Source organism: Gavia stellata, chromosome 7, assembly GCF_030936135.1.
Source record: "Gavia stellata isolate bGavSte3 chromosome 7, bGavSte3.hap2, whole genome shotgun sequence".
Lineage (NCBI taxonomy): Eukaryota > Metazoa > Chordata > Aves > Gaviiformes > Gaviidae > Gavia > Gavia stellata.
Window position 1 is genome coordinate 17,858,018 of NC_082600.1, and position 60,948 is coordinate 17,918,965.

Consider the following 60,948-nt stretch of genomic DNA (forward strand, 5'->3'; position numbering starts at 1 on the left):
GGGTAGACACTAACCCAAGCATGATTTAGGTCCTATTTTTAATACAGCTGAATTCACAATCATTCATGCACATGGACACCCAGATTTCCCAGTCACATACTGAGCTCACTGTAATTAACAACTCTATATTCCTCTAACTGAGTATGTGTTATAAAATTCCTTACAATGACCTGTATTCTTAAACAGTAAATACCATCCTGGCTAACAGTTAACATGCCTACTCCTCTGGACTGGTCTTCCTGGACTGGACTCCAAGAGTTTTTACTAATCCTTGCACATAGTTTTACTTTTTGTGAACCCTGGGCTGTTTCCTTGAACTCTTCATCATGCTGAGCCCTATGTGATATAGGGAACAAAATTCTCAGGGATGTTTTAGAGAGAGCACAATCAGTCTAAGTAACTCTAGCAATATCCAGGGTACTAACTGTCTTCATTTGTCAATTTACCACTTAAAGGCTTCCTACTTAGGCTTAACCGAAGGACATCTCATCATGACACCATGTTGCTAACTTCGGTCTAAAGGCTTAATTAATCCTAAAGTCATAAACTAGGAAAAGCTGTTCAAACACTCAGATACGAAAGAAACTAAAATAGGCATGATTTGATATTTGTGATCAGCTTAATGTCTGTCGTTAAGTTTATTCAAAGAACCACATAAAATATAGTTAGCTTCTACTTTGACTGTAATGATGATTTTAATTAATCTTAAAATGTCTCTAGATTTTGAAATGTAACTGTTTGGGAGGTAAATAATTTTCCATTCTTTGACTGAATATTATCTCTTTCTAGCAACCAGACATAGGAAAGAGAATAAAAGTTGCACTTGGCTTCAAAGGAAGAGGTTGATTTTTCAAGTATGAGATGCAATTTAGAAAAGATGTCTCCGGAACAAACATTGCATCTGTCACATGCAACTAGCACTATAACTTGTCAGAATTTCCAGGATTTATGAAGAAAACTGCTTTACTTGGTATGTCTGAATTTGGAGCCATACTGCTGTTAGCTTTCCTCTGAAGGCTATGAATCAGAAAAGCAGGCAAAGGAGAGTATTTGCTACAGCATCTGTCCAAGAGAAGCTGTGTGAAAATCCCACTGCTTTTCATTTCTGGCAATGCTCTCCCAGGGACCAAAATGGCCACAGGGAGTCAGCTACACAAAGGCTGGAGAAGTAAGAGATCCCATGAGGGTTTTCAGCGTCTCCTCCAGCTACTGAATGACTGTGACAACAGTAGATGACCAAGCATCACTGCTCCACAAGCTTCTGGATGATGCCCAGAAGGTGCATGATGCTAATACTATTTCTGGAAACTTCCAGAAAACTTCAGAGGCTGAAAATCAAATCCATGCTTGCCTAGAGATTAAAAAAAAGGCAAAATTGTGAAAAACAACTGAGATATAGAAACGTTTAAGGGAAAAAGACGCTTTGCCACCTCTGAGAGCATGTAACCCTTCCCAGGAAGACCATCTGACACTGCAGGGGCAGCTCAGGAAAGGGAGGAGAGAGTTTTACCTCCTGGGACACCTTCCTAAGGTTTCTGCTACAGCTAAGGACTCCTGCCACAGTCCAACTTTCACCCCCTGCCTACCTACCTAAACACACACACTGATGCACATGTTGTTGTTCTTAATACTCCCACCTGTTTCCATTTTTCTTGTCTTCAGACCCACCAGCACAATCAATCTTCCTTCTGACCACATCTCTCAGCTCTCTTCCTTCTCATGTCTAACTTGGAAATATCCATCCTAAATCTGTTTCCTCTTCAGGATGAAAAAGGAAAGCTGCTTAGCAATAACTGCACTTTTCTGGAAGAATTTTGCATATATACATTCACTTTCCACTCTCAAGTTCTTTCTTCATGTATCATCTGAATTTGGGATCACTAGCTAAAATTGAGAGTATCAGCATACTTGACTGTATATATACTCATGATACGTACAAGACACTGCCAAGACAAAAGTCCCAAGAGATTCTGTGATTGTGCATGGGGACACTACTGGTAGCTGCTTCCTTTACCGTTGTTAACTGATTGGCTATAAGAAGCTTTCCACTTTGGGTGACTCCACGTAATACTTCTACTGCAGTAATAATTACCTGCATTTGGACCCAAAGTCCTTCACTCCGAGATTATCACCTTTGCCTAAAGGAGCTCCTGTTTCCGATACCTGTGCAATGGTGTGCTGACTGGTCAAAACATGCATGGAAGATCTGGGTAGCCGATCAGCAAATATTAAAGAACAGAGAGAAAATAGGAAAGAACAGAGAGGGCCCTCACTGGCATCACAAAGTGCTGGAACAAACACATGGAAATTCCTGCTGGAGTTCAAGACAAAAAGGTTGACTTCGTGGTATCCCCAATGCTTATAAATGGTACTAGGATGTTGCACTTAGCAATTATTCCTTACATCTTGAGCTTCTGGCAGGGGATAGAGTTGGGGTGAGCAAGCAGCACCTACAGGAGGAAGAAGGTTTTGTAACAGAGGCAGCCCTGTGACCCCAAGCCACTGCAATGTGTCCACCCTGGGATGGCTGGAAGTGAGTCCAAGAATTATGAAACTCCTCAGGGAAACAAGCTCTTCTCATAGGTAGAACCAGGAATGAAAAGGAAATTAGGTCCTCCAACAGATTCTAGTGCAGGTTTCCAGAAGGCTTTCTGGGGAAATCCTAAGGACCAGAGACCTAAGAAGCTATAGAGGGATTTCAAGGGACAGTTCATTTCCTTATTCCAAATGCTTGTTATTAATCATTTCAGATAACAGTCACTTCAGAGGCAATGAAGGACATCCCTGCCCAGTGTAAATGAGCTGCCACTCTGAAAAACAGCTCACTAAAAGCACCTTCTTTCGATTCTGAAACCCTTGTGGCCCACCACGCTTGATTTAAGAGGCAAAAAAACCCCAAACACGCTGTGCTCAGCCTTAGTCTGCACTGTCTGTGCTACTAAAATTGGATTTGCCCATTTCCTTTCAGTCAAAGAGATCTACCAGCCACTGCCCATCACTTCCCCTCATCTTCCTCCCTGCTGCTGCATGGACTGACATGCACAGCAGCATGAGAAATAGGGATGCGCAGCAGCCACTTCAGGTGTTCTACCACTGAGATGCTCTAGACAATGTTACTGTCTGTAACTCAGTCCCTGCCTCTCATGGTTTGCTTTATGCATAGGCAAAAATAGAAAACACTATAGGATAGCTAAATAGCATCATCAATAGACATCCATGCTGCTATCTGTACTGATCATGATAAATGCCTGGCCACTTTTCATTTTCTTTGGCTACTGGGTTGCCAGGTAAGAAGGCACCAGGGGTCCAACATGCTTTTACTACAAGGGCAAGGCAGCACTGCGTGAACTACAGTCCCACTGGTCCTTCCCTCTCTCTATTGCTCACAACTCGCCAACTGCAGGAACACTACCAGATGGTCATTACCAGGGAGGAGTGGGATCTTTAACAAAGTGTTATGTTTCAGGTCTAAGGACAAAAGAGGCTATAAATGACGTGCTTTAGACACCCGCAGATTCCACATTGCAGTTCATCATCTCATGGGCGATCTGTGGTTTCTTGCTGGTTTTCTTCCACTTCTATTTTACTGGACATTTCCCTTCTTGATCCTGACCAGAACCACAGCCTTCTTCCTGCACTGTTTTTGCAAATGTGAATTCAATCTATTAGGCAAATAACTGCACATTTCACCTTTCTAGATCATCCTCTTCTGCTTATACTACCTGAGTCCAAAAGTCAAAGGGCCTCCTCTGACTCACTGAGGTGATTGACTTCCATCTCAGACCTAGGACCAGCTGCTCTCTTACACCCATCAACGTTGTTCTCCTCAAACACACCTGAAGAAAGTAGAAAAAAAGCAAAACTCAAACGCGTTTCTTAAGAGCAATGCTATTAATAATATCTCATAGAAATTGATTATTACCAGAATTTTCCATGCATCATTTCTGTCATCTATTCCATGTGCTTTCATGGCATTCAGGAGTTTCAGTCACCAGCAGGACTCAGCTGCTGAAGTGAGTGTGTGTGGGATGGGAGCCTTTCCCCTTGGAGGCAGGCTAGTGCCTGTTCATAGTCCTCCACACCCTTCCCTGATCCCCACCAGTCTCATCCCCAGATCTGCCCCGAGTGAATCAAACAGCAGGCCAGAGCAGTGCTAACAACCAGTTTCAGATTTGCTCTTTGAATGAAAAACATTATCAGAAAACCATTTTCATTTTATCAGTAAATGAGCTGAAAGGTTTTCCAAGTGATTAGCATGTTTTGTCTGACCCCAGCTGAAAAGCTGTGCATAACTGAGTTGGAGGAGGTATTATAAGAGTCAGACAAAAATTGAAAGAAGCTTTTAAAAATACTTTTCCAGTTCAGAAACTGTCAAAACTAAATGCTTTAAATTTTCATTTAAAAACTCTTTGGGGAGAAACTATTCAGTAGATTCAGCAAAAGCTTCAAGAGTTGCTCAGGGCAACCCGACACAACATGTTTGGATGAAGACAAGTTTTGACAGGAGGATTTCACCCTGTCAGAGGCTCTTCTCTCTGCACCATGCAGTTGACCTCCCTCTAAGTGGAAAGTCCCTCGGCATTTGTGAAAAAAAGAAACACAGGCAATATCTATATTATTTGTTGTTCCTCAGGAATGATTATCTGTCTTTGGTCTGGTTAATGTTTATGATATAGTTGGGTTTATACCGCTGTTTAACAGCAGAAGGAATATGAAGAACAGGACAGACTCAAAGAGCTCTGCTGCTCTGACCTTCTCCCTGTGCATTGGAAATAATTGACTAGAGCAGGAATAAATGTCTGTAACAAATGGCCAGATTTAGAAACAGCTACTGAGTACCAGATCTTCCACAAACTGAAACCTTCAGGGGCCCAAAGGGACCGCCAGTAGTGACGCCCAGCTGTTCCTTTTAGCTTGCCATCTCCAGTCACCTCCATGGCCACCATTCTCCAACAGCTGGGCGAGTTTCTGAGCTGTCACAAAGAAAGTTAAAAAGTATAAAGCCAGGAGGCTGAGTAAAACCACACATCTTCTCAATGTAAGCAAAACAAGGTTAACAAAGTAGGGATGAAAACGCATTTTTACTGAATAAGAGATATTTCAGGCCATTCCTCTTCACCAGAAGACATAGGGTAACTCTTGCCTGCTAGTATCAGTGCACACCGGGCACTCTTTAGCCAGATTGTACTGGATGTATCTGTGTATGCCTAGGTTAGTCATGGTGATGATCAAGACCAGCTGGGTCTGCTTGCTACATGTCTGTGATCCCCATCTTGTAAATAGTAGCAAACAAAATACAATCAATGTCAGCTAAAAATGGAGCTAAATCAATGCTGAACTTGCACAACTGTCTGTTTAGGCATTAGGAAATATAGAAGTTAATGCAACACTGACAAACATGTCTCAACACCCCCTGTGCAGGTATTCTGTGTTACTATCTTTACATTTGCTTTTGGGGAGGCACCTTGTTTTTATTTAAAAAAAAAAAAAAAGCTGAATATTGCTTCTCTCAAGTATAGGAATATCTGTGGTTGGAAGTGAGACTGAGTTCTCAGAGTGGGGGTTTTTTTCCAGCTTGTATCCATACAACTTAGAGTCAGAGCCTAGAGTCATGCTGGAAAAACAAAAGTCATGGGTTGCTCAAGCAGCTGATAACAGGGCAGAGGAATATACAGATGGCAGGACGAGCTGAACAGAAACATAAGAAGCATTTTTCCTCAGGCCTAGGAAGGCACCTAGCCAAAAGCACCCTCTTTACTAGAGAGGGGTGAATTCCTTCTATCCCACAACAGGACCAGAGCAAATACAGGAAAGCAACGTCATGTCGGTAGCAAACCCACTTCCCCTCTTGACCTCCCCGACCTGCAGCAAAGTGTGAACTCAGAAACTCCCGTGTGTCTGTAATGCTTTTTGGCTTCATGGGATCCTTCACTGCTACCATCCCTCCTGCTCAGTAGCTCAGGTGCGGGTGATCATCACAAAGATACAGACCAGCCTGACGGCGCACACTGTGTAAGTCAAACGACAATAATTTCTGAAAAATTTTCTTTTCCCCATCAGCACTTCCACTGTTTTTGCAGTGTTAGCGTTGGGTAAGAGATCTGCTGCGCTGAGCTGAACACCAAAAGACTTTTTCTTTAATTTGACAGAGACCTAAGGAAAAGGAGATAGGCACAAGCTCATGTCATCTCATTAAGATGCTAAATTATTCATAAAATGTCCTTATAAAATTAAATATGGGAAATGTCATGTTCACAGATAAGTGGCTGCAGCTGCTACAGATGTGAAAGGTGTTTATGAAGCAGATCTTTCTCTAGTGACCTTCAGCACTTCACCAAAACTGAGCAGCAGGTCAGTAACTATAAAAAGCAGAAAACCCATGAGAAAATCACTGATGAAGCGAAAGGTTTTGATCCCACAGGCAAGGCAATCATTCTCGTCAACAACATTTCTCTCAACTGTAGAAAGCACAATGCAAGAATAGTAGGTGCAGACCTGCCAGGTCTTACTCACTGACGTCGCCCAGCTCTCCTAGGTTTGTGCCCAGACACCTCTGGGGTGCCAGGGATGTCTTGGGGGCACCGTGTGATGCTTTCCCCACTCACGTGCATGTGCTGTGAGCAAGGACTGCAGCTCAGGGATGGCTTGGAGGAAAGCACCTTCTTCTGGGAGCTTGTGGTCCTGCCTGACCGAGCACTTGGAGCCTTTTATGTAGAACCAGAAAAATACTGAGAGCTCTCTAAATCAGGAAGTTTGATGTGATATAAACTCCAGAGACATTGGCCTGAAGCATTTTGGAGAGAGGAAGCGTGAAGTTTTTAGCTGCAACATAGTGAATACTGATGAGCATTTATGAACACGAGTGCAGTAATTCTTTCTCTGAGAATCATGGATCTACAGCACGTTTTTAAGAAAGCATATAGAAATTAGATAACTTGGCCAATTTTGTTTTATCATTTGCAGTGACAGTTGTGTTAAGGGTACTTCTAAAAGATCTTACTTTCTGTATCAGAAACAGTGTGGCCAGCAGGAGCAGGGAAGTGATCGTGCCTCTGTACTCGGCTCTGGTGAGGCCGCACCTCGAATACTGTGTTCAGTTTTGGGCCCCTCACTACAAGAAAGACATTGAGGTGCTGGAGCGTGTTCAGAAAAGGGCGATGAAGCTGGTGAGGGGTCTGGAGCACAAGTCTTATGAGGAGCAGCTGAGGGAACTGGGGTTGTTCAGTCTGGAGAAGAGGAGGCTGAGGGGAGACCTCATCGCTCTCTACAATTACCTGAAAGGGGGTTGCAGAGAGGTGGGTGTTGGTCTCTTCTCCCAAGTGACTAGTGACAGGACTAGAGGAAATGGCCTCAAGTTGCGCCAGGGGAGATTCAGACTGGATATTAGGAAAAAGTTCTTTACTGAGAGAGTGGTGAAACACTGGAACAGGCTGCCCAGGGAGGTGGTGGAGTCACCCTCCCTAGAGGTATTCAAGGAGCGTGTGGATATGGCATTGTGGGATGTGGCTTAATGGGCATGGTGCTGTGTGGTGTGGGTGGGTTGTTTTTGGTGTGGGTTGTGGTGTGTTTTGTGGTTTGTGGGTGGTTTGTGGTTTTTTGGGTTTTTGTTTTTTGGTTTTTTTTATGGTTGGACTTGATGATCTTACAGGTCTTTTCCAACCTTAGTGATTCTGTGATTCTGTGATTAATTTGTAAACATACAAGTATAAATTAAATGGTTATATGATTCTGAGCTCTGTTGATGCTAGAAATACCAGTAATCCACCTAAAATCTTTGGAAAAGCCTGAAGACTGTCAAATTTCTAATGCTAGTTGTAGTGTCAGCTCTAAAAGTTTTCACATTTGCCTAAAGATGTTTGAAGCAGGAAAGTTTTTCCCAAGGAAGCGTACCTGAAGTTCTAGTGGCTGATCACCTGTTTAAAAGCAACTTAGTGCAAACAATGTTGTAAGTCACTTGTAAAGACATAACTATACTCCTTTAAAAATGTTGAGACATTCATTGAAGAGCTGTTCAAGAGTGCATGGGTATTTCACTGTCAGATTTTGCACAATAAGACCCAGCAGGGGATTATCACTGGGGACTTCCCAAGAAAATTCATAATGCATAGTCACCATGGAGATTTTAGAGCTCTATTGCATGCATCTGATAGAATTAGAATTGTATTGTTATATACTACACATATAGTTGCATACAGTATTTAACATGTACTATCAAGACCTGCTGGTCAAACTAAAGGGCAAGAAGGAAATGCACAATCAATGGAAGCAGGGACAGGTATCCTGGAAAGAGTATAGGGACACTGCCCAGTTGTGTAGGGATGGGGTCAGGAAGGCCAAGGCACAACTGGAGCTGAACTTGGCAAGGGTTGCAAAGAATAATAAGAAGAGCTTCTGTAGGCATGGCAGCCAGAAAAGGAAGGTCAATGAAAGTGTACCCCCATGATGAACATGACTGGCAAACTGGTAACAACAGACGGGGAGAAGGCTGAGGCACTCAACAACTTTTTTGCCTCAGTCTTCACTGGCAACCTCTCTTCCCACACCTCTCAAGTGGATGGACCTCAAGGCAGGGACTGGGGGAGCATAGTTCCTCCCACTGTAAGAGAAGATCCAGTTCGAGACCACCTGAGGAACCTGAACATACATAAGCCTATGGGACCTGACGAGATGCATCCCGGAGTCTTGAGGAAATTGGCTGATGTAGTTGCCATGCCACTCTCCAAGATATTTGAAAAGTCATGGCAGTCAGGTGAATTGCACTCATTTTTTAAAAGGGTAGAAAGGAGGACCCTGGGAACTACCAACCTGTCAGCCTCACCTCCGTGCCCAGGAAGATCATGGAACAGATCCTCCTAAAAGCTATGTTAAGGCACATAGAGGACAGGGAGGTGATTCAACATGGCCAGCAAGGCTTCACCAAGGGCAAGTCTTGCCTGACCAACCTAGTGGCCTTCTATGATGGAATGACTACATCAGTGGACAAGGGAAGCGCTACTGATGTCATCTATCTGGACTTCTGTAAGACCTTTGACACAGTCCTCCTCAACATCCTCTCTAAATTGGAAAGATATGGATTTGATGGATGGACTATTCAGTTGCTAAGGAATTGGCTGGATGGTCACATCCAGAGAGCAGTGGTAAATGGCTCAATGCCTAGCTGGAGGTCAGTGACAAGTGTTGTCCCTCAGGAGTCCATACTGGGACCAGTACTGTTTAATATCTTCATCAGTGACATAGTGGGGTCGAGTGCACCCTCAGCCAGTTTGCAGGCAACACCAAGCTGAGTGGTGCGGTTGACACGCCTGAGGGATGGGATGCCATTCTGAGGGAGCTGGACAAGCTTGAGAAGTGGGCCCATGTGAATCTGATGAGGTGCAAGGTCGCGCACCTGGGTCAGGGCAACCCCCAGTATCAGTATCAGCTGGGGGATGAAGGGATTGAAAGCAGCCCTGTGGAGAAGAACTTGGGGGTACTGGTGGATGAAAAACTGGACATGAGTTGACAATTTGTGCTCACAGCCCAGAAGGCCAACTGTATCCTGGGCTGCATCAAAAGAAGCGTGATCAGCAGGTCAAGGGAGGTGATTCTGCCCCTCTACTCTGCCCTGGTGAGACCCCACCTGGTGTACTGCATCCAGCTCTGGAGTCCTCAGCACAGGGAAGACATGGACCTGTTGCAGTGGGTCCAGAGGAGGGCCACAAAAATGATCAGAGGGATGGAACACCTCTCCTATGAAGAAAGGCTGACAGAGTTGGGGTTTAGCCCAGAGAAGAGAGACCTTACTGCGGCTTTTCAGTACTTAAAGAGGGCTTATAAGAAAGATGGGGACAAACTTTTTAGCAGGGCCTGTCGCAGTAAGACAAGGGGTAACGGTTTTACACTAAAAGAAGGTAGATTCAGACTAGATATAGGAAGAAATTTTTTACGATGAGGGTGGTGAAACACCGGAACAGGTTGCCCAGAGAGGTGGTAGACGACCCATCCCTGGAAACATCCAAGGTCAGGTTGGATGGGGCTCTGAGCAACCTGATCTAGTTGATGATGTCCCTGCTTATTGCAGGGGGGTTGGACTATGACCTTTAAAGGGCCCTTCCAACCCAAACTATTCTATGATTCTGTGATTCTACAAATAAATACATATGCTCCAGTTAGTACTTCTGGTCAGAAGGAAGAAGGTAGAACAAATACAAAGGTAATGGCAAAATATTATTTAAATATGATAAAGAAGATCATTATAAACTGTAGCTGCTTCATTTTTTTCAGAATGCCCCAGTATTTCTGATTCTGCAGAAAACATGCTGCAATGGAGAAGCCCCAGTAGAAAAACAGCATTCAGGCTTGTGTAATCCTCCCAAATACAACAGTGCAATCTCCAAATGTAGTCCAGATGTCGATAAAAATACCAGGGGACAAGTGAAAAAGATTTAAGTTGAAGCATTCTTTTCAGCTAGTCTAATTACATCAAAACGTATATTTTTAATGGCTACAGGTATAAGCTGGCCAAGACTTCACTGAGGAAGATCAAAACAAAGTGTTTTCTCTAGTATTAGCTGGCAGCATGTTTCTGCATCCATTTGACCAAGTGCAGTGCATCCTGCAAGCTGTGGTGCCCAGATGAGCTCTTTCTCCCCCTTGCAACCCACTGCTGGGGCGCAATGGCTTCCCTTGGCCCTTCCTGGGGCCGGGTTATCTCCAAGCATCAGCATGCACCGCAGACTAGCCAAAACATGGATGAGGAGTAATGGCCCCTCAGGGAGCCGTGAACAGCTCACACTGAAATGAAGATTTGCTTGGTCTGTGCAAAGCAAAACTCAATTTCCTATTCTGGGAAAGATTAAATGGCTTTTTTCAGTACACACTGCTGAAACAAAATGTACATTTCCTGTCTCTTCTTTCAGTATTCATTCTAGAGAGAAAGTGTGAAAATCTGACATTTTGTTCTTTTTGGAGATTAAGACAAACATCTAAACACTGAAAACATAAGCATCTGTCTTCTGTCTTCAATTGCTAGAAGACAACTGGAGAAAAGCTTTGCTGAGCTCCCTGAGGAAGAGGATTTTCCTGCAGATCACCACACAAGTGCATTATCTCCAGGAGGACAATGTATTATGAACATCCTGGGCAAGGATGGCCAGCTGCTGGGCCTTCCTCTGTGGCTATCTTCCCTGGGAAATGCCAGCGGGTTTTTCACCCCACCTGATAAAGCACAAACGAAGAGAGGGGAGAGAAGATAACCCACCAGAGGAAATTCTGAGCCATGAGGACAAACAATTTCATAACTCACTCTTCAGCTGCTCCTTTCTCCATGGATATTTTTAGATGGGGATAAAACACTGAATTATTCACCACAGTTTACTTTTCCCTTGACTGGAGGACTAAGCCATAAAGAAAACAAAACCAGTCATAAACATGGGATGCCTTTAGGGCAGGAATAAAAGGCTCCATGGAAACCAGAGCCCCGGGCTAGTAGCTGGTTCACCTCTGGGTGAAGCCGGATGGGTTGATGCTTTCCAGGACCTCCCAGTACATCTGTTCAGTGCTGGGAGACACCCAGTCCAAAGGGAAACTCCCCTGAAACAAGTCTAGTGGAGACAGTGTGTCCTCAGCACCAACTGGTTTGTTGCCCAGCTGTAAAATAGCTCTATATTAATGCTCTGCTTACTAAAGAGTTTTGAAAATCTGTGTTTCCTCTTGTTCAATGCTATAGATCATTAAGTTCACCTCCTTCCCAGAGAGATTTCTCTTTTTTATTTACCACTTAGGTACCGGGAAAAGTCTTATGCACCACGGGAAATGGAGTAGATTCTAATATTCAGTCATCAATCGTTGTTACTTATGTTTTCATAAATGGTCATACTGAATCTTTTCCATACTGAATTTCACTGAAATTATTCACATGTCTTTCAGACTGAACCTTGCTATTTTTCTCCCCATTCTCTCCCATGTGTGCTTCCATACTGTTCTGTGGGTTTAGCAGATCACCACAGTACATTTTAAGCTTGAAGTTGAGTGTAGGGAACGAGTAACTTTCACTGCACAGCATTTCTGGAGCAGATGGGTGATTATGTAGTGTGTGTAAGCTGATACTGGTTTAAGCGTGTCATAAATACAAGGAAGTGAAACTAAACTTGTGCCAAAATCTTTACTCGGTTACCCTAATCATGCATACAAGTGCCAGATACTGCCACCAGTCTCCTTATCAATACAAACAGCAACTTTTAGTGGTCATGAATAAAGACTCTGTCTACATGCATGCAAAGTATTCTATAATATTTTAAACCATATAATCACTTAAATGCTTTAATCTTTATTGTGGGTTTCTTTTTCTGAGCAGTGCCAAATGTTTCTGTAGCCCCAGATTATCCAATCAGCATGAGCTAATGGACCTGCTCAGGAAAATGAATGGGACCAAAGTATTCCTCAAAGCAGCCCATGCTTGTTGGGAATTACTGGGAAACTGTGCTGTTCCATGCAGGTGAGCAAAGTCTGGACATACCTTTGGGTATGTCCCATAAATACTTTAGGAAGGGTCCTCCTATCTGCAGGACATTTCATCAGCCCAGACCCAGGCAATTCCTTCTTGTTTTGATGGAAAATAAGTTAATAATGCATCATTCCTAGCTAAGAACCTTCATACGCTCCAGGGACAACTGCGACCTCCTCTCTATGCCTGCTTGGTGCGAGTGTCAGCACTGGCTCCCACCACAGCTCTAAGCTCAGCTCAACAAGGCAATTCCTGCTGTGCTGTGTCCACACAATCCACAGAGCTGTCTCATGGGTTGCTTGGATTAGATCAAGGACAGACAGTTGTCTGCCAGAACGAGATTTATTTTATTCTGCTTTTTTTTAATTAAAGATGAGAACAAATCACTATGCCTAAGTTATCTGGCTGTTGGGACAGCGATGGGTGGGACAGGCTTGCCAGACTGCTTGGACCTCCTGGTGGTGTGTGGTCTTTCCACTATCTTTCCACAATAGTACTGGGAGATGTTTTCCTGTGCCAACAGCTCAAGGACTCAGTGAAAAGTGTCCATGATTTGTCTGTTCAGGGGACAATGCTCTTACGAACAGTTCATATCTACAAGTACTTCCTCATAAACCCATGCCTCACATTCAAAAGGTGAGGATTACTTCTTGTTATTTCACTGCAAGCTGTTCCTAAGGCTGTGCTCCATATCAGAAAAATGACGATCGCTGCAGGAGATCCTCACATACATGCAGAAGCAGGATCAGTTCCCCCTTTGGTACAGCTCATCATCCTCTGCCTCTTTCTGTTTGTTGATAGGCCAACAAGCAGGACTCTTGATCTGGGGGAAACAGTAAATCCTTCAGAAAACTCTATACTTGGCAATACAATACATGCTGTTTACCTTTGATTCATTGATTACCATGGGTCAGTAAGTGTGTTCACATCAACAACAGAAAGTGGCTCTTAAGGTGTATTTCCATGGTGCTTAATCTGTTACTAATTACTAATTAAAAACCTTCAGTTGGAGTGGTTAACACTGCCAGCATTGATTCTAGTGAGTTCTACATAAACAGACACAACTTCACCCCTGTGCGTAATTCCTACTCAAGCAGTAGTTTGGGGAAGTGGAGAGAAAAAGTGTGTATATGGGGGTCACCCTCACACACATTTCCCTCCATTTACAGCTTTCCCCAGCCCCCCAACCCCAGTGTACAGACACCCCGTAGACCCTCTGAGCTCCGCAGGTCCTTCCCAGCACCTGCAAAGGGGCAGAGGAGACTGTGTGCTTCTAAGTGAAAACAAGCCAACATTAAAAAAAAAGAGCAATAAATTTTCAGAGCATTGGAAAAGGATAAAAAGTATCTTTCTTTAAGAAAAAAGAGAAAAAAAGAGCTAGGGAATTAGAGGCCACTCAGTGCAACTCCAGTTCTTGGAAAAATGCTGGAAATATTAGTAAAGCATCTAGAAAATAACAAGATGATAAACAGCAAGAAAAAAAAGCAAGACGACAGAAACAAAAATGGTTTTGTCAAAAACAAACCACATCAGACCAGCCTAATCCCCTCCAATGGCAGAGTAACAACCCTTGTCATTAGGAAATAGTTGAGCTAAAGTACAGCTTAGCTAAGCAATAGCTAGGTTATATTTAGGTTTAGTAAGGCATTATTGTCTTACATGATATATTCTTACATAAGGTACAGAACTATGCATTACAAAATTGGTGCAAGATTGGAAACCATTTCAAAGGTTTTAGTGATCCAGCATTAAGGAAAAATTGGGCTTTCCCTGGGGTGTGCTCTGGGTGTGGGCTGATTCAATATTTTCATCATCACTGGTGTAAAGACACCAGGCGTGGCAGGAAGGGAGGCAGAGTGCAGCCCAGGGGCTGCAGGATGTGGCAGCTGGGTAGAGAACAGGGGGGGGCTCCAGTTTTGCCTCTGGAGAAATGTAATGTCAAATCAGTGTCAGCTAAGCAGGATTCCAGCAGTCCTGTCTCTGGCCAAAAAACACAGCATGGCCACCTTCATTCTGGCATTTCCTAACTGCAGAAATTTCCAGCCAATGTGTCCTGCCAAGGCACCTGGCATGTGACAGCCCACCCAAAAGTCCCAAATTCTATCACCTGCAGTACCCATACTACCTGTTTCTAGGCTAAGTACATGATAATCACTACAGATGATGGATGGGACAAAAAAATGAGATTCTGGGGGAAGAGAAGACAATGCAAATGCTGGAGCAAGCAGCCTAACACAAAGGTGATGGTAGACTTACAGGGTTTAAAATCAAGCCAAAGAATAAGTTAGTTTTCAGTCTGTGGGGACAGGTATTTCTGTAAGTGGCCAGTCTCCAATTTCCTAGCCATTTCGGGGAGATCTAGAGGCATCTTGGCAGAGGTCATGTGCTTTTTAAGGAGGGATTTGAAAGAAAGTATTGCCACAGATCATGTGGAGAAGTTGGCACCCCCTGGGCAGCTTCCAGGTTTTAAATCTCTTACGGATCATCTGTCTTAGAGTGCAGGGCAAGAGGTGTGCAGACATTTTAAACCTGCAGAAACCTAGTGCTTTTCTTTGGTGACAGAACCAACCATTATCAAAATAAAGATTTAACACTGAGAATGTTCAGACCACATAATTTTAGAGCATAGAAGCAACAGGTTCACCGAATCTTCCTCTTCCCTACAGTTCTCCGGAGGGAACAATTGCAAACAGACACAGAAAGAAATTAAATTTGCCCAGATAAAAGGTAGAGAACTGTCAACATTTGTTCTCAGACCCACTCACATATATTGTTTATTCATGGCACAAGAAAGCAGAACATAAGTCTACTCAGATAATAAAAAAATGTAAATGTACAAAACAAATTAGCACGCATTTGAACATTTTCCAAACTCTGTTCTTCTGTGCTAAAGCATTTTGTCAATAGTCAGAGACAGCTCTCCCCACTGCAGTCATGCAAGTTCATCCTTGGACATGCTTTATCTTGTCCTGAGTCTAGGCAGCAAAGAATCAGACCTCTCGAGACACCCGCAGTCATGCTTCTTACATCTCTGAGGAAGCAAACGGAGTTAAATCTCACCTGCTTGAACATCCCCCTAAGGACACATCTGAAAAATTACCGTCTTAATGGAGACATGTGAAGGAAAATGACAGTATCAAGTGTTTCTTTGGCAGCAACTTGCTTCTAATTTTGAAATAGCCCATTCAAGTTTGCCGGTTCCAAGGTTCACCATTATCCTTTTTCCCTCCCATGTAGGCTTTTAAAAAGCATATCATTAGCAGGTCTTAATTACAAGCAGGTCTAGAGAAATCAAGGCAGCTACATGGATCCCTACTGAGATCATGATCAGTGCTGGAAACTTTCAAAGTCTCCGAGGAGAAAAGCACAGTCCTGTGCAGCGCTGCAAGCCTGAGCCCAGGCGGCATCACGGAGGGGTGCGTGCCACCTGCTGCGGCTGTGGCGTGCTGGGAGTACAGCAGATGGTCCACCAGATTTGTTTGTTCCCAGTGTGCATATTGTGTGCTGCGCTCTGGCAGAGCCTCAGTCTGGGCAGCCGGGAGGGGGGCTGTCTGCTTGCCTTGTGCTGGCTCTGCTGGGGCATGCCAGAGGACAAGGGAGATGACACCTTCCCAGGGAGCTGAGTGTTTCAGGGAAAAGCCTCTGGAGTCATGCGGTGAAAAGCAGAGAGAGGTTTCTTTGCAGGGTGAGGTGCAAACCTGCAGTGCGAGTGGAGACAGGGATGCCTGAGAGCATGGTTTCACAGTCATTTTTATTAGAAAAGTACAATAATTTAGGTTGCAAGGCACCTCTGGAGGTCATCCAATCCCACCACCTGCTCACAGCAGCACTAGCCTGGAATATAGCTCATGTTGCTCAGGGCCATGTCCAGCCAGGTTTTGGATGCCTCCAAGGATAGCAATTTCACAGCCTCACAGAGTGACCTGCTCTTGTGTTTCACTTTGCTGTGAACATTACTTTCCTTATATCTCATTTGCATTTACCCTGCTGCAGTTTGCATCCTCTGCCTTGCACAGTACCACTGTGCACCTCTGTCTCCATCTTCTCTCTAGGGTAGCCTACTACATAAGGGAGGACAGCAGGTACAGCCTCCCTCTTTGCCTTCTCTTCTGTAGGCTGAACAAGGCCAGGTCTCCCAGCCTCTCCCCACTTGTCCTGGGTTTCAGTCCCCTGACCATCCTGGAGAGATGGGACGGACACAGGAAGATGCGACACCTCTGGCAGCGGCATCCTGCCCTTTGGTGAGGTTAAAGCAATTGGGAAACCACAGCCTGAGAAGAGGAGGAAGCGGACTCAAAGCCAAATTTTGGAAGTGTTGGAAAGTAAAAGTCTCCTTGGGACCCAGAGGGTCTTTACTGCATTGCAGAAAGAAACTGATGCTAGAGTGAAAGCAAAGGTAGCAACTCACTGCCATGGCTCAAGGGACAGTGCTACATGTGCATTCCCTTATCGGGGCTGGAATTAACGTCTGAGTGAGACTCTCCCCCTTGCAGTAAGCCCAGGCCTGCTGTGTGGGGCTGGCAGAGGGCAAGACCAGTGTACAGCATGAAATCAAGGAAGAAGCAACTTAAAGGTGAAGGTCTGCTGTATCTTCACTTGGAAGGACTGGAGCAGACACTTGACACAGTTGTACCTGATCTGGTATGGGCGCTGCGGGTGACTTGTTCCAGCAGGTCACTGCTGAACTGTTTATGTAACCATGAGTGCATTTCCCCTTGAAACACAGTGAGAAACAGTTCCACAAATTAAACATTGCCTGGCAGTGGAGAGAAAGATACAGCCTTCACCAGCTCCACGCTGACATTTAATCTCAGCACTATCGTAGGAGGGACTCATGTGCTCTCTGTACTCCAGAGGGCATCATTAGAACAACAACAACAACCCATCGTGTTTTAAAATGGCTTTCAGGGTAATTAGTTAAGTATTTGAAAAAGATGAAAGTGCTTCTTTGCCAGAGAAGCGAGCATACAGTTCTTCTAATTTAAATAATTAATTCTTTCTGGACTAGAGCCAGCCTGTTTCCAAGGGAATTCATGCTGGATGACTCTTGTTGCCAATTTACTGAAAATGAAACAGTATTATTAAGATCTTGCAGCAATAATAACAATAACAGTAACAATAACAAACAATAACAATAACAAAAATAATAATAATTTTTAAAACCCCAAAGTAACTTGGGGTTCAAAGTAATGATGCCTAATATTCCAGACCGAGAGGAGCAAATGGAAGGATTCCTAACAGCGTTGTTTCTAAAGAGCTGTCTTTCAAAATATCAGAGAAGTGGCTACCTAAGCCTGCGTCCTGCACAAGAAGAGAGCTGCAAGTTCATGTGCAATATATTCTGCTATCAAATACTGAAACAGAGCGCCAGCAAATTTCAGGATAATTTACATGATTGGATGAAACTGTTGTATACATCAGGGAAAAGAAATTAGGTATCACGTTGCATATAACATTGGAGACTGATATGGATTAGATTTTATTTCATTTATTTTTCCTCTTGCACTCCCATAGAAACATCAGCAGGTAAAGGGCACTTTCAATTGCAAGACTAAACTGTTCTTAAATGAAGTCATGTTAAGTCAATTGGGTTTTTCTTCACTTTTCTCAGTAACTTTACTCATAGCTGCACTTTTTTTCTTTAATTGTGTTCTCATTTGTCTCTTGATGCACATATCATTCATCTTCAGTCTGCACAAGTTCTAGGTAAGGCTCTGTAACTTCAGAGGCTGTTTTCATTTGCTACTTTAAAGAGAAACGGGCTGCATGTGCCCAGCTGCTATTTTACCAGCTGGTAAACAATTCAAATATATGTTCTAGCAGCCTGGATCAAAACTCAGACTGAACTGTTCTGCTTACCTTTGCATGGGTGAAAGGCACCTGCAGAGGAGAAAGGGAGGAGAAGCCAAGAAAGGATTTGCAGCAGCTCTGACAGCCCTGTGTGCCTGGAACCCTCCATGCTGCACCTACTGTTAGTTTCACATGTGCAAGGATACATGCTGGGAAACAGACGAAAATAAATGCTTCCATTTGCTCCTAATCGCTGAGGAATGGGCCGGAGGAAAAGCCCACCAAAACAGTTATCCCATTATTGTAAAGCTTTTCTTTCTGAAAGATTCTTCCCTTAAAGTACACTACAAGAAAAGACATTTTCACTACAAGAAAGACATTGAGGTGCTGCAGTGCGTCCAAAGGAGAGCAATGAAGCTGGTGGGGGGTTTAGAGAACAAGTGCTATGAGGAGCAGCTGAGGGAACTGGGCTTGTTTAGTCTGGAGAAAAGGAGGTTCAGGGGAGACCTTATCACCCTCTACAACTACCTGAAAGGAGGTTGCAGCAAGGTGGGTGCCGGTCTCTTCTCCCAAGTGACAAGTGATAGGATGAGAGGAAATGGCCTCAAGTTGTGCCAGGGGAGGTTCAGATTGGCTATTAGGAAAGATGTCTTCACTGAAAGGGTTATCGAGCACTGGAACAGGCTGCCCAGGGAAGTGGTTGAGTCACCATTCCTGGAGGTATTTAAAAGACACATAGATGTCGTGCTTAGGGACATGGTTTAGTGGTGGACTTGGCAGTGTTAGGTTTATGGTTGGACTGGATGATCTTAAAGGTCTTTTCCAACCTAAATAGTTCTATGATTCTGTGAAGTATAGCACCTTTTCTCCTGCAGTCTCCCACCTCCCAAGGGGATGGTCCTCCTGCGTGGAAGGTGTTCAGCTGGCCATTGACCTGTGAGCTTTTTCCAGTCCCTCAGTTATACCCACATCAGCACAGCCCCTGTGGTTGCCCCTCCACAGGTGCTGCAGGAGCACAGCCTCTTGCATGGAGTTTGGCTTTAAGGGGGGATCACGTAAAATACAGGTAGCCCAACCACATGGGTCCACCTCTGTGTGAAAGCATGCTCTAATGTACCAGCCCGGCACTTCCTTGCCTGCATTTTGGAAGTGCCTGCACCTTGTACCAGCCCACACTCGTGGAGCACAGGGCAACAGTTTGTCCTTCAATCCATTGCTGCATGAGGTACCAGGTGACACCAATCCAGATGGGGTGTGCTGGGTACCATGGGCCCCTGAGTGCCCATCTCTGCCACCGTGTCACCATCCCTATAGCAACCCTCAGCCACTACACCAGTACCACTGCTTTAATTTTAAGTTTACCAGTGATGTCCCCAGAAATTGGCCCTTATTAATGGCAATTTAGATAATCAAGAAATAGTGGTTCATTTAAAACAAATATGCCAAATAAAAGCTGTTAAAAGTCTGGTGTAGAGGAAGCAAACTATCTCTGTGCAAAATACTGAGATGAGATCTGGCTGCAGCATGCATCCAGCTGTCTTTTCCTTAGGCTCTTGTCTAGTATTATATATGTGTTTAATTTTACTCATTTCAGTACTTCTACTGTATGAATTCATACAGTTTACAGAAGTTAATGACACATGTGAACTATTTGCTAGAGTGAGGGGCTGGATTCCCAGCAGGAGGATCTGCAGAAATGCAGGAAGACTCTAATGACTCTTACAAGCAAAGGCAGGGTTCGGCCATGCATATGCAGTAAAAGTCAGGTGCCTCCCCAAAAAAATTGTCTTCACTGTTTACTCTGCACCATTTCTAAAGTAATAACACTTGTCTGCCCTGGTTAATGTTTTCTAGAGGACGCTTTGCTTTCATAATGCTATTTAGCAGTATAAATAAGAGGGGAGCTGCAGGGTAGTCGTAGTGAAGACAGCGGGATCCTTGGAGGCTGCTGTAAGTAGTGATTTTTTTGTTTCATACAGAGGCTTCAAAAGTGTATCCTCTTGTTGCATGCAATTGATTTTAAGTCTTTGCTAGGGTTGTATCTTATATTGAAATCTGTCTTAGCAATTTTTCCAATGATAGAGAGGCTTTTATTGGGTCAGCTGGATATAAAGGATATAGGCATCACAATTTAGGCATGGAGTTGCCTGCACATTGTCAAGTGGCTGGCAGGAGGAGTAAGTATCTAAAAGCCACAGTGGGGTGTCTAGTTGCCTTGCAGAGAAGCAAGGTGATCTCTGGAGCCAGCAAATCCTAAGCACCTAAAAGTGGGTCTTTCACAGATGTACCTTCTGCTAGAGGAAATAGGCCCTGCTCCATTAAAAGCCTGAGGATGGGTGCTTAGAGCTTTTTATTAATGTATTGGTGATTCTTTTTAAGTAATTCTACTGATTTTTATATTTAAGGTCTAAAGAAATATCTTTTCTTAGGAATAGTATATCTAAGGTCTGCTTCCCTTTTACATGAGACATCTTACTATTGCTCTAATCATCAGAATACAGGATCAGTGAGAGGGAAGGAGAGAAAATGATGTTCTCCACATGCTCAGGGGAGCTAAGATCACAGTGAGGCCAAGATGTTCATGGAGCCAGAGGCCAGGCAGTGGTGAGGTGCACTCTGGAAAGTAGAAACTGGGAACCTGGTCTGATCTGTTCTTGGGACTGCTGCTGCTTTGCAGAGAGAAGAAAATCTCCCACCTGACTGCCCTAACCACTGCACTGGTTCTTTTTTATCTTCTTTTTTATCCTCTGGCCTCAGTGATGCTTCATCCCTGAGTATGTGCAGTAACTCAGGTTCAACAGCAAATACTGGTGGTGGCCTGGTAGAAGAGTGGGAGCTCACGTTCACCTGTTTCCAGGCAAAAGGAGGCCTAGGAGTGGGTGATGCCACTCTTGGAGGGCGCACTTCCAGGGTGAGCTTGCCAATGCTAAGCTGTCTTACAGAAGATAGATGACACTGGGAACAGCTCTGTGAACAGTCACATACATTTCTAATGGGTAGTGTAAACTGGGCTTCCATGTTTCTGCTGCAAAAGGAATTAGTTTTAATGAAATACTCATAGTGGTTGGATTCTCTGCAGAATCAAATGCCCTTGACTTTTGCTTGCAATCTTCTCAGGGGCCTCAGGCACAGAGGCATCAAAACTCTGAATCACAGGAGAAGTAAATGTCTAGCTGATCAGTCTGGAAAAGCCCCTGAGCATGTCCAGGCACATACAATGAGGTACACAGAGAGCTTTCAGGCCAGCCAGAAAAGCACATGTGAGTTTGTGGTGCTCCTGTGAGTAGGCGGTCCTGGACAGTAGGCTTCTGAGGTCGTTTTCTCACACACAGATGTGACTAGTCAAGACTTTCTTTTGTGACTTTCTCGTGTGCTTGGGTGATTGATGGCCCTGAGTAGCTGAGATTAGTTCAGCAGACACCACTGGTGGTGGTGGGGCCATGTCTTGACGTGCCTGGTGCCCTTGCAGTGCAGCTTTCAGGAAATAGGTTTCTCAGATTTCCTCATTTAGAAGCTATCAAGAGGGAAGCAGCACCATCTGGTGAGCAAACAGCTTTTCTATTTCATGCCTGCATATGTTTTTGAACACTGCAAATTTTCATGTTGTCTAAAATGAGATTATTGGTGAGGACCCCTTATGAGAGTAGCATGGGATGAATATTCACCTCCTGAACTATTACATGGGACTCTAAAGGCAGAAAATTGTCTTCAGAGTTGTCTCTCCAAATCACAGCGATAAAAATCAGCCCTGAAGTGGACAAATTAGCTATATCCACAAAGAAGCAAGTTCTGTTGGTCAGAAAACTTAGTCCAGCTCACTTCCAGGTCTTCTGGTGGAATTATTCTAGGGTAACTTCAGCTAATTCCATTTTTCTCCATTTTCTTTCTAGGATATACTGCCGAAAATAAGTACTGCCATTCTGGGTTGCATGGTAGGGAAGATTGTGTGATAGGGAAGAGGTAATACATTCAACAAGTGTTATCACCAAATCTGTTACAGATAAATTGCTTAAAGGAACACTGTTCTCCAGGTGTTGGCATGCTCTTGTGCCATTGTCTGGTTTGATTGAAAGCTCTTCATGGAAGCAACCTTTTCTTGAATACCACAAATATATTGTCAACGCGTAACATAGCCAAAGAGATGAAAAGAGGCAGAGAGGTAAACGGGTTTTCTTCCCGATTATTCAACAAGTCAGTGTAGATTTGGAATTAAAATTTAAGAGCTTTTCACTTCTGCTCCCATGTTTGTGAACAAACTGGTTTTATTGAGATTATATGAGTTAAGGTCTTAAGATAGGAAGCTTCCTGCAAAATTAGCTCCTTCAAGTAAGGGGCTAATTCCCTAAGGGCTTTTTAGCAGAGGTTCTCAGCTCTTTGCTTTTTAATAAATTGCTAGCAAGTATGCTTGGTAGGAAAATTCCTCAACCATTAAGACCACATGAGAATCTGCATCTTCTGCTTCATACTGGAAGGGTGGTGTCTGTTGTAAATTTATCATTGGCTGATCACTTGCTAACCTAGAAGCCACAATAATATCAAATAGAACAGTAAGTATCAAGTATGAAGTAACAATTCCCAATCACATTCTAAAGGCTTACAGGATGTATATTCTATTATAAAAGTACCTTTACATTTCAAAGAAGGGCCTAATAGAGTGGGCCACTTGTATCTTCAGGGCTTAAGCACCAAAAAAGACCTTACAAACTGCAGCTTCTGAGTCTTTTATAATCCTATGTTTTTAAAATAAACTGTTATCAAGATTTTTGTGAGGGCTGACTCATGAGTCTTGACTGTGATTGGCCAGTACTGAGTCACAGATGGATGATTCAGATTCAGATTGTATTTAATTATCTGTGAATTCAGAGCTGTAATAAAATGAAATTAATTCCATGGAAGTACATAAACTAACCACAAAATGCAAACATGTCATAACTACATAAAGCAAAAATATAAGGGTAGGAAAAAAACCTTCAGAAAACTGTAACCAATATTTTACAGAACCCTTACAGCAAAACCATGCTGTATCCATTAGCCATAATTTTGAGGCCAGGTCAGTTAAATTCCTTGTCTACTTTGCATTCCAAATAAATAGAAATTGGCAGTTCAATGTGTATATAGAAAAGTCCATCTATCTGCTGTGTTTTGTAATAAATATTAAATGTGATGAGATAGCAACAGGTGGTGACATGTTTAAAATGAAATGTTTCATTCTTTGGTATTCGTGTTATTCTTAATAAATTATGACTGCAGCTGAGTAAATGGTTCACAGTGAATAATTTATCTAGAGGCAGCTTTTGAATCGGCCTGCTGGATATGTGGAAATAGATTAGGCTTAGCTCTGATGCTTTTGTCTGGGAGTTGATTTCTTTTCAAAGTCTGACTAATACATTGGCTCACTGATAGCTGGTTTTAAATATTCAGAACTGGAGCTCTTATGTTAAGTTACAAGTAGCTAGATATAGTGAGAAGTATCATTTCAATGTCAAAATCAGAGGAGGAGGCCAAACTATAATTTAAAACTACTGTGCACAGTAATTGAAAATGTAGTTACCAAGAACCCGTATAGTTTTCCCATTTGTCAATAACACAGTAGATGTTATTGCAAACAGGCCTGTTTTTTAGAAATACTTATGTCGAACATGTAAATGTTTGAATATTTGATTATAGCTCAAAAATGCTTTGTCGTTCTTATGCAGGTCTAACTGTAACTGGATATTCAACTACTAATACAAATTGTTCCCTCTGATGTTATGGAGAAAGCAGGACTGTGAGCATATAGCACTTTCTGACGACAGTCTCTCAAGTTGAATCATGCCAGAAAAAGAAAGGTGCAATTGGTTTAATATGCCTCTCCTTGCACAAGTTTTAGCAAATCTGGTTCATTATCTCCCCAAAGCCTTTGCAACTCTCACCGTTTCTTTGCCCTTCTCCTCCTCAGAAATGAGGCCCACTGGGACATTCACATCCACATTGCCAAGGTCCCTTTGTAAAAGTTTATACAGTGCAGAGTGTCAGCTCTGCAAAGGAATGTAGATACCACAGCCAAACGTAACAGGTTAAGATAAATGTATTGCCCTTTGACCAGTAGAGCATCTGATGAAAACAAGGACTTGTTTTTGTTAATGACATTGACTCCTTCTGCTGTGCTGAAAATGAACCCACTCCAATCGTTTGGTTTGTCTATTAAAAGAAACACATTACTTCAGGTTCTTATTTAAAATGTTACATCATTTTTATTCAGAAACAAAGAGCAGCTATTCCTTAGAGCCATAGGGCTTTATATTCAGCTTGCTACTGAGAAACAGCCGCCACCATTTGTACTGTCTTGAAATAGGGTGCCTTATCAATTTGACCAAAACTTTATTTAAAGGTCTCCTTCATGCCTTTTTGCTCAAATTCTGTTTGTATGTAGCTGTTGATTGCTGCCCACTTGCATGAATTTTCCTCTTTCGTCCTTTACTCACAAAACATCCAGACTTCTTCTGTGATGCGCTTTCCAGGAATTATCTTAGACCATTAGTGTCAAAAGTACAGTGATATCACAGCCATCCACTGATTAGCCATGGTGTGTTTTCTGATGGGATATGCTCCGTTCTCTGGCCTGCTGAGGGTGCTGTGTATTCAGCTAATCCATGCTGAATTTTGTCTTTGCAGGTATTTAGGGTGAGGGTGGCAGAAAGAGTTGGTGGAGACTTGCCAGGAGGCCTGGGAAAATAAAAAACTCTGGCAAGAGTTGGAGAATGTGGAAACTGAGGACCAATTTCTCATTCAGTGGGAAATACAGAATAACTATTTCTACTTAATTAATTTGCTTACCTTGGTAATAGCTTCTCCTTTTTTCCATAGGAAATTAATACAAGAAGATGAAGACCACATTCTACATAAGTTTGCTACTGGCTGGGCTTCATGCTGTTGCCCGTGGTCAGCTCCCACCCAGCCACCACAATGGACATGATCCAAATGAACCTAAACACCACATGCATCATGGAGGTGAAGCGATCGCTTGCCTCAAACTAGTGCCAAACAATGCTGACTTTGCATTTCAATTTTTTAAAGAGGTTACACTGGAGGCACCTAATAAGAACATTTTCTTCTCTCCTGTAAGCATCTCCACTGCATTTGCGATGCTGGCCCTAGGGGCTAGATCAACCACTCAGACTCAGATCCTGGAAGGACTCACCTTCAACCTTACAGAGATTCAGGAGAAAGAGATACATGAAGGCTTCCACAACCTTATCCACATGCTGAGCCATCCCGAGAGCGGGGTCCAGCTCAACATGGGGAATGCCATCTTTCTAACAGAGAAACTGAAGCCTCTAAAAAAGTTTTTAGATGATGCCAAAGCTCTGTATCAGCTGGAGGCTTTTACCACTGACTTTAACAAACCCACGGAGGCTGAGAAGCAGATCAATGATTATATAGAGAGGAAAACACATGGCAAAATTACTAATTTGGTCAAGGACATGGATCCACAGACTGTAATGCTTCTGACTAGCTTTGTTTTCTTTAAAGGTAAGTCCTTTAAGATTCACATTCACGTTACTAATTCTTATTAACTGATCTAATGTCAGTTACCTCATTTGGAAATTGCTCTGGGGGAAATTTCAAATGCTCTTTGCTGGGCCAGAAGAGCCCCTACTGGCATACTGGAGGTGGAGGAGAGGTGGCAGGACCCTGCTCGGCACGGGGAGGCAGCCGGGGGCCACACAGGCTTGGTTGTCTCTGTGACAGCCACGGGAGCTCTGCTGCAAGCCACAGCCTCCTGTGCAGCCTGAGCTCTCTTTTGTGGGTTTACCCGTAACTCCAATTGCCCCATGTTCTTCTAAATTTCAGTGAAGGTGCTGAGAAGCATGCATGACCTAATCCTTTTAATACCTCTCTTTAAAAGTATGCATGATTCAGTGGCCTAATTTACTACATACTCCATTTTTTTCCTATCAGAGTCCTTGAAGTATACGCACTAACATATTTACAAATGGAAGAAGCTAGTGGTGAACAGGGGAGGGCATTGTAAGGAACAAAGTGGAAACATGGTGCATTTCTGATGAGGGTTACATGATGTGCTCTTAAGCCTGACACAACAGCACTCAGATATGAGACCCTACATTAATTTTATCTACAAATTGAGGCTTATGATTAAAGTCAATAGAAATGAAATGCATTCAGTATCTGAGTACACAGATGATGTCAGGGAAGCCCTTAAATGACAACCTACAGAAAGGCCACTTTGATCACCTGAACAGGAAAGTAATGGTACAAAGAACATGCCTAATAAGTTCATTACTGGCACCTGAAAAATAAAGTTAAATTGGAATCTAGTGCACTCTTTTAACCAGGTAAAGGATTCTTGCCTTACTGGAATACACATTTTAAAATGTTATGTTTGAAAATTCTGAATTTAACAAATGGAGGAATGGGTGAATATTATTACTGGCTATACAAAATTCACTTTATGATGGGATGGGACGTGGGATATTCAGTTGCATTCTCCTTCTCTGTATCAGGCAGCTGGGAAAAGCCTTTTAAACCAGAGCATACCGAAGAAAGGGAGTTCTTTGTGGATGCTGAAACTACTGTGAAAATCCCTATGATGCACCAGACAGGCAGATTCGACTTCTATTTTGACGAGGATCTGTCATGCACCGTGGTACGACTTCATTACAATGGGAGTGCTACTGCATTTCTGGTTCTGCCAGCAGAAGGGAAAATGAAGCAGTTAGAGCAAACTCTGGTCAAGGAAACCATTCGGGAATGGTCAGACCATCTCTTCCAGAGGTAATCTACCAGTCAGCTGCAGTGGCACCTAGATTTATAGTCTTTTTTCTTTTTTGGGAATGCAAACATTATGAACTTGCTGGTTCTGGGAACTGAGTGGGTTATTTTTGGCTTGTGTGCCCTAGCTGTAAAAATCTTGCAGCTAGTTGGCATTTAACTATTCTCTTGTTGATGCCTGAGTGACTTGCTGCTCCCTGCACCAGAGCGGAGACCATCCTGATGGGCTCCCAGGAGTCCCGAATGGCAAGCCTAGATTGGCGTTTCTAAAACAGTTCATTGACTGAGTGGGAAGGTGGCAATTCTAAGGCAAATCTCCTATACTGAGGTTTTGGCTAACGTGTTTTACTTCTCATATGTCACTGACACACCGTGACTCAGACATATGTCTAAACCTTAAGTAAACCATAACTTCAACAGTTTGTAGTAATGCATACATAGATAATATGTCCTACACAAATATCTTCCTTACAAGAACCATTGCAGCACACAGTGGTTGTTAGAACAGGCTAGTGATTAATTGTGGGTGTCCTGATTTTCTGGCATTTTGTTTTTGAAACTATAAAAATCTAATGGGGTTCTGTTAGCTCCTACCATTGACACTAACATCAGCTAAAATGTTTTACAACCTTGTTTGTCTGGGAGGGAAGAGATCTTAGCACCGGTAGATGAGTAATATCAAGTTAATATGTGTCTAATTTACCAAGCACTGCCCTGATTCACAGCTAATAAGGCTGTGCCATTCCTACCCATGATTCTTGGTGCATCATTATAGAAATGCCAGCACAGTTAATAAAAACATAATGGGTAGAAAATTGGATATGAGCTAATAATGAGATACCTCAAGAACGAAAAACAGAAAAGTCTAATTCTCAGCTGCCAAATCAGGAAAATCTAAATGATTTCTTATCTAAATGAAGTTCCTTCAAGATCAACATAGGAATAAGTTCTTCATGGGAGAGGCTGTGAGAAACAAATGGCAATTTCAGTTCTACTATTATGTTGATGCCAGTGCCAATAATCTTGGCACCATCATCTTCTAGTGCACTGGGCAATACCGCATAAAGGCTACACCAGTGGGGTTTGGATCCCATCTATTTTATGGTTCAACCCAAGCTATCTCTGGGCGAGACAGCAAAAGACTTGAGCTACCTAAAGGTAATCACTGCAGTAGGTGACTTGGAGGCTCCAAGGATCCCTAGAGAGTGCAAGAAGAGAAATCCAAAATGAACGCATACTAAGCAGGGGCTGCCTATAGATAACTCACAGTCAAATTCGATGGTGGCCAGCCCACGGGAGGAAGACGAGTAGAGGATAGGGTGTCCAAAGGTGCAGGCAGCTGGTCACAGACCTTCCCTGGAGCCATGCCAAATGCCACAGCTATGCCAAAACCACTCCTTTGCTTTGAAGTGCTGGGGTTTGCCACACTTCTCCCCTAGCAGACTCTGTGCCCCACTTCATGTCTCTACCTGCTTGAGTGACATTGGCTGTCACCTCTGCACCTCTGGCTGTAGAGGACCTCTCATTACTGTCCTCCTTTGGAGAATGCTCTCAGATTTGCTGAAGCAAAGCACCAGATAGATATAGCTATTATTATTATTATTATTGTTATGAATGATAGTGCCTGTATCACCATGAGAAGCACCAGCAATTGAATTAGTGCTCTTTGTACACTCAGAGCTGGTCCAGCCCCCTGGGGTTTGACATGCATGGGAATTACACAGCTTTCTCAACATCATTTACCTCGGTGAAAGATCCTTCTCACAACCTTCTGTGTTTCTCTTCTGCCTAACAGCCTGGTGAGCCTCTACTTCCCCAAATTTTCTATTTCCGGGAGCTATGAAATAACGAACACCCTTAGTAAGATGGGAATTGTGGACGTGTTTACCGACCAGGCAGATCTCTCTGGCATCACCGGCGCCCCAGAGCTGAAGGTTTCTAAAGTAAGTCTGTGGCTGTCAGCCCTTTCCTTTGTTTCACGAACATGCAGGAAAACCACTCTGTGGTAGCATCCAGAAACACCAGCTAAATACAGCTCCCAGCTTCCCAGCTTGCCTGCAGCTGGGCTCACCCTGGCCTCAGCCTGCAGGCTTACAAGAGGAGTTTGGCCCGTGGTAACAGCAGAGATCAGATTAGTTCGCTGCACATCTATTTTTCCCAAGACTGGTATCGTCTGAGATCTCTTGGGGTGGTGTCTGGAACATCAACCCATGGCTCCTCGAGGGGAGCCACTAATGCTCCCAGGCACACCACAGCCTGTCCTCCCACCCTGGAGACTCAGAGGTGCAGACAAGCCCTTAATAGTGGAGCCTCCATCCTTCATCCAATCTTTGGGACAGAGGACAAATAGTCTGGGAAATTTTTTTTAAGGAGATTTCTGTAGCTCCATCCCGGTCCTCATTTAAAGTAGCCATGATTACAACAACACAGCTCACGTCTCTGCTGCCCTTACTCACTTCTCAGTGGGTTCTCCAAAGCAGGGCTGCTTTAAAAGTTGTCTGATTCATCTCTCAGGTGGCTGTTGTCTGCCCAGAATGACTGTCTGTTTTCTTTCTTTCTAGGTTGTTCATAAGGCTGCTCTGGTTGTTGATGAGAGAGGTACTGAGGCAGCAGCAGCAACTGCTGCTGAAATAATGCCAGTGTCTCTTCCTCCAACCATTGAATTCAACCGTCCCTTCCTCACGCTGATTTTTGACAGAGATACAAACAGTACGCTCTTCATAGGAAAAATAGTTAACCCAACTATTACTAGCTGAAGTGACATATGAATTCTGCTTGCTAATACTGATTAAAGATGTGAAACTGCATGAAATGATTTATTTCCATTTGTACCAGCCTAGTATACAGGTTTTTTTTAGCAAAAGTTTTCATTCTATGCCATTATCAAAAACTATTGGTATTGACCATGACACTTGCTTAAGAGGAAGCAAGGAAAGTGTTCTAAATTCAGCTAGCAAAGAATGCCTTTTTTTACTTGACTGAAAGCCAAGGAAAGACTTAAGATTTGCCAGCATTCAGAGAGAGATATTTGTATTACAGTGGAAGACTCCTGCTTAATAGGTGGTTGTCAGCCAGAATAGCAGATGAAATGATTAACAGTCTTGCAAACAAAGCAGAAGTGGTTGTAATTTACCATAAGTAAAAGTAAACAAGAGATGGGAAGAGCTGGATCAACAATGCAGGGTCACAGGAGACTGAAGCTTCTAATGGAGACAGCACTGGGAATGTGAAAAGCTGTCTTCAACAGAGAAAGAAATCTCCTGTCTTCAACAGAGAAAGAAATCTCCTTTCTCCACCAGAAACCTTTTATCATCTTTAGCACTAATCTAGCAGCAAATCTTCCTGAGTTTCTTGCAGCTCAAAACCGAGCAGGAGGATCAAATCTGCTCTTGAACCTGAAGACTTTCAACCATGTATTGCAAATTTGACAGACTTAGCCTGTGCAAGTAGCTGACTTCTCATGCATGCATCGATTAGTGGTCAGAAGGAGGATGTAGCTGGATGGGCAGGTGAGGTGGCAATTACACAAGCATACTGTCAGCTGAGATTTGTGGAAAATGTATAATAAGGGTTTAGAAAATTGTGGATATTTCAAGTGTTGTCCTTCTACAGCCAACAAAGTAGATAGGGAGCACCCAATAAGCAGATCACCTGACCCAGGGGGTGGTGGCAGGCACCCAGGTAGGACGTAGAGCAGCTTGAGGGCTGGCTGGTAACCGCTTTCAACAGACCTGCCTTGGCAACAGGTACCAGAAAGAGCACAGTTTCCCTTTTCTTCCCTACAGCTGTGTTTTTTAGAAGGAGACGAAATGGTGTCACGGCATCAGGAATCGCATCAGGAGCAGTCAAATGGCTTGGGAAGCTAACACAGCCTCAGCAAGGTCTTGTGTGCTCTCTGTGAAATTAAGAGCCAGTGTGATTTTATCAGTCTGGTTCAAAGCACTGTCCCACCTTTCACAGTCAAAAGGAAAGCTCCCTTTCTGCTCTGTGTTCCTAGTAAAAAGCTCCTGTTAATTCTCATACATGGTGCTTGACATCGCTTTTTGACTAAATAGACACAGTCTCTGTATAGACAAGCATATGAACAACTCACAGCATCAATGGCAGGACTCCCAGTGAAAAAGATGCATGTATGCTATATCACCTTCCTGGGTCCTTCCTGCACTCACCTCCATCTGTTTGGGTGGCTTTGTGGCGTGACGTCCACACAGCGATAATTCATAAGGCACCCTATCTGACTGTACAGGTTTCTTGACTTCCTGAAATATGACTGCACAGTGCAGCAGTGATAGAGTCAGTCTTAGCCATTATCACCCCTACTGCTAACTGCTGTTAAAGAACGGGCATTCAGCAAAGCAACAGTAAAACCTTTAGGGACAAGAGAGCTCAAAGAGGTGAGATTCTTAGCTATGTCTTGAATTCCCTAGACTTGCACCAATTTGCACCAGCTGAAAAACTGACATAATGGATTTTAGCAGAGTGATCCTCAGTTTACATCAAGAAATGTGGAAGAAACAGAGGTCCCAGATGCACAGTTACCTGTGGCAGCTGCAAGACTAAATACTGCTCAGTCACTTGTAACACATTTTGGAGTGGATGGAGACATAGACAGAAATACAGCATCACAGGACGAAGGTTGTCCCCATGTGGTTCTGGGAGAAATTTGAAGATCAAGAGAATCCCTCACATCAGCTACATCAGGTTTTGCAGGTTGTTAATTCATAGTTTGGGAAGGAGACTCCTTTCTTTCCTACCCTCAGTATCTTGGTGCTCTCACAGACACATGCCCCATTCAGAAGCAGGATGTGCGAATTCTGTTTTCCTCCCATATTCCAGGAAAATGAGCCCACAGGTTCACAGGCGGGAGGTGCAGAGGCAAACATGCTGCCACACAGAACTGGTGCTCTGCAGCTTGTGCTTCCCCTCTCACTGCATCTCCTGTATGATCTCTCTGTGTTTGTAAAATGTGTTGGGGAGGTTGCAGGGACAGCAGGCGAGGTGGTAACTGCGTGCCAGACACAGGAAGACAGAGTGGTGGCGATGAGGGGTGTGTGCCATTCCCACAGGGGATTTCCTGCCGATGCCAAGATTGGCGTCCGGGAGCCGTCTGCCAGACTTGCTTCGTCAGGCAATAGCTCCTGGTGTACTGACATAGTGCTGTGATTTTCCACTGCAGGATTTGCCAGAGACAGTGTTGAAGAAGAGGCAGGCACCACACTTAGCACAAAAGAGCAGCAGGCAGCTTGCTCCCTGCCTACGTCTGTGCTGCTCTGCACTGCGCTGTTTGTTATGTGGCCCGTTCTCATCTCTCCCCCCCATCCACCAAGTCTTACTCTCCTAATCCTGCTCTTGTTGCCGCAAGCAACACCAAACAGATTTTCCCTATTACGCTTGCTCTTCACGTTTCCTCTCCACACCAAATCTTTTTCACAGCCTCCCACTGTCCCTCCTGCAGACTAACATTTTACGTCTCCCACCCACCAGCGCCGTTTGTTCATGCGGGAGGTGGACGCTGCCGGCTCAGGCATAGCACCTGCTCCACCAGCAGGTCCTGCCCTTCTCCTTCCCAAGAAATGGAGGGCAAGAGGCAGTGGGGCTCCTTGCCTCTAGACTGCCTCAAGGGCACTCACGGCAGAGCGGGGAAGGCTGGGCAGAAAGGCAGGGCTTCAGGCCACTGAGCTATTCCCATTCAGTGCAAGGAGCAATGTGTGGATATAAACGAGCCTGAGGCACATGTCAGGAGCAATTAACAATCAGGTTCATTAGCCATTGACACAGCTGACACAGCTAATGATCATGGGCATGGGACTCACAGCTGCACTTGTGGTGATCCCAGGTTTGGGTGACCTGGTTGTCCCCTGGCCAAATGGAAAACCCTGTTTCATTGACTGCACTAGGGCCATGCCATTGGCTGTAGCCTGACAGCCTCCAAGTACCACATCCCAAGACTGCAACAGCTTCCCTGGTTCACACACTGTTTCTGGAAGGAGACTTTTGGGATACGTTTTGCTTTTTTGTCACCATCATCCAAGGCTGTATGTGGAGGAAGGGAACCAAAAGTCCCCTCACTTCCCACCCCATGTCCTACAGCCCCCCTACAAAGAAGAGTCAAGGGAGAAACTCCCCATTTACACTTCAGGCACGTGTAATCTGATAGCTCTTGTTCAGCATGGAGACAGGCATGGGTCAGCATAACCGTTAGCTTTGCAAATACAGCAGTGTTGTTGCTTGTAACACAGCTACCTGCTTTGTGTTAAACTAACAGCGCAGGCCTTGGGTCTCTGCAATTGTCAGGCTTTGCTTGGACTTGTCCTGTCCTGCCTGGGGTTTTGGTTTAGCTTCTTTGTTTTTAACAGTAATTATCCAGCAATCAGGTGCTATTACCTAATCTGTTTAATTTGTTCCTTAGCTTTGTATGATAAAACATTTACATATTGGTACAAATATAGGTATTTCTATAACTAGGAGATATTAAGAACAAGTAGTTATTCTGCATAGAGTGAAATGTCTATGGCCCTAGAATGAAAAATGAAGGCATACAGGCATGGCGGGATGATACCAGGGGACTTGAGAGTACAGGCACAGGATGATATTGGAGGCCTCAGGGCTATAAACAGCTTGCCAGTGCTCAGTTACTGGTCATCAAAGGACTGCAGCCTTGGGAGCTGCGTAAAACCAGTTTGGGGGATAACTTGGAGAATGCAGATTGAGTACCCTGTGTAGGTAAAACACAGCACAGGTAGTAAACTCAGGTCTAATGTGGACCTGTGAACCAATGAAGGAAGAGCAAGTGGTAGAGCATGCAAGCAAATGTATCAAAATGACTCCAAGCAGACCCCAGAGCACAGAGGTTGCACCCACCACCCTCCTACTCCTCCCAGCAAGGACGCAGGATGTGGCCGTCCCGCCATCCCCTTCCCTTAGGGCTGAAGCCATTGACCTGAGGAACCAGTGGGGCAGAGAAAGGGTGACCATAACACCAGAGAATGGGGAAGATACTAAAAAGTTGGTGTATATTAATTTTAACTATACATAATCTGAACTGCAAGTCTTACTATTGTAACCAGACTTACAATTCTTGGGTAAGACTGTTATAATTTTAAATATACTACTGATAAATTCTCATCTTTGCATACAAGGCCTGGGTCTTTTTCATCATAACAGGATTTTGAGTATAAGAAATTGGTGGGAATTCAAGCCACCTACTCTGTTACCAGGATGCAAAAAAATTGTTAATATCAGCGAGTCCCCTGCGCACCTGAGTAGAGCCAAAGGACAGAACAGCCCTATTGCTTTCTTGCTTTCTATATGCAATATGAAAATACCCCATATAGTAAAAGGTAATCTCTGAAATGAGTGGATCTGGAGGAAGAGCATGACCACAGCCCTGGCCTTTTGAAAAGAGACAGTGCTGCTAGAAAACATAGTGCTCCTCTAACTGAGACTCAAGGTGGGGGCTGTTGCAGGCCACAGATGTGAAAAAGCATGATTAAAATCTCAGTTGCTCTCTGTCATTGTAATTACTGCAGGATGTCCAAGATATCAAGCAAGACCCCAGGGCTGGGAAAAATAGGACCTTTCAATGCAGAGGCACCAGCATCCGCTACCCCACAACTGTCCCTCTGCCAAGCGACACCTAAAGGGTTGACATACCACATGCAATGATGTATCACTGACAACAGACCTGACCAGCTCATCTCTTTGGCAAAAGGGGAAGGCAGCAGGTGAGCAGCCCCAGGGCACACTGAGGCTGCGGCACCAAAATCCCCATTTCAGCAGTAAGTCAGAGGATACTGGCACCCACAGAGAATCAGAGAACATGGTGCATGCAGCACCCCGGCCGTGGGATGGTGATCATGGAGGTTCCCAAGACGGGAAGGGGGCAGAAGTCCATGAAATATGCAAGAGACTCACATGTAGCCACATTCCCAGAAAGGGAATGGTAAAGCTGCCCTGGATGCCAGCTTTTGTGGTATTTGGAGCAGGAGCAGGAGTACATCATGGGTTTACCCAAAAGGCAGTGTTTTAGCACAAGATCAGCTTCACAGAGTGATACCAGCATCGCATAGGTCCCTTCTCCCAGTGCCTAGGTGATGGCACATAAAAAACTGATGTTTTGGCAAGAAAACATCCCCCCAAAACCCACCCTTTTGCAGTAAGTCAGTGAGCTCTGCCAGCTGCTGAGTGCTTAACACCTTGTGGACCAATGTGGGACAAAAGGCAAGTGCTGGTGCAAGAGGAGGAAGAGGGATTCGAGGCAAGGAGATAGCTCTGGGTGGCAGTCAGGTCTCCATCCTCCTCCAAGGATCTTTGCCTGGCCTGCCCGCCCTGCCAGGTGTCACAGGACTTCCAGCTCTTCTCCACAGCTGGGCAGCAAGACCGTAGGTGAGGGCTGGCATGGGGCCAGCCACGTCACGGAGGGGCGAGATCTGGGTGGCTGCAGGGAGGAGACCCTGACCGCCCCAACTCCCTCTGGGTGCAAGGGGACAACCCCAGGCAAGAGGCTGTGACCCACAGCCCAGGGACCTTCTGGGTGACCACTCTACGGCTAACAGGCTCCCCTCCGCTCTGTTGAGGTGGTCAGAGGAGACCTGTCCCATGGACTGTATTTCAAACCTCTTTGTTAGTTTGGAAAATGAGGAAGGCAGTAGAACAGGCATCAGTGCGACTCCTTTTTCTTTGCCTTCTTATCTTATCTGATATACTTATACTCTGTTACTCAGTCACTAGATATTTAGCAACTTGACCAAAAGCACCTTTTTTTTTTTTCCTGGATAGCCATAAGAAGTAATATTTCATCATTATTTATTCTGTCTTATCTTCAGTACCTAAGCCAGTCAGCTACAGATTAGTGGAAGGCATCAGCATGCCTATACTCAGTGACACAGGAGAGCAGCTCACCAAAAGGAGGTGAAATCACAGCTAAAAACTCTAGTAGGTTGCTTTCTTCACAGTTACATGGAGAAACTACTTAAAAACAAATCTTCACAGCTGTAAATGACTGCGACTGTCCTTCTGTGACAGCTACACAGAAGTTGCTTCGGCAAAACCCCTGTGTGCTCATTCACGTGTACCAAAATCACTGCTCCCAGAGTTCCCGGCCTCTAGCCAGACCTGATCTTGTAACATACAGCCTTGTTGCGGTTGGGGCATTGATGATAGCCAGCATTTTTAAGGACAGCTTGTTGCAGGCTAGGTGCGAATGTGGTTGTGCAGATTATTGGTTGGACGAAACCAGCGTGAGAATCTGGTTGCGTTTGTGATTGCTTTCCGGGCAATCTGAAGATATGAATTTGAATCTTGATCTAGTTCTATCCATTATTTTGTATCCCTGAGTTTGCTACGGGTTTTTACACAGAGAAGCTATTTGCCTGCTAAATGATGCAGCTGAGAGATTATCAGACTACCTGATATGTTGAAATAGCTGGCTTTAAAGTGAGGGAGATAACTGTTTAACTAACGTAACATGTTTGGCCACAGATAAAAGTCTAGCATGACTTCATATTTATATAACATACAAAACTTTAACAAAAGCTTTAGCAATATATACCAGAGGGATTTATTTTTCATATATTCTCAAAATATAACCTGAGTTCCTCATGCAGTAGTGAGGAAAAGATACACCTCTGGAGCGGCTTTGCAGTGGAAATGAGCTCAGCCTGTCACACTCGGCAGCGAAGGTGATGCCATCCCATGTAGCCCACCAGCATTTTAGTCAGGGAAGCCTGGCTAACTCAGCAGTCTTCCCAAACAGGCAGATCCCATATGCATTTTTCTTGGTGAAGTTCACTTCCTCTGGTCACGTAAGAAAAATATTCTAATGATTCCAGGTTTTAGTGAAATACAAATGTAAGGTTCAAGAAACAAAGGGTGTGTTTAATCTGGCAGCTGCAGAAAAGCTCAGCCTCCCTGGTTACACAGGAGGTTAGCTCGGTCTGCTTCTGCCCACGGCCACCAGGACTGGTGGTACTGGGTCAAGCCTGGCTACATGCAATGCCGCTTGGGTCAAGAAACAGGGGGTATCTCTACAGTAAGGGCTGAGGATAAACAGGAACTCAGGTGGAAGGAGCCAGGGGTTGCAGCTCCCAGCCTCGCTGCCAAGCAGCTAGCCACTGACCGTGATGCAAGAGTCCCAGTGTCCACTGGCTGGCAGCTCTGCTTTGCCATGCCCCTGCCCACACTGTCCTTCCCTGAGTAGCACAGGCAGGGACAGCAGAGGAAAGGAGAGACTTCCATGAAGCTGGAAGTCTGAAGTCAGTATAAGTGTGTTTGCTGCCACATTTAGAGGCACAATCTCCCTTGCAGATTGTCCAATCTGTTGTTGTCCAACTTCCAGATGTCCCCTTAAACCTGGTAAGAGCAAACCCCATGTCTTTAGGATATGATAACTGGGATTACAATATTATCGCAGAATCAAAAATGGATGCTCAATACAGCCACCACATCTTGTTTCAGCTTAGTCCTGCTTACCATGTATATAATAGTGTAACCAATGCAGGTTACATTTACCAACATAGGGCATATCTCAATGGCTCATTAGGTGCTGCAAGAGGTGAGTCCCACACGCCATGTAGATGGGGAAATGACCAAGACCATACGACAAGGTAGCACAAAATCTGTACATTTCTGAGATTACTGGGAGACTGTGATGACAGCACTTTGTACCAGAGGTTTCTCCCTAGCTCAAATGCATCACTGAAGAGATTACAAAAGGAATGGTGGGGTTTAGGACTCTGCTCCCTCCTGCCTGCTCCCCTCACTGTTGAGCAGTGCTGGTGCTGTTTGACATGCCAGCAGGGCCTCCCTGGGTGGAGTGTGCTCCACCAAGGCATGCTTTCTTCTCAGCTCCCTTTCCCAGATCTGCTCTCAGGTGACTGCAATTTGCTACCATTCCTGAGCAAACCCTGGCTAACCGTGGGCTTCTCGCTACAAGAAGGACATTAAGGTGCTGGAGTGTGTCCAGAGAAGGGCAACGAAGCTGGTGAGAGGTCTGGAGCACAAGTCTTATGAGGAGCGGCTGAGGGAACTGGGGTTGTTCAGTCTGGAGAAGAGGAGGCTGAGGGGAGACCTTCTCATTCTCTACAATTACCTGAAAGGGGGTTGCGAAGAGGTGGGTGTTGGTCTCTCCTCCCAAGTGACTAGTGACAGGACTAGAGGAAATGGCCTCAAGTTGCACCAGGGGAGGTTTAGGCTGGATATTAGGAAAAATTTCTTTACTGAGAGAGTGCTGAAACGCTGGAACAGGCTGCCCAGGGAAGTGGTGGAGTCACCCTCACTGGAGGTGTTCAAGGAACATGTGGACATGGCATTGTGGGACATGGTTTAGTGGGCATGGTGGTGTTGGGTTGATGGTTGGACTTGATGATCTTACAGGTCTTTTCCAACCTTAATGATTCTGTGAACAGGCAAAGCTATGGTCAGTGTCATTGTATTTCTTTCCTACGGATGCATTCACACACAAATGCGCATGCGCATGCGCATGCACACACACACACACACATCTTTGTTGTATGTTTTGGGGTCACAAAAGCGTTAACTGCTGTTATTCTAGCTAAAGCAAATGACTCTATATGAGATTGTGGCTAAGGCACTCTCAATGCACAGTGGAGATTCTATGAGAAAATGCTTTGCTAGCTTATACCTTTGTTTTCCAGTCTCTCAGGGTAAATTTAAGATAACCCTCATGTTTGCTTTCCAGCGAGCATGCTGACTTTGCATACTTCTTACACCCCCCCTGCCCTATTGCTTGATTTTAAACTAGGAGATAAAACTCTGGGCAAAGACTCCATTGCACAGCTTATTTTTCTTTTCAGCAGAACTGAAAAAGAAAAGAGGCATTTAGATTTCACAAGTACTTAGGACCAAATTTCCAGCCTTGCTTCAACTTTTGCTTTTGCAACCTCATCTGTTTGAGCTTGTTTGCTTGCAGGCTTTAAGTATCATGCTGCAGACTGGCCTCAACACCTGTATCTCTCACATCTACTTGAACTAGATGTACTGTTACCAACATAAGCTGTAGCATATGCATAATTACTAAATTGGTTCTTGAGCAAGGACAGCTAAACCCACAGCCTGCTCAGTGAAGTAATACAGTTACGTCATTATACAACTGCTTCATACAGAGACTGTTTATGCCACCTCCCCTGAGCAGCACGTGCTGTGCTGCTATAAGCACAGTTGTACCAGTATAATTACTCGTACAGGGAGTCTCTCACTGGCTCAGCTCTCAGTGAGAACTCAAAACCCATCACACTACGGCTGGGCTGGGCACGCCTAGGGTAAGAGCTGCTCTGTAAGTCAGGCAAGTATGGGAGTCACACATTCACAGAGGGGTAATATGTCTGCTCCTGTGGTGCTGGCAAGCAGTGGAAGCTATGAGTTTTGTAAGGCTTCACATGTTGAATTTTATCAAAAAGGCAGAAACAATTGCATTAATTTACAAAAATTATATTTGATTAAGAATTCCACCTTCACATTAATACTGTATGCACACAAGAACCAGGTCCTGTTATGATCTAAAGGATTAGTTTAAAGCAATATAGTTCTAGAGTGAACATTTTCTGTACAGAAACTTTTGTTTTGGCATAAGAAATTTTTTCTCATTTGTCACCTAGCAAAGACTTTAAGCTCAACCAAGAAGTCACTCTTACGCTGGAATGAAATGCCACACAAGTATTTAGGGTGGTAACGTTTTCCCATCACAGTTCCACTGCATTATTTCCTCATATAGACAGCCCTATGTCAGCTAAATTTTACTGATACAATGATAAAACATATCCACACTGAAAAGACTGTTTATTTTCCTCTCTTTATTATTGCAATGGTCTGTATCTTACAGGTTTCTTTCTTCAGATGAAAAACATCAGATCTCTGTTTTTCATGTTCTTTTTAGTGCTTCTGATGTATCTGCTAGCAGACATCCATCTTCTGTAGCCCATCATGTTACACATTACCTGGGAAGAACAATTTGATCCGGAACACAATTGCAGGAGTCTGAGCATCTGAGCACATTGTCACATATGGTCCACATTACTCATATACAAGTCTAAGAAGGAGTTGAGACCTGACGTCTGGAGCATGTTAGAAGCAAAGACATTTGCCTATACAGTCCAACCTGTATGGAGTACACGCAAGGTGGATTATCACTGGGTCTGACCTACCACAAGTATCAAAGCAGGTCCAATGACTATATTCTTACTATAGAAAGGGACTGCAGAACATCTTTATGTCCAAGCTTAGCTCTTCCAATGTGTATTATGGATATGATATGCCTAAGCTATAAGATAACTATGGTCAAGCTGAAGATACGAGTTTGGGTGGCAAGTGTATGAACCATGATGCTAACGACTAAAGTCTGTTCTTGAGCACTCTCTTGATACAGAGGCCTTAATTTCATGCTATTACTGCACTGGTGTTTGCAAGAGCACTTGTTTTCCTGTTGGTCAGAGACAGCAAAGTCATGTTAAATATAGCCACTCGCTCAATAAAATGTAGTTGAAATATCATAGTCACCCTACGTTTATCTCCTACTAAATAGAAATGTTCGCTGACAAGAAGTCTGACCACAGGACTGGCTGTCCTTTAGAAGGACAATGACTGGAACTTGAAGACACCACTGCTCACTGAAGAAGAATGGGTGGTGAATTGTAATTTAAACCTCCTGTCAATGCAAATGCTTCCATGATCATTACAATGCCAAAAAGAAAAATGAATACCCCCATCAAAGGCAAATTATATGATGCAGAAATCTCACATTCATTCTATAATCAGCCGTTGACCAAGGTTACTATCATTCAGTATGAAGTGACTTCAGTGGGATCCAAAAATTGTTTCATTATACAGGGAGAAAAATAGGTGCTTTCAATCAAAAATGACTAAGAAGGAACAACCGAAGATGCTAGATGAGGTCTTCTGGGAGGTAAGAAGGATGTCTTGGATGTGTTCAGTGACTTATTCTGATCTGGCCACAGACTCAGAAAGTGTCTGAAGTAAGACTGCTCCCACGCTGGAGACACCACTCTCTTTAAAGGAATATATAATACAGTGTATTACAGGCTTTTAAATGCTTCAGTTTGGCATAAAATCCTGACTGTAGGAGACCGGGAATCTTTCCAAGAAAAGGCATATAGAGCAGTGCTGATATTGTGCTTATAGCTGTAGCACAGAAAAGCAAGACTAACCTACAGCTGAATCTTCAAAGAGGCCCTGATGATGAAGGTGTTTTAAGCTGGTCCATGGTCCACATCCTCTGGGAACATAACCTTCTACTCCAAGTGAGTCAGCTGCATTGCCAGTGCCAACCACGTGGCAAAATGCTGTCACTAGCCAAGGAACAAACCTTGAATGGCCAGTTATGCTTCATGGACTGATGAAATCTTGGGCCAGGTTTTGAGTGTCTCCAAGGACAGTTACTATTTCTGAGATCTGTTCAATAAAGTCTCAGCTTCCTGCTACCTTGACTGTCTTCCTTTTCTCCCCTCCTTCCAGCTATCCTATCACCCTCTAGGTGTGGATACTTATATAAAAACTGTTCAGCATGAATATAACTCACTACTGTTTGTTATTCAGCAAGGTCAACAGCAAGGTCCTGCACATAGGTCAGGGCAATCCCAAACACAAATACAGGCTGGGCGGAGAATGGATTGAGAGCAGCCCTGCCAAGAAGGACTTGGGGGTGTTGGTTTACCAGAAGCTCAACATGAACTGGCAGTGCACGCTTGCAGCCCAGAAAGCCAACTGTATCCTGGGCTGCATCAAAAGAAGTGTGACCAGCAGGTCGAGGGAGGTGATTCTCACCCTCTACTCTGCTCTTGTGAGTACCTGGAGTACTGCGTCCAGCTCTGGGGCCCCCAACATAAGAAGGAAATGGACCTATTGGAGCGAGTCCAGAGGAGGGCCACAAAGGTGATCAGAGGGCTGGAGCATCTCTCCTATGAAGACAGGCTGAGAGAGTTGGGGTTTTTCAGCCTGGAGAAGAGAAGGGTCTGGGGAGACCTTCTAGCAGCCTTCCAGTACCTGAAGGGGGCCTACAAGAGAGCTGGAGAGGGACTTTGTACAAGGGCATGTAGTGATAGGACAAGGGGTAATGGCTTTAAACTGGAAGAGGGTAGATTTAGATTAGCTATTAGGAAGAAATGCTTCACCATGAGGGTGGTGAGGCACTGGAACAGGCTGCCCAGAGAAGCTGTGGATGCTCCAACCCTGGAAGTGTTCAAGGCCAGGTTAGACGGGGCTTTGAGCAACCTGGTCCAGTGGAAGGTGTCCCTGCCCATGGCAGGGGGGTTGGAACTAGATGATCTCAACCCAAACGATTCTATGATTCTATGAAGTGAATATTAAGGTTGCATTTACCTCCAACACACTGATAGGCCTAACTTACCAGCATAAAAAAAAATACCCAAAAGCAAACACACGCACTATTTTTTGTGTATATAAACAGTCATCTGGCCTACAGAATCATTGAAACCTGGTTTCCATAGCTGCTTTGGTGTGCATTCTCTGATGTCTAGCAAAGACAAGCTCATCAGCTCCTCCCACAGTGCAGGCTGTAAAAGTGTCTCTGTCCTAGATCAGGTCATTCAACTTCATGAAATTTGTATAAATTTGGTATGTTTCAGACCTTTATCGTTTTGTCAGATTGGATGCAAAAAGAGAATACTTTCAAAATATATAAAATGAAATGGAGAGAAGGCAAGAGAATGAGACAGAGAAAGTATAACCTGAATTTCCTTAAAAAAACCAAACTGAAAATTCAGTCACAGTTGCAAAGCTGGATGGCACTTTAGCCAGAAAATACCAGGAACTGGGAAGAGCAACCAAGTGCTGTAGTGCTCTAAGGAAGCCTCTCAAAAGAACTATAAACTTTTCACCTGGTTCCCATCAGGACTGAGAGAGATTCATGCATTTGCTCCATTTCCGAAATAATTTTTCTAATATAAATGTTATTCTCACTAGCAATGTATGTGCATCCTTAAAAAGTTTCATTTCAAAGATGAGTAAGGTTGCTAAGGGATATTAGTGCTCAAATCAAGGAAATTAATAATTAACACCTCACATCTGGCACTGCCCACATATTAAATGCAATACTCTCATTAAATATAAAGAAAACCATATTTGAGTCCCCACACAGCTCATAGACAGAGGTTGCTGTCCATTTAACCATTTCACTGTCTAAATATTTTTCCTTATGGGAAGGAAACAATGGAAAAATGAGTTACAAATTTTCAACTGATAGTGGATTTTTAGTATAATATGTCTGTTTCTTGAAAATTAATATTATAGACGTGATCAAGTGATAGACACCAAGTATCCAATGTCTCTGGACTTACATTTATGGATGTCTCTTGTATGTAGCAGCATGTAATTTATTATCCTTTTAACTCAAACTCACAAGAACTATGCTGTTGCCATATGACAGCTTCATACAGTATTTGAAGAAAATGTTCATGTCTTAAAGATTGGCTTATCTGCCCTTCCTTCTCTACTTTAGTTCTATTGTTTTCAGGTAAACTCAGATATCGTCTTTAAAAATCTCAAGAAGGAACTGGTCCCAAGACCAGCATGCAGAGATGAATAGAAGCACACGGATACTGACTTGTCTCATTGAAGACCAGGGAGAGTGCTGAAGCAGTTTAAACAAAGACACCAAGTCCTGTATGAAAACCAACCCCTGCTTAAATACTTTGTGAAAGCACAGCCAGGTAGATACACACTTTCTCTAGGAAGAAGAGTTGCTTTTGAATACCTACCCCACGCAGCCTACAGGAAGCCCACACTCAAGCCATGAGAACCAGTAGCAGACCTGGATAGTGTATTGATATCCATGTTCAAAAGGAAAAAACAAACAAACAAACAAAAAATCCCCAACTTCACAATGCAGAGCTCTTTGCCAGCCAGTCTGGCCAATGTGGATAACATTAACTTGCACTCATTTGGTACTTAGTAAACCTCAGCACATTTCAGAAGTGCAGGCGGGCATCTTTTGCTTGTCTATTACAGAGGCCAAAGTACAGAGATTTCTTCATTAGATCAGGTAATTGTTTCAGGCCAGTCAAAGAGTGCAAGTCACAGGAACTCAAGTTGATTATTGCAGCAGTGAGGAGATGCATGTGTGGTGCATGTAAACATGGAATTTGGATAAGGAATAGTGGGAAAACACATCATATTCCAAGTTCAGGTGATCAGAACTCATGGATGTCAGTATTTTCTGCCACTCTGAAGATGCAATAATAACTTTTTTTCCCCTTAGACATACCAATATCTTTTAGACACTTTGTAATTCCTGCCTTTAAAGTTGATTTTTGTCAGGAATTTAAAATAGAAATGCACTTGCATTTCACATCTACTGGAGAAACTTTGTGATGCCCTCCCAGGAGAACAGAAGTAACTCCCAGTGCTGGTTGTTTAAGTTTGTGTCTCCTGCCTGCTTAAGTCCTGCCTCATAGATACAGACTTAGTAAGGCAGAGAGAAGGTCAGATGTCCAAACGCACAAAATTATCCTCCTTCCCATCAGAGAAATAAAGGTTCTGATGACACCTACTGGCTCCACCGGGACTAGGCAAACACCAACCATCCCCTGCTGCAGCTCTTGAATTCTTCTATGTAAAAATGCAGGCCAAATATATTATTGAGAATGCAAACGTTCCTTTGCTGTGAGTCAGAGAATCACAGGGAACAAGGCTGGGAGTGACTTTAAAAGGTCATGCACTCCATCCCCTGGAATAAAGCAGGATTCATGCTACTTCCATCATACCTCATGGATGATTGTTTTACCTGTTACTGAAAATTGACAGTACTTCTCTGGACACACTATTACAGTGTTTCATCATTTTTGCTTTCCCTATAAAAGCTTCCATAGTAAGATGTCCTATTAACAGACAATTACAATTTTGTGTGTTCAAGGACAATTAGACAGCACTTGCCTGTGAAGTTGAAAATATAAAGGAAATACTTCAGCTCTATGTTATAAAATACTACAGCTTTATTGCTTTGTCCATCTGATACGCACCCAACCCACCCCAGGTAAGATGCAGAAATACATACCTTTCAAAGATGCTTTTGCTACAGGAATCCTCCCATATGAACAATTGCATAGGCCTAGTTCTCTACAAAAAGGATCAGGCTTATAAACAGTGTAGGTATATAGCCATCAGGGTGTTTGCATCCAGCTGATTTCAATTATAAGGTGCACTCTTTGAGTGGGAGAAGCAGCAGCAGCCACCTTGATGAATCATCTCACTGACAAACTAAGTATATTCAAGAGACTGTATAAAGAGCTGTTTTATAACTGTTAGAGCATGTTAGTTTACGTGTTATGAGTAATTTCACAGTGAGACTTCAGAAGAAATACAGAACCTTGAAAATCATCTCTGTGTATCTCCTGCACTGCTCCTGGTACACGGGTATTTTGTTTAGTCTAAGAAACGTGGAAGAGGTTAGAGCACATTCAGCCCAAATATTTTCCTAAATTAACAATTTTTACCTTAATTCTTCTCATCAAACCCCAGTCTGGACAGTATTTCTGACTGATCTTAACCAGCTCCATCAAGACAGGGGTAAATATCCTGTGACTACCCTTGAGAAACCAAACGGGTAGCCACTAGCTGGGACAGAAATTTGCAGGGCCTTGAGTGAAAAGTATCTATTTGGTTACTACCTTTGCTGCGCAAGGCAAGAAACTCAGTTCAAAAAAATCTCTTACTGGGAGTCTGGTACAGATACACTTAATTAAATCACCAGTTTCCTTCACAGAACATGATTTCTTGGTACTGCAATCATGCCCATCATAACTCATAGCCCATTTTGACGCTCAGCTGTAGTTGAGTTACAAACATTGCTAGAATGGGGCACAGCATGTGAAATGGAGGCATTACCTAAGCAAGCACTATTGCTGTACCAAGGAGCTTGTAATTGGAAGGAACCACAATTAGCACACGGAACCTAAGCCCAAAATAAACCAAATATTAAGATGACTGGTTGCTCCACCATCATTGAAGGTTTCCTAAACCAGACTGGGGAAAGTAAGTAAGAGGAAAAGCAGCCACTGAAGCAGAGGTGTTGCCAGCCCCACAAGAAAAATTGCAAAAGGATGAAAGGGGCTTATAACAGAAATCCTCTGAATACTTGGAACAAGTAGCTGAGCCTGCCTCTGTAGTATCTACCCCCAGGTACCCAAGAGTCACAGGGCCTTTGACAAACAGATTGGTGAGAACCTGGGTTACCTAATCACTGCCAAGTTTTGCAGAGTTGTATATGCATCCAAAAAAACTTGTCTATTAGAGAACAGACGGTCTTTAGCTCAACTGCTGACATATCGGTTGCCTGTTGCCCAGCCTCAGCACTGTACTGGCACAAGCTCCCAGAAGAGACGCAACTGGGCAGCAATACAGGGGTATTGCCCTTGCTTGGCCTGGTCCACCAGGGGTGGTTTTGTCTTAAACTGTGGAAAAGTGCAATTTTGGCAGTGTGACACACCGGCAATCCTCTCCCAGTAAATCACTCTGCGAATATGTATGGTTGGCAGAGCGTTACCCATATGCTGTGTGGTGGTTTACTGCTCAGAAAGCTCTGTTGAATCCAAGGGTGACTGACAATATAAATAGGAGTTGGTGGGAGGAATACGTTACTCCCAATAGTGTGTGAAGGATACTCTCAGCAAGGTGTTACCCAGCATGAAAAACTAGCAAGGGCTTCGTGAGTAACTGGAGAGAAAGACAATTCCCTCAGATCTCTGTACACAGCCAGTACATCTCATAGCAGCCTTTTTCTTCCAGATAAAATAGGATTAATGTGGGTTTTGTGGTCCAGAAAAGATCTAACTGAGAGATTCAAAGACTTGAAGATTTTTTCAAACCCTTCTTTTCATTACCAGTGATTCTGTGATTCTGTGATCTATAAACAGGACTTCAGCTTTCGAATATTAAATATCAATATTGTTGCATCTTAACTCAGGCAGGGCTTCCAGTAGTGACTATGCGTGTCAGAGTCCTGGTTTGAGGGCTAGGAAGAGGCTTGGTTGCTATTATCACTGCTAATAACAATGCTAATTTTGCTGAGCACAAAAGCTGGTTATGGCTTTCTGCACATCAGGTGTTTCTTGCACTGTCTTCTTGGGCCACAACCACAGTACAGCAGTCTGCAGAAGATGCACAGATTCAGAAGCACATCACAGTAATGCAGCTTTGTTTGACTGTATCAGATGCAAATTTCTTCCATGTAACGAGAAGGCATTTGAATTTCAAATCGAACTGAATTAACCACAAATAAATATAGACCGGGAAGGAGAAAAAAAATACATCTGGTCATTTGGACAGATAACTGAAGTTCTGGAGTCACTGGGGCATTTATAGGGGAACAGACCACAGGATCTTAGGGCAGGGCTTCACTCAGTAACCCCTTCTTATGCTCCCATGTTCTTTAATACAATGCCTATACTTGGGGCCTAATATGACCAGGATTGTTTCTAAAAGGAAGAATATTTTAAAAGAATTTAAACCAAGGAAGAGTTTAGGTACCTAGAGCCTGCGACCCTTCATGATCCCTTGAGAGAACTTCTTAAGTGCATAACACGCACCAGTGCCCTCCAGTAGTGTGTCCTTGCAATGTGGATACAAAGTTGGTCAGACCATGGAGGGACTATGTTCAGGTCTTAAGCACTTTCTAATCAAATCTTGAAATCTTGCACTTTGCAGACAAACGCTGTTGTCACTTTTATAGAAGTAATACTCATCAGTGACAAACAAACAAAATGCCTTTTTACATTGAATCCTGGATGCCCAAGTCCTTTATGGGCTTTCTAAATTTTCATCCTTTTCTCTGGCAATGCTTCCACTTAGACTGCATATAATAATTTTTTTCTAGTTCAGTTGAAAAATAGAGACTAGTCCCCTTATCTCAAGTTTTAAGGCTGAATTCTTTCTCTTTTACAATCCAACTCAGAATGAAATGTTCTGTTTCATTTGGGAGCATTTTAAGAATTAATTTAGGGGCCTGAGGGGAAGATAGGGAGTTCCATGTTTATATTTTATTTGGAATTAGGCCAAAATAGTGAAGAGTTTAGATCATGCCCACACTACAGAAATTGCTGAGTAAATATCTGTCTTAAAGAATGTGCCTTGCCCAACTAATAATGCTAAAGACCCAAAACCGGCCTGTCAAATCTGTCCCAGCAAGACCAACTGAAAATTCAAAAAGTTTATTCTTAATTCCCATAGCTCTCTACAACTTTTGCAGGAATATCAGCTTCCCCCATTTTGTCTTTTGTAGGAGAAACATCACTCAGTGCTTATTAGTCAGTTAATTTTGGCATACTGGTATGCTACTGAATAGCTGGCATGCTCCTGAAACAGGGAGTGGAGCCCTGGTCTCTCTTCTAAAAGGAATGGTAGAATTGCAGGGAGAGGGAGCTGACAACACCCCTACAAATGTTTGTGCTTGCTCGATCCCTCCCTCCCTTTTGTTCCCCCCTGCCTTGGTGAATAGTGGCCTATTCTTTTACAAAAGGGGATATTTTAAGCAGGATTGGATACTGCTTCCACCACTGAGTAGCTCAGAGCCTGCCTGTAAAATAATTCTCATCGGCAATTGGATGTGTGGGGCCAAATCCTGCTGGGGTGCTGAAGGGCTGGATGCAAAGTTTACGGTTCTCCTGTTTCTCATGAAAGATATAATGTATTTACTGGAATATAACCCTCCCTCATTATGCCATTTATGGGAAACACAATACTCTGTGTTTATAAAGCAGTTAATTTATAACAGACAAAACCAGATTATCACTCTTTGGAAGAGCAAATATTTGTTGAAAAACTTCTATATGGGACAGACATCTTCATCTGGTTTTTAAACGTAGTTGATTGAGAAAAGTAACAGAGGAGCTACATAATAGGTAAGACAAGATTTATATGAAGCATTTAGATTGTAAAGGGAAGGATTATAATATTTTTATATATATACATAATTATATTTATCAGCTATTCTCTAAATGTGATGTTTTAAATGGTTCTAAATCTTAATTAGCATTCTAATGTATTTGATTTTTCTCTTGCTCTGATGTTTTCAGAAGAAAAATGCATTTGAGCAAGAAACTTTTCTTTGATATCTGAGACTACTAGAAACAAATATTTCTTAAAATGGAAAGAATGTTGACTTTGCTCTACCAATTATATGTTTATTAATGAACTGTCTACTCTATGCATAAAGTTGGGTTATCTAAAATTAGCAATAAGCTTTACTGAGGTCTAAAAATAGAAGCCTAGAATGTGCAAAAATATCACTTTATTGTTTCCAGAATGGTTTTTCCTAGTCCTAGAGGCCATTCTTTATTTCTGTTACTAAAGGTGCACAACAAAGCTGCTGTAATGTTAACTTTAAATTGTTGCAATGTCAAATTTGCAGTGAATGCTTAGTGCAATCGTGAGGTTCTTACTCCTGTGATGTTCATAACACCCAAATCAGTAGCATTTGTGTATGCCTGAGGATGCAGGACTCTTTTCTTGAGTGTTGAATGGTCTGGGATGTGCGTGTAAACAAGCGCTTCTGCGTTTGTCCTGTCCATTCAGTCTGAAACCTGTTTGTGTTAGGAAGGCAGAGCCCTCTGGAAGGCAGCTCTTTGCATTCCCCCCATTCAGTTCTCTCACATCTCCAGGGGTGGACCTGGTGGTCCTCCCGAGCCAAGTACTGTCCCAGACCTCTCAGAGAGAGACGCAACAGTGACGCCTGCCAAATGCAACACTGGCAGATGTTGCGCAGGAATTGCACCATCCCCAGAGAAGATGGGGAAGAGCTGGTGCTCAGCAATGTCTAGTAAGCAGTTAGGCTTGATGCTCTTTTAGAGGCATTGCTGCTGTTGCAGAAAGCCCCTTCTCTGTGACTGAATACGATCAAAAGCAAAATTTTCCAATTCCTGTCTCTATGCTAGAGATGACTCTGCAGTGTCCAAGGATACTTCTTTGAAGTAGGGATGACTCCCAGGGGAAAGCACCTCCTTCTTTGCTGCCACGGCAGGCATAACATTGTGGCAGGAACAGTACCTTGGTGCCTATGTTACTTCCCACAAAAGTGGGTCACTACATAAGGGAAAGAAATGCCTTGCAGTTACTGTAATAGCTCTTAACAGCACTGCCTGCAGTCCATCAGGTGAGAGTAATTATCCCAATCCTGCAGAAGTCCCAAGCACCATTTGGCCAGCAAAGCTGAAGTCAAGTCATCCCCTTCCCTATTCCAGTCTTCAGAACTGAGACACTGTGAATCTCATTGAAAATAAAGCAAGAGTTAGTGGGAAAGAAAAAAAAAGAAAAAATATTCACAATCACACTACGCTGCATATTTTACTCTCTTCCCTGGCTGCCATGCACTTGAGAAGAGGCGTAACATTCAGGGATTTCACTGCCTCCCAATTAAGGCATTACAGCCCATCTGTGTTGCACCAAGTACAGAATGTGACCTCTTATCTCAAAAGAAAATAGCACACCACCTGACTGCCAAAAGCACCCTATGACTTGGCACCCAAATGTCTCAGTACTCACATCAACATACCTTTTCAGGACTAACTCCCACAGCCTGAATCAGGCAACTATGAAATTCAGCTGAACCATGAATAAACGACAATCAAATAACACCAGCTTTCCCATACACCTAATCACAAGTTATACTATGATCGTAATTTGTTGTTACAGATCCTTAACTTAAAAGGAGTAGTTAAGTTACCATGTGTCTTCTAGATTGTTGAATCACTTACTACTTTACTGATGGGCCATATAATCCATCTTTTCATCTCATTTATCCATTTGCATGCCACTACTATACAAAAGGATTCTGTGCAGGCTTGGTGGTCTTGAACATCCTGTTTGATTTACAATGAGAAAATGTGTCTCCAAAGATTATGGCCATTCAAGATTTTTCCATGAGGTGCAATTCCACACTACTGTATGGGAGACGAATTCATATACTGCTTTGATGGGAAGATGAATTATAAGCATATTTGCATTTTATGCTTGAAAAGTGTGTTTGCATGTGCAAATTTACACAAGCAATGTCTGATGCTAAAATTTGCCTGAGACCTTCTGTAAGATGTGTCCAGTTCTCTTCAAACATTTTGTTGGACAGATGAGAGACTCTGTATTAACTTTGCTCAGAAATCACAACTTGTGTAGAATAAGAGAACAACTGTTTCATCCTTGTGCTATTTCACATTGAAACATGGTATTTTCAGGGAGGAGATGGCACTGACAAACCTGCTTCAGCATTTGCTGGACAGTGAAGTATAAAAGAGCAGGGAATCCTATGGCATGTGATCAGGAGAATGATCCTATAGCAGAAGGATGAAAAGTGAAATGAAATTATGAAAGGCAAGCATTCCTCACAATGACATTGTATTTTCAGTCCTGGGCCCCATAATCTTTTCAGGGCTTGGTAAGTATGAGCAGTAACATAGAAATTTCACATTGACTTACCAGAAACAACAGTACACAGCAGGCTCTTGACAGAAGTACATTAGCAGCTGCAACACCTTGCTCAGTACAGATACTGAGGTTAGAACTTCAACCTTGTTCTCTTGCTGATCTAGAGGCTAGCCCTCTTGATGCAGCCATATATTAGGATGTTATCGCTAGGGATTCAAACACAGTAGTCATAATGTCTCCTTGACCACTGCTGTGTATGTTGCATACAAAACCTGGTATGTGTTAACAACATTTATCTAGGTTTTCGCAGAACATTGACCACCTTCTTGAGGTTGCTTTTGGCAGTGGAGTGTCGATCAGGTTCACTGGCAAAAATTTCCTAAGTCTAAATCATTCCTGTTTTTCCAGGGTCACATCAGTACACTCCTTCACATTTGTAGAAATGCTTCACCTATTGCTTCTATACTAAGCTCCAGTTGTTTTATTGATACTAAAAATGAACTAGATAGATAGGAGGGTTTTTATACTTGTCATGAGAAGCCCAGCTCTCCAACAATCTATGAACACAACATATCAAGGGAAGCGTTGACTGGGCAAGAGGTATGATTAAAGATACCACTAAAATCTGCACTGTATCTCATTTTTTCCCCAAATGAACTTTTCTGTAAGTAAGTGAACCAAAGAGCAAGATAAAGTATAAAAGCGCTTAACTCTGGGTTCCTTTGAGCACATCAACCTTTTAACAATAGTCAGTATCCCTGAAAGAATATTTGTTTGACAAAGAGGTACTGGTGCCACATCAACATTAAGACCTTTGTTTTCCCTCACATATGTAAAAATAGCTACCCTTGACTAACTGTCATTACTGGAGTAGTTCCATCTTATGCTATGGCTACCTATTTCAAGACTGTATTTTTTACTTGGTTAGATGAATGAATGGGAGAAAGTCCCATAGGCACAGATTCTGCCTCACCTTAGACCAGCTTTGTGCAATCTATATGTCAGTGGAGTTAATCCTGATTTATTCTGATGTCTTTGGCTTAAGGCAGTCTCAAAGACAGACTGGCTTTGTCTCATTTTAATTTTCTACATAACCAGATAAATATATCCTTCTAAAAAAATTGCAACATAAGTTGAAATGGCATAAGTTACATGGCAAAACTCTGTTTTTCAAAGTCTGTGCAAGTAATTTGCAGCGTTGAACTCCAGCATTCCCTGAGTCACATCTGAAATACTTCAAAATTATTCACATGAATAAATATTTTTCTGCATGGTTCTTGGAAGTTACCATTTTTGGAACAAAACCTAGTGGCTGTAGTTTGATTTTTGTGTATAACATATAGGTATTTAAGTATCTGTTTTAAAAAGACAAGTTTTAATATAATGTTATCTAACTCTCAAAACTAGGTTCTTTTCTGGGTTGGCATTTATCATACTAGAAAATCAGATGCTTTTTGTGCTTCTCAAGTGGGTTTTTTTCCTAGGGAGTTGAAATTTTTTGATACAGCATGCTACTAATATAAAACACGTAAGGTAACAAATATTAAGGGTCAACATTTCTGCAGAAGGGATGGTAACTGTCAGGCCAAGAAAAGATGGATCCAATAGGAATGGCAACCATGATTAAGATGTATACCATAGAGAACACAATCCACCTGCCAGTGCCCATGCAATGCAGAAAGGGAGTTACAGGTCTCTCAGTTTTCAGCAGGTTGCCACCCAAATTTTCTAGGTCTGTGTCAGAGCTCTCCAGGGAAAAAGTTGTTTCCACCACATGCTGCCTAGAACTCTTGTGCTTATAGATGACATCAATTTCACAGGAGCGAAAGCTGTGACACAAGTCCAACAAGCCAATTTTTCATCTTTGAGCTGCATATTGTATTTGAAATCTGGGTTTGATTTTGTAAAGGAATTACAAGTTAGCAAGGGAAAATCAGTGAAATACTTCTGACATGAACCACCAATACCAGAAGATCATATTTCTTCTGGATTCACTTAATGATGTTGGAAACTTCTCTCTTTTCTTCTAAATTTGACCTTTCAGATAGGAACCAGATCTTAGGTTCAGAGTATATATATTGAAGATGCAGAAAGACCACCTCGCTACATCTATGACCTTTTGCATTGTGAATAGAAGAACAAACTAAAAAGTCATTGTGTTGCCTTTTTTTTTCTTTCTCCATTTTCTTTACTAGAAAAAAAGAGCTCATTACTGGATGTCAACATGAAAACAGGAATTTATCTACTTCTTTTAAGTGAAATATGTGTTGAAATCAGCAAGGCTGGCATCAAACCTAAAACTCCAAAGAAGGAAAAAGAGAATAACTTCTTGGAAAGAAATAAAAATGTCAATATTTCTGAAGAATGGCATCATCATAAAAATATCTCTAAACCTATTGAAGAGCGAGGTCTTGAAGAGTTCACTCTTTACAACTTCACTGAAAAGACTGCAAATTTTGGATTTAACCTCTACAGAAAAATTGCAATGACACATGATAACAATGTAATCATCTCTCCCCTTTCCGTATCAGCTCTCATGACTGCATATATGCTAGCAGCCAAAGGGGAAACACACAGACAAATAGTAAAAGGTCTAAACCTCCATACTCTGAAGGACAGAGTGGACCGCTATCATTTACCAGCTTTGTTTAAACAACTGAAAGATAACATCACAATGAATGAAGAACTTCTCCTTGTGCAAGGTACTCTTTCTTTTATCCAAAAGGACTTCAGACTCAAGGAATCTTTTCTCAACTTATCTAAGCAGTACTTTGATATGGAATTCTTGAGAGTGGACTTTCAAAACTTCACACAAGCAAAATTTGTCATAAATCAAAATATTAAGAAAAGGACCAAAGGAAAAATCCCAGAGCTTTTTGAAGAGCTTGACCGCCATAATAAACTGCTACTTGTGGACTACGTTGCCTTTAAAGGTAACTGTTGTTTTTATTTTGCAAAATGATTATTTATTAGAAGAATCATGACTCTAACTTCAGCTACATTAGGGGAAGTTTAAATGAATTCAGACATCCTGTTTTCTCTACATTTTTATCTAGATTTACTGTCTTCTATTCAGTTTATTTAATAGGAAAGGATTTTTCATTATAGGGAACCACAATTCTTCTATGCTTTCTGCCATACCACAGAGTCTCAAAGAGAACAAAAAGCCCAGCATCAAACTATCTCAATCTGTCTCCAAATGATCCCTCTTTATGACTAAAAAGGATGTTTAATTTTCACTCACCAATTAAAATGAAAAAGCCTTAATCATTATAGTCTTTTGAATGCTGGATACTGGGCAGAAAATCATGGATTGATTTTACACAGTACACAAAACCATAAAAACAAAAATAATTTCTCTATCTCAGCCAAGAACCTTTTTCCCCAGAGGAACCAAAGTGATAAAGTACCCCATTATATTACCTTACAGGGTGAGGGAAAGAAATAACTGTGATGGGAAGTCTGTTCTGTGTAGAGGTGCTCTTCTGCCAAATACCTTATGCTGCTTTTCCTGCTGTTGGGGTTTTTCTGACCACTGACTTAGAAGATAGGTAAGGGACTCCAAAAGGAAGTCCTGGCAATGACAGGGAGCCATAGCCCACCCTTTACTCTGAAACAGCCATACAGAAGCCAGAGACACCCAGTTAGGTAAAATGCAAAGACAAAGAGCTGGGGTGACAAAGGGGACGAGAGGAATGCTGTGCAGAGAACCCACAGTCACAGCCACTACTCCAGCCCAAGGCACTCAGCAGATGCCATCCACAGAAACCCCACTAAAATGAATGCACACATGAGAACAAAGAAAATTACCCTGCAGCCATACAGCCTCCATACGGACTATTTTATTCTTTCATATTTACAAAAGTGCAGTTTGTCCAATGCCAAGGTTACTTTCCCTGGCAGAAAATCAGAGAAGAGAGATAAATGTCTGTGGCTACATTTGAAAGCAATGGTAGAGATCAAAATCATTAGTATAGAGGAGGTCATGTTCCAGTGCACCTTACAAGTCAGTGCACTGCTGAATCCCCATCCAAAAGACTGTATAATTAATTTAAAAACAGGATATTGAACAGCTGGTAGAGAATTTCAGAGAAGGTGACATGTTAATAAAAGACAGGTGCTCATATGGCATTCAATAAATACAAAGGATATCAGTTCTGAACTTGACTGGCAACTAATCAACCTTAGAAAAAGATTTCCCTTCTTTCCCTCCAAATGAAGGAGTTTATTTTGTGCATTACTTACTTTTCCTGCTGTAAAAAATTCAAAGCACATACACTAAATATACTGCGATTGTCATCCACTTACCCCAGATACAACTGATATCCACTTCAACTAGATACAGAAAATATCCTATATCTTTTTCTTAAGGGTTTTCTGGAACATTTTTCTGAACAAATCTGAATGCACAAAATTATTTAATTTCTTTCTTTCCTCAGGCAAGTGGGTCTATCCATTTAATTCCAAATTCACAGAAATGGAGACTTTCCACATAAACAAATACAGAAGCGTACAGGTACCCATGATGTTCAAGTCAGATAAAGTTAATTCAACTTTTGATGAGAACTTAAGATGCACTGTCATAAAGCTACCCTACAAAGGGAAAGCCCACATGCTGATTGTCATCCCGGAAAAGGAGGGAGATTACATTTCTCTTGAAGACCATTTGACTACAGAGCTTGTGGAATCCTGGCTTGGAAACATGAAGACCAGGTATTTAGTTGACGTCCGTTGGTCTTAATGTCTTCTATGTCTTGCAGCAAAGCAACAAAGCACAACAACGAATAGCTGGTCTTCCTAACCCTTTTCACATGCTGGTATCTCTGTGGCATTAGGTACCTACAAAGCAGAAGTCCTTTAATGGCCTACCCACAGCCCAAGCAGCATGTGAAAGCTTCTACTCTGAGATGACAAATCTGTGGCTCGTCTCAGTTAGAAATGTCTCTCTGAGGGCATAGGCAATCTAGTCTTTCCAAATTCTTCCTTAGGCTTTGCCTTCTCTCTGTGTAAATTTAGCACTGCCAGGCAAAGTGCACAATAAATCTAGATATGCAGTATATTTATGAAACTTTTCCTCCCAGTGGAAACCCAGACTAATGGATAAATTTGAGTATGAAAATGTAAACCCAAATTATTCCTGTGAAATGTGATTCCTGAAGTGACAATTCCTTCCACTAGTCAATAAATTAGTGTGTCACCCTGGTATCAGGGCACTGGAAGTGCTGGTGGAAGTATATTATGCAGAGAAGGAAATGATTTCTAGCATCTTTGGCAGTCAACAAGTCAGAGATGATATTCTGCCAACCTAAATTCCAGCAGAGACTCTTTAGTTTTTGCTACTTCTTTTTACCATGTAAAGCTTAATTCTCGAACAGTGTGCATTTCAGCACTCAAGTGATCTACTATATAGTCCAAGTTTGCATTGAACTTTTTTTTTCAAACAGAAAAGTGGATATTTCATTTCCAAAGTTCAAACTAGAACAAAAATACAAAATGAAGAAATTGCTTCACGGTCTTGGAATTAAAAATCTCTTTACACGTACAGCGGATCTTAGTCATCTCACAGATCAAGGATATGTAGCAGTTTCACAGGTAAGCCTTCTAAAATTATTTGCTTTTTGGATTATAGTAGTATATAAAGGGCCCAGCCCAGAGACTACATCATATACACTTAAAGGGACATTAATAGGAAAGGACCTCCTCTGTCAAGGATATCATATCTGCACATCTTAATCGGTTTGGATCCCACTTCAAGTATGAGGTGTGTAGAAGTAAGGGCAGGTTACATTTCATATGCGCTCAACACCTTCCAAAGCTAGCTTATCACAGGAGGAAACCTCTGCCTCAAGAAGAATATAGTTGGCAGGGAAGGAGTACAATTAAACAAAAAACTATGAACAAGAAAAACACTGTAAATGACAGTCAAATGGCAAAAGCCAGATCAAGGAAGTAAACCCAGAGAGGGAATCCCTCACACACAGTTCAGGAACAGGTATTCTTAACAAATAAAGAACTTTAGAAAGCTCAAATAATAAAATCTCAAAAAGTAACAGTAAGAAAGAGAAGTCAAAGCAGTCTTGTTTTTTCTTCTGCACACCTTGGCAGAGAAAAAACAGAATCTCACAACAAAGCATTAGCACAACACAGTTGCATTCCAACCCATACAGATGTTCCACTTCATACACGGAAACTTTTAAAGATCATCACTTAAATAGGCAAAGGTGAGCGTGGTGAATGGCCAAGAAGAGAGGGACATAGCTCCACAGAAAAAGAGGAGAAGAAGATAACCCAATACCACTATGTAAGGGAGAGCAAAGCTGAATTTCAGAAGACTGATAGAAAACAGAAGCAGAACAAGAAGCAGAAAAGAATGGAAGAGAAAGGACTTGACAACCACACCAATATCAAGAAGGAACAGATCTACATGACCAGAGATGTCCCATGAAGAAGAAACAGCTAGTCTATACAAAAGACAATTTACTGATGATAGAAAATTAAGAGGCATGGTCAAAGAAGGAAGAAAAAAAGAGATACCACACAGAGAAACTGGTGACCTCAGGAACTGGAATGTGTGGAACAAGATGAAATGCTATTAATGCTAAATGCAAATTCATATATTAAAGTAAAAAAAATTCTGCAACAAGCTGGATTTATAAACAGTTGAGGAAAACAAGACTCAAATGAGATTAATTTGACACAGGATTTAAAAAAATAGCTTTATAAACCTATGTAAGGAATTTATATAATGCAACTGCTTGTGGTTGTATAGGGTTGTATAGCATTGATAACCTAGGACCATAATTCTGGGAGAGACTTCAGAGCGTCACAGATTGGTTGAGGTTGGAAGGGACCTCTGGAGGTCATGTGGTCCAACCCCTTGCTCAAGCAGGATCACCTAGAGCTGGTTGTCGAGGACCATGTCCAGACAACTTTTGAATATTTCCAGGGAGGGAGACTCCACAACCTCTCTGGGCAACCTGTGCCAGTGCTCAGTCACCCTCGCAGTGAAAAAGTGTTTCCTGATATTCAGAGGTAACCCCTTGTGTTTCGGTTTGTGCCCACTTTCTTTTGAACTGCCACTGGGCACCACTGAAAAGAGCCTGGCTCCATCTTATTTGCACCCTCCCTTCAGGTATTTGTACTCTATCAGAAAGAATTCTTTAAGCTACTGGTGCTGCTGTTACAAGTCTCCCTACATCAAATCCTTACAGAAGCCTTTGTGATTTGCCAAATCTGTTAATAGGTGGTATAGATAAACACTTCTACACAACTTTCAAAAACTCTAGGCCCTGAACTACATTTTTGCAAAATTGTGCTGGCTTAACAGAATAACCTTTTTGGGAAAATGTAACATCCTAAGAATAAATATTTAATGGATAAAATTGCAGTGACTTTCAGTTTGGTAGAAACTATTTCACTTTTGGGAATTTGCAGCTCTTTTCTCCCTTCCTCTTGGTCATATAACTATTCCATGCTGATTCTCAGCAGTTAACTCTATTGTGTTATGAAGAAAATCACACTTGAATAGTAGCTGCTAACTGATATTAGAAGCAATATGTGCATCAGCCACAAAATGCCAGAGGAGCATCCTGTCCCTGTGAATCATGATAGCTGGCTTCATTATTTAAGAATGTTTAGCAGAGAGTTCAACACTGCTTAAGTCCTTCAACTGTCTTCACGTAAGTCATTCCTAGAATTAGGAATTTGGGAGTTGGGAATGCACTAGCTGACTAGGCAGTTCACCAATACAGACCCAAATACAGGAGAAGTATTGAGAGGTACATGCAGGCTGAAAGAACAAAAAGGGATCAGAACCTGCCAGGCTGCGATTTCAGTGGGAAGGGCTGGTCCTCAGACCAATCCCGGATTGTACCTCATTGCTGTACATATTTACTCTATGCTACCAAAACTACAAATTAGAAATATACAGGAAAAAAAACAAGACTGGTGAAAGCCTAAGCTCTCACAAAATCAACTGTGGGTGACATATCCAGCCAGTGTGTGTGACTGATGAAAAACACACTCTCTCTTGCACGGTTAGGTGTCAAAGAGGAGCACTATACAAATGCAATGGCTGCTTCATGCTACCAGCTGCAAGAACAAAACCCCTAAGTGACGCCTATGCTCAGAATTTATTATTTAATTATTTATATTTATTTATTTACATATTTATATTTAGTTCTGTTACATATTTTCTTTCTACATTGCATTTCAGGTTGTCCAAAATGCAGTAATTGAAGTGGATGAAGAAGGAACTGAGGCCACAGCAGCTAGCGGGTCAGAAATAACCGCATTCACAGTGCCTCCTGTCATCAAAGTGGATCGACCATTCCTTTTTATGATTTTTGAAGAAACTTTTAAAACACTACTGTTCATTGGCAGGGTGGTTGATCCAACAGAAATGTAAATAAAGGTAACAGTTTCTATTCTGGGGTATGTAAGAGGCTTTATTTCTATTTTATTAATTTACATTAGAATAAAAGGAGAGTGAAATATGAAAATGTGAAAGCCTGTTTTGTCTCTCCAGCTAGCAGTAGGTCATCCTATTGATATTTTATTAATACCCAAGTAACAAGCTAAATTCACTAAGGCACAAAGTGGCAAAAATGTGTCTTGTAAAACCTACCATGCAAATTTAAAAAAACCCACAGAACCAAACTTTCAAATTTCAACATTTTAGTGATAAGTCTGAATGAAAATCAGAGATTCATATGACAAAATATTCAGGAAGCTCATTCCCAAACACTGCAGGCTTGATATTCCTCAATGTTATCTTCTGTTGCAATGAAACTTAAGAGCCTGCTGACCTCAGTGTTAGCAGAATTTTGCCACTTATAAAAACAGAAGCAGGATTAAGCCCTAAAAGAGAATTTACAGCCTCTGTCTGGAGATCTTGATTTTATTACTGTAGAAATTGTGCTGAGTCTGTCATGAAGTCTGCATCATCTGGGAGTGTGACCTCTTTCAAAGTGTTTATTCAAAGTATCAAATCACCTCATTTTCTCAGGGTACATGATGTGCCTGCTTTTAAAATATTCTTTCTATTAAAGACAAAATAATTCTGAAAAATAACTTAGCTGTTCTGAACCTGGAAAATCTGAATCTGTACTACTTCATAACATCAAGCTGGGCCTCTTCTAAAAACAGAGCTTCTGCATGTACCATCATCTAGCTATCAGAGCAAACTACTTAACAGGACTCTATGCCTGAACTAAGACAGACCTTGGTAGCAAAAAAAAAACCTCCATAGAAGTAGAATAAATTTATTCACAGAGCTGATCCTAAAATCCAAAAGGTGTTGCCAAAATGTTTCAGAAAAATATTTCCATGATCTAAATACAATTCAAATTATTCAAGTAGTGTGGTGATTCCAACAGAACAGCAAGATCTTTAATATTCAGTAAATTTTAATTAGCAGCAGAGTCCTATATATGAAGTATGAAACAACACAAAAAGATACTTCTAGCTCTATAATAACTAACAGATCTAAGCATTACTCTACT

At 42.5% G+C, this 60,948-nt stretch overlaps 2 protein-coding genes across 2 annotated transcripts; both read left to right on the forward strand.

Annotated features, from left to right (window-relative positions):
• Window positions 1-25,137: 25,137 nt before the first annotated feature.
• Window positions 25,138-29,802, forward strand: LOC104257780 (alpha-1-antiproteinase 2). Its single transcript, XM_059819602.1, has 4 exons — window positions 25,138-25,786; window positions 26,779-27,049; window positions 28,842-28,989; window positions 29,608-29,802. The coding sequence occupies exons 1-4, from the start codon at window positions 25,138-25,140 to the stop codon at window positions 29,800-29,802; spliced, it is 1,263 nt and encodes a 420-aa protein (XP_059675585.1).
• Window positions 29,803-53,648: 23,846 nt separating this feature from the next.
• Window positions 53,649-59,852, forward strand: SERPINA10 (serpin family A member 10). Its single transcript, XM_059819910.1, has 4 exons — window positions 53,649-54,378; window positions 55,885-56,158; window positions 56,890-57,037; window positions 59,661-59,852. The coding sequence occupies exons 1-4, from the start codon at window positions 53,670-53,672 to the stop codon at window positions 59,850-59,852; spliced, it is 1,323 nt and encodes a 440-aa protein (XP_059675893.1). The 5' UTR covers window positions 53,649-53,669.
• Window positions 59,853-60,948: the final 1,096 nt, after the last annotated feature.

Excerpts from the sequence above, each read along its gene's own strand:
- SERPINA10 (XM_059819910.1), top strand. The coding sequence starts at position 53,670 with ATGAAAACAGGAATTTATCTACTTCTTTTAAGTGAAATATGTGTTGAA. Across the intron at positions 54,379-55,884 it reads GGACTACGTTGCCTTTAAAG|GCAAGTGGGTCTATCCATTT; the intron begins GTAACTGTTGTT and ends TTCTTTCCTCAG. Across the intron at positions 57,038-59,660 it reads GATATGTAGCAGTTTCACAG|GTTGTCCAAAATGCAGTAAT; the intron begins GTAAGCCTTCTA and ends ATTGCATTTCAG.
- LOC104257780 (XM_059819602.1), top strand. The coding sequence starts at position 25,138 with ATGAAGACCACATTCTACATAAGTTTGCTACTGGCTGGGCTTCATGCT. Across the intron at positions 25,787-26,778 it reads TAGCTTTGTTTTCTTTAAAG|GCAGCTGGGAAAAGCCTTTT; the intron begins GTAAGTCCTTTA and ends TCTCTGTATCAG. Across the intron at positions 27,050-28,841 it reads TCAGACCATCTCTTCCAGAG|CCTGGTGAGCCTCTACTTCC; the intron begins GTAATCTACCAG and ends TCTGCCTAACAG.